The sequence below is a fragment of the Lepidochelys kempii genome, chromosome 1 (assembly GCF_965140285.1).
Source record: "Lepidochelys kempii isolate rLepKem1 chromosome 1, rLepKem1.hap1, whole genome shotgun sequence".
NCBI lineage: Eukaryota > Metazoa > Chordata > Testudines > Cheloniidae > Lepidochelys > Lepidochelys kempii.
In genome coordinates this window covers 64739819-64811907 of record NC_136380.1, presented here as the reverse complement: position 1 = coordinate 64811907, position 72089 = coordinate 64739819, and the positions used below count along the sequence as shown (strand labels likewise).

The 72089-nt window shown below is 44.0% G+C and overlaps 1 protein-coding gene and 1 long non-coding RNA gene across 2 annotated transcripts; both read right to left on the bottom strand.

Moving 5' to 3' along the window:
- Positions 1-36514: 36514 nt before the first annotated feature.
- Positions 36515-43511, bottom strand: LOC140903409 (uncharacterized). The gene is made up of 3 exons (XR_012156249.2): positions 43271-43511; positions 37680-37790; positions 36515-37100 (listed from the first exon to the last, which is right to left on the bottom strand). It is a non-coding gene; the product is annotated as an uncharacterized LOC140903409 (long non-coding RNA).
- Positions 43512-51899: 8388 nt separating this feature from the next.
- On the bottom strand, positions 51900-56988 carry LOC140912749 (protocadherin-8). The gene is made up of 4 exons (XM_073348182.2): positions 54556-56988; positions 53924-53991; positions 53682-53815; positions 51900-52604 (listed from the first exon to the last, which is right to left on the bottom strand). The coding sequence occupies exons 1-4, from the start codon at positions 56986-56988 to the stop codon at positions 52234-52236; spliced, it is 3006 nt and encodes a 1001-aa protein (XP_073204283.1). The 3' UTR covers positions 51900-52233.
- Between the last annotated feature and the right edge of the window lie 15101 nt (positions 56989-72089).

Here is a 72089-nt window from a genome sequence, read left to right as displayed (position 1 = left end):
GCATACAAATACTTATATTCTACAAAGTAAATGTGCAAAAAGTTAGCGGGCATAAGTGTAGCATAAGCGGGCATAAGTGTAGACACCTAGGCCTGGAAACCACTTCTGAACATATGCTGCAGAATTATTTTTTATCCAAACTGCAGTGGTTAATATTGGTGAGTAATCAGGAGGGTCCAGGCCATCCTATCCTTTAAGAATACCAACAGTAGAGTCACATGTTAAACATTTGTTATGCTGCATCTGCTTCCCAAAAGTACCCATCTGATTTTTATCATAGGGGACCAAACTCTGTTCTCACTGAGCTCCCTCTGAGGTCCTTGGAGTAACACAAGTTTAACAGAGAACAGAGCTTGACCAAGTCTCTCTTTCACTCTCAGTTTCTGTTCAGTATGACCCTTTTCACCTAAACAGCACACCCTGAAAACATGACGTATTATAAGATAATGAAACTTAACACTGGTGCAGTAACAAAAAGGTTTATTGCCTCTACCACATTGTAGAAAATTGTGTACAAAAATACACATAATAATAATGTACTGAAACCTCACTAAATTACCACATACTTTTTTGCATTTTCTTTCTCTACACTTCTGATTTGACAAGACAGCTATAATGTTTGCAATGTGCAGTGAAAATGGAAAAGGCTTTAGAGGTGCGTCAGGATGCAAAGGTCCTATCTGATTATGTGTAGATAATGTAAGCTGGATTTTTCCTTTCCTGTTCATCGGAGTAAATCAGGGGTAAATCCTGACACTGACTCACCTCACCTCTCTGCCAATCCATTGAAAACTCTGTTGCAAAAGCCTGCAACCTCAGAATCCCTTCACTCACCCCATATTGTCTTTGACATAAAGGTCAGATACCTCATACTCCTCTTTGTTGTCTGCTGTAAGGACTTGGGGACTAGAACCCAGGTTTGAAAAGCTTGGGGTGGCTGATGTTCCCACAGTGCCATCAGAAGGCCCTACAGAGGTGTGGCCAGGAAGCACTGTGGAGAATAAGCACCATAGGAAGTGCCACCCATGAGACCCAGAGTGGCAGTACCCTGTGGCCCTCTGATTGGCCAAGTTCCCCCACTTAACCCCAGGAGTTGCCCCAGAAAGTTGTCTGGGCAATCACATACAGTTCTTGGTCTGCTACTATGCTGGACTTTGCCTTGTCTCCTGATCTGTGACTCCAGCCTGACTCTGACCCTTGTTTACGGAACTTGGCATTGCAATTCCTCTAACTCTGGCCCAGCGACTCCCGTCTCTGGTGAGCAGACCTCAGCCCAGCTGTTACTGCTAGGCAAGACTGCCTACACCCCAGTCCCTTACAACTTAGCTCCTGACCTCTTAGTCCTTTCCCTCCTGCTGTCTCAGCATGCTTTCTTCATAGTTCAAATTGTTCATCTGGTTGCCCTCTTTGTGCCATTTTTCCCAATCCTGCCTCTGTGCCTTTTTTGCTGTTGCCCCTATTCTTGGAACTCCCTCCCTGAACCCATCCTCCATGCCGCCAACTTAACCTCCTTCCACTCCCTTCTTAAAACCCACTTATTCAGGAGCCTGAAGAATTGTACTCTTACGTAATAAAAAATAGAACCAAAAAAACCCTCACTCGACATGCTTATTAACCGTCCAATTGATCATGCAACCCTGTTATCTTCATCCTCTTCCTCCCTGCTCACTGATGTGTTGTCCACTCCTGTTGAGCTCATCATAGCTGTTCTGAGCAGGGTTTAGTCAGATGACCAGATACTTTGGCCTGATCTATATTGACTGCTAAATTGTGCTCATCTTCATGTCACCTAACCAATGTTCCCTTTAATTTTTGACAGGCCATGTGCGCAAAAAATTTCTTCTGCGCAAATGGTTATGCTTCTGTGCAACTTTTTGTGCGTGCGGTGTTTCGCCGGGTGCGTGGGGTTTAGGATCTGTGTGCGCGTGCACAGCTTAGAGGGAACAGTGCACCTAACTCAGTTGTTCACAAACAGTCAAATTCTATAGAGTCACCTAACCTTAGGGTCTAGTCCTGTGAGGTGCTGAACATCTCACTCATCACACACTTAGGGCTTGTCTACACTGGAAATTTACAGCTCTGCAACTTTCGCGCTCCTGCAACAGACCCCCAAGAGCAGCCAGTTTCAGCGCTGTAAAGCACCAGTGTAGACAGTGCCCCAGCGCTGGAAGCTACGCCCCTCGTGCGGGTGGTTTTTTTAGAGCCACAACCACAGAAGCCATGTTAAAGCACTGCCATGGCAGTGCTTGAGCGCTGCCAGCGTAGACTAGCCCTTAGTCTGTAAACCCCTTGGCTTTACACCTTTTGTACAATGCTGCCCACATTTATGGCTAGGAGGACGTGATTGTATGCCCGCTGAAGTAGTCGCAAAATTCCCATTGTCCGCAATGATGCAGCATCAGACTCTATAGAAATAATAACAATAGTGAATTAGGCAAGAGAAGGATGATTATAAAAATAAATAAATGGAGGTGGGCCTAAAGCAAAACCCTGGAACTTTAACTGAATGTGACATCAGGATCTGGATTTTGCCACTCAGACCCATTCACACTTAATGAAGGTTCCCTTTAAACTCTGATGTCTAGCTAATCAGCTGCACAAAGCAAGGAAACACATAAAAGGTTTCTGACCATCAGATGAGAGTTTAGACTAATATCCTACCTTTTAAAGCTTGCCAGAATATGGTAGTGATCCTTTAAAACAAATGTTTGTTTTCTGATTGTTGCCAGTTTGAGAAACAGTGTTCTGTTGTTGTATCCCCTGCCCCCACCCATGAATTCAAAGGACACGGATAATTTAAAACCTTAATTAACAATCTCTGAGATGCAATAGCTCACCCTCTTCACATCCCATCGTTTTTATTGAATGTGCTTAAGTATTCATGAACACACGATGGTAATCTTGTTAACACTATGAAAAGCAATGACTTCCTCATTATGAACTGCTTGAAAATGCTCATGATCCTTTCACCAGAATGAGCTTAGTACAATTAGAAGCCAAGTGTGTCACCAAAAAGCCACAGGTGCACAAGACATGAGGTAATAAAAATGTCACTATGAGAGATGTGATGGCACTCCTGTGTCCACGATAGTGTACATTCAGCCTAAAATGCAATTTTGCCACAAGCTGGCATGAAAAAGATAATGAAGTGAGTTCATCATGATTAAAAGGGGTAAGTGGTAATTTAAAAAAAAAAAATTGCTGAGAATTCCTTTAGGGCCTTACCCTACATTTCCCAGTCAGGCAAAACTCCCTCCAATTTCAGTGAGAGTTTTACCTTAGTAAGAACTGCAGGATTGGGATATAGAGGTTAAAAAGATTTGATTGCTTTTGCCCTCCTAAACCTCAAATCTCTGATCTGCAAGTTTCTGGGTACCAAGGAAGACAAAGGGTTGGATTTTCTATGGCTACAGTATCCAGGAGTGGAAGATTATTATATTTGTATTATAAATACATATGCACTGTATATAACAGTAAAAATGTCCACAATTTCTGTACATACAGTGCAAAACAACATTAAATGATAACCTTTTTAAAAACCTCACATACACACACATACATAGATAGATATATACCAGTAAGGGAATGCATTCTGAGAAACATTGAACCCAAACAAAGCTGTAGGTTTGACATTTTGTGATGCAAGTGAAGCTTTGAGATTTGAATTCCATTTAACATGCTGGCCTTTTGAGAGCTGATAGGGACAGAGAGAATTTGATCCACCAGCCAGCTAATCAAACCATCATTAAGTGGGGTAAGTGGCAATGAAGAAAGAAAAGATACAGTGATGACATCACATTCCTCCTGGAAAAGTCATATTTAAGATTAAATATTTTCACTGCCCTAATTCTAAAAGAGATAATTAGTAAAGGATTTCACTTACCTAGCTGAGTTGTCTGTTTAAGAACCTCTGCTGACAAACTGAGTGACAGAGATCTCCAATCTCTTCCCTAAAATGAGTTGTCTGTACAATTTTCTAATGGCTCTAACAAACACTTTAGGGAAGTCTGCCACAAACTAAAATTCAAAGAAAAAATTAAAGAGAATAAATGTTTGCATGTGTAACTATCTCAGTTCCTGAAACTGGGTCTTCCAAGTGGGAGTGCAAAGCTTGGTGTTCAGACCCATTTTCAATCTGGATAATTCTACACCCCTAAAGTCCCCTTGTGTTTCACTTGTATATGGTCTTCTTAATTTGCTATCACAGCTCTGAGATCTGCTAGTGCAGACCCCTGTGAGGTCCTGCTGAATTCAAAAGAACTAAACCCAACCACAGAGGCCTGGGTTAGAGGAATCCAATGCAGAACCAGGTCCTTAAACAGTTGTGCAGTGTTGCTGTATGCTGTTAAATAGCTGTCACCTTCCACTGCAGAGGTGGCTGCATTTCAGTGAGCACTGAAGTGATTTATTTGCTTTCAGGTCCTTGGGAATGAAAGTTACTATGTTAGTATAAACTGTTAGGCTATCATTCCATTGTATAATTTAACATCTCAAGTCTGAGGTTGTAATACATCTACCAACTAAGTCACTGTGACGGTAAATTGAATTTGTATAACAACATTATTTGATGTATTTAAATGTATTTCTCTAAGTTTTTTGAAAGCACTTTTTGTAGACTGACATTGTCACAAATCAGGATGAAAACCTAGGTGAGTTCAAACACTAAAAGAAAATGCATTGTAAACATTTTGCATCACCTTGACATGTGATGCACTAGGCAATGGATTATTTTCATTTCTATCCCCAATGATCTTTGGCCTCCTGCAGGACCCAATTCTGTAAGGTGTTGAGTGGTCCTGAGTGCCCTCAACTCCCATTCATGTTGAGGGTACACAGAGCCTCCCACAAGGTGCTCAACATCAGGATGGGACACTTTTCCAGAAGCTGCATATCTCTCAGAGTTACAGTGAAGTTGCAGAGGATGATTCATCTGCTGTAGCTCTGGAAAAAAAATAGACTGTGACTTTTGTCTCTTCCCCTTTATATCAAGTATCTTTCTCTTTGTACATTAGGCATTGAGGGCAAGATGCATACTTGATGCGATGAAGCCAGTGGGGCTCATGCTCAAGAAGTTTCTAAGGTGAAGAAATCAAATCTATTCACAAAAAAAACTTATCCTCCAGCGTCAAAGTAATGTATTCTTCAAGTGCTGACCATTATGCATTCCATTTATACCACTTCTTTAATCAAAACTGAACTTGGTGAATTGCAAAAAGGAAAGAAAACATTAAATGTGAAAGGCCAACTCGCTCAGCTATATTTTTTGTCAAAATGACAGTTTTAAAATTACAAAGGTAAAATACTTGGCTAAATAGGGTTATAAATGTGTAATTTATCATTGCAGAACATTTTTATGCATTTTAAAAGTACTCCTTTATTTTAAGAGGTGAGGATACAAAATGGTGGAATCATCCTTCATCTTTTTATTCTGCAATTTATTTTTGACACAGCAAAGATGCAATATGCTGAGGAAAAATCTTGGAATTATATTTGCATCCCTCTGCCTATCAGTTATCGGCATGCCATATGATATATTTCAGAAGTTGGTCCAGTAAAATATATTGGCACTTTGTCTCTCTAATGGTCACTGGGCACCATTAGGGAAGAAGAAAAGGATTGGAACTACAGGTCTAGGTTAATACGTTTCTGGAAGCTCACGTTGCTTAACTGTGGTTTGCCTGAAATACTTATTCTTCATTTTAAGTGTGAATTCATATACTGAGATTGCAACAAAAGAGCAAGATAAATCTCCTATGAGGGAGTGAGGGGAAGTGTTGCATCTTTGCAGGATCACACAGAGAACAAGATCGCTGTATCATGGTAGTCTTCTGTATATGCTAAGTTTGAGAGGATTACAAGAAGAGGGCTTGAGGCAGGACAAGTGATGGTCACAGAGAGAGAAAAGAGAATGTGATCTGAACCCTGTTACATCCTGGGGATAGCCTCTCCAAATTCCAGACTGAGATTTTGGAGTAACCAAGAAGAGATTGGGCCTAAATAATCCATCTCAGGTTACCAATGAACTCAGTGCGTGCTTACTCATAGTTTGGAGTAATTAGTCAATTCACGGTGCAAATACTTATATGGGGCCAGATAGTGTCCCCAGTGAAGTCATTTGTAGCTCTCATTAATGTTAGTAGGGGCAGGACAGAAGCCACAGTGCAGACATGTACAACAAAGCTCCTGTCCCCATTATGAAGTTGCAGTGTTTTGATTTAAGGATCTCCTAGTAACACCTTTTAAGAGTTTTGTGGGCTGTTAAAAAAAGAAAAAAAAAAACAATCCATGTAACAGAAGACTGTGGGATTTTTTCAACCCCCTGATCACAGCAATACGGGTAAGGTTGTGTCAGTATCGAGTGTCAACCCCCTTGTTGGAGTGTAACCTAGTGGGGAGAGCACTGAACTGTGACTCAGGAGACCTGGGTTATATTCCCAGCTCTGCCACTGCCCTGCTGGATGATCTCGGGTAAATTTCATCAGTGCTCTGTGCCTCAGTTTCCCCATCTGTACAATGAAGATAATGATGACATCCTCCTTTGTGATCTACTGATGGAAAACACTATATAAGAGCTAGGCATGATTGGTCTCTAACTATACGTAAAAAATCTCCTTATGGTGGACAGTTCTCTCTCCAGGGAATGGGAGTTTTTGATATAAATGGATTGACATCAGATGTTTTATTATTAACAGAAAACAAGAATGAATTTTCTAATGCTTATTCGCTCTGGTAAAAAAGCAAAACAAGCAGCAAAGAGTGAGTTGTATAAACCTGTAATTTGGCAGCCAATTAGTCTTCGATTTAGACAGTTGCTTTTTGATGTTTAAAAAAATGATTTCTTACAGCTGAAAAATTTAGAGAGAATCCCAGGTTTGTCAAAGAATTAAACTGAGCCCAAATTCCGTTCCTGTTAGCGTCTTTGATTGGGGCCATTGTAACAATATAGGGGACCTAAAGAGGTAGGTTTGTTCTACTTGTGATGGAAGTTTGTGGAGGGAGGCAGAAGGACCCCCTTCATCATTGTCCTACAGTCCCTTTGCACAAGCGAGGCTGCTACAAAGAGGACACGCAGCATATGTGACTACCCTCCACCTGCTCTAGGACATCTTTTCAGAAGCCCAAAAGTGCAGAGTAGAGTGTTCTGGGGCAAGCTGGGGACAGGCCAGAGGAACAGATTAGGGCCAGGAGGGAGCATGATCAGGATGAACCTACCTCCAGTGATTCTGTGCACTTGCAATGGTCCATATGAGCTACTGAAGCAGGAGTCCAACTTGGGCTGCACTGGGGTGGGGGAGTCAAGATGGCTCGACAGCCCTTGCATAGGGGAGATACAAGTTGCCTTCCCTTTGCTCTGTACCGGTTGAGGGATGAATCTGCCCCTTGAACGTGGACTTGCTGCACTCAGCTCTCTGGGCTGCCTCTGTATCATCTGCTAAAAATGAACTTCAGCTTGTTTCAGAAGTCCAGTTGTTACTGTTTGCATCATTTCAAACATTGATTGATGCAAGAGCCACAAAAGCTACCATGATGATGCCAAATTGCTCAGTGTATAATACAAAAGACTGGAAATAACATGCACATTTCCTCTAGTGAATCCAGGTGTTCTAAGGGTGCTAGATGGCTCTGGTCAAAGGGAGTAGTCTGACCCTTACCAAAACACAAGAAAAATATTGTGCAAGTTAAACTATATGCCTTATTTCAGCAAACCTGTCTCAGAATCAAAATGTACCATTAGGGGCAGTTTCCACATGATTATGGCTATCCAGATTCAGAGAAAACAATATCTGGGCTCCATTCTTCTCTCATGTGCGCTGGAGTTACTTTACTGAAGTCAATGGAGTTAGACTGGTATAACACTAGAGTAGGTGAGAGGAGAATCCAGCCCAGCCTGCCCCAAACCTAACTTTGATAAAAGTTTCAGACTCAGTGAATCTTTCAGCCTCAGCTGCTTGTGCAGAGGGAGTCTTCACAACTCCATTCTGAACGTGTGCAGCCAGAGGTAGGACCGAGCAGCCGATCAACAGCTTTCCCTTTTAACCTATGTAGCTCCTTCTCCGGGTCGCTACCCTTTGTTGTCTTTTCTATATCTCTGTATACCCGGTCTCTTCCCCCTGTAAGTGGTGCTCACTGAACAGCTCATGCACATGCAAAACTTGTTCCAGTGAGTCATTGCTCCCCTCGTGGACACGGGTCAGATTAAAACCACAGGGAAGATAAATGCAATGTACGTGTAAAATCGCACACTGATTGGTTCAAATAACTTAAAAGCTTCACTGATGAAGCCATCAGAGTGTAAAATCCACAGACCAAGGGTCTTAAAAACTCCATCAATAAAGCAGGCAGCACTTATAACGTTCATAGGGTGAATAGCTCCAGATATTTTTTCCCTTTTATTTTTCACAAGTCTAGGTCTTACCTCATATGAACCCAACCAAACTAGTCAGTGCCTAGTTGATCCCTCTCCAAGGAGAAGAAAGGGATCAGAAAACTCCAGGATGCCAATCTTGAAGAATTTCCAAATAATCATTCCATTCAGGTGGGCGAGTTTGGGGCACGGGAGAGCACATGTACCATTGTTTTCTACCCTCTGAGAATCCACAGGGAAGGGAAAGAACTTCTGCAGAGTAGATGAAGAGAGATTTGCCTAACCACCCTCAGCCACCACATTCCTTGCTGGCACCATAACTTCTTCATGAGCCATGAGATGTCTTTTGCTGAGTCCCTCACAGGAGCCAAGGAGGGGCTAGTGGGAGTTAATGCTGCTTGAAGCAGGATTAACTCCAAACTGGACTTCTGATTGAAAATCTGCAGGCTCAGCAGGAATGGCCCTGCAGAAGAGCTGGTTCCACCACCACCTCCCACCAAATGCTGGGGAGGCTTGACCATGTGCAGCTCCAGTGGAGGAACAGGGCACAATGCTGCAGAGTTGGCACTACCTGGGGGCAGATCTACTAGATCTGGATTTCCTCTAGTCACAGAAATGCAAGAGTTATCTAGTGCCCTAGTATCAATAGCATGTGCACTGTATCTGTACACACATTAAATTGATCACTTTAATGAACTGATAGGGCTAACTCAAGAACAGGACTGGGCTCTGCTAAAAGACAGTATGTGCAAAGACAGCTGAGCTATCCCACTCTGACTGCCTGTAGCAGTGATGTACAGAACAAAACACAGGCTACGCCTCCAGAATTTGGGACTAGAACATTTACCTGAAAAGTCAAGGAAATGTGTACAATACGGTGTCAGTGAATTGGACTGGGTGGGCTGGGATTTATGGGATTCGCATAGCAGGTATAACTAATGGCATTTATCCCGCACAGGCAAGATGCATGGGCATATTATGCATGGTGCATGTTCCTGCCCTTATCCCCTCTACACACACCTCCTTATGGGAGCCTATAGCGGGTGTCTTGACACAAGACCACATACATATGCTATACTGTTCTACTCTCAGTTACAGCATTGCAGCCGAACTGAAAACACCACTCAAGTCTCTGTTGACTTCGCTGGCTTGCACCGGATATAACTAAGAGCAGAATTTGGCCCCCAAATTGAGTGACACTGTGCAAGTCACTTAGACCCACATCCTCAAAGGGACTTAGGCATTGTCATGCTCAGCACCAAAACACATACCTTTTAGGCATCTAGAAAATCGCTGGAACACACTGCAACTCACAAAGCCTGAGTTAAACACCTAGGCTTCCTCTACAATGAGTGGGGGAGAAATCAGCACCTGAGAATTGGATTCTCAAAAGCCAGCCCACTAAGCAGGAAGCTGCCTAAACCAAGGAGAGAGGTATTCCTAAGTCTGGATGCCTACAGTGAGTCAGTAGTGCGCGTGCCCAGAGGCAGAAATTTAGGCAGCTAGGGAACTTTTACTGCAAAAACTTGGGCACGGAGTGAGTTTAGGTAATTACAGGGGTTAGGCGGCAGAAAAGCAGTTTTGTGGATCACATTGGCACCTAAATATTGGGATTTGGAGCCTAAATCTGCTAGTTAGATGCCTACATAACTCTATGCATCTGGGCCTTAGGTCCAAAGTTTTAATTTCCTAAAGACACCTAGGGTGAAATCCTTACTCCTTTGAAATCAGTGACAAAACTCCCATTGATTTATGTGGAGCTAGAATTACAATCCTAGTCTCCAGTTTTCTGAGGTACTGAGCACCCACAGCTGCAACTGAAATCAATGTAAAGAAGCTGCAAGCTCTGTGCCTCAGTTTCCCCATCTGTAAAATGAAGGTAATAATACCTCACAGGGAGGTTATGAGATGAAGTGTAACATTGTTTGTAAAGTGCTTTGAGACCCTCAGAGTTAATGCACTATAGAAGTGAAAAGTGTTATCGTTATGGAGTTGGTAGACCAAGACACTCTTATTATCTTATTACCTTTTTATTATTCCTGTATATTAAAACTGTTTAGAGTTTCCTTGAAACCTTCAGATTAAATATTGTTCTTAGAAAAAAGTGAGAGTGTGCTAATAAAAGTTCTGTATGACACAAAGCTGGGAGGTATTACCAATACAGCGGAGGACCAGAATAGCATACAAGAAGATCTGGATGACCTTGTAAACTGGAGTAATAGAAATTGGATTAAAATTAAATAGTGCAAAGTCATTCATTTAGGACCTAACAAACTATAAGCTGGGGACTTATTGGTTGGAAGTGACAGAAGAGGAGAAAGACTAGAGTGTATTAGTTGATCACAGGATGACTATGAGCCATCAATGTGATGTGACCATGAAAAAGGCTAATGCAGTCCTAGGATGTATCAAGCGATGTATATCCAGTATAGACAGGGAAGTGTTAGTAACATTATACAAGGAGTTGGTGAGACCTCATCTGGAATACTGTATGCAGTTCTGATCTCCCATGTTTAAGAAAGATGAATTCAAACTGGAACAGGTGCAGAGAACAGCTGCTAGGATGATCCAAGGAATGGAAAACCTACCTTTGAAAGGAGAAGCAAAGAGCTTGGCTTGTTTAGCCTAACCAAAAGAAGGCTGAGGGGAGATATGATTTCTCTGTGTAAATACTTCAGAGGGATAAATACAAAGGAGGGAGAGGATTTATTTAAGTGCCAATATGGACACAAGAACAAATGTCTATAAACTGGCCATCAACAAATTTAGGCTCAAAATTAGGCAAAGGTTTCTGACCATCAGAGGAGTGAAGTTCTGGAACAGCCTTCCAAGGGGAGCAGGGGTGGGGAAGAGGAAAACTAACTGGCTTCAAGACTGAGCTTGATAAGTTGATGGAGGGGGTAGTATGATGGGACTGCCTACAACAGCATGTGGCCCATCTGCGACTGCCAGTAGCAAAAATCCCCAACGGACAGAGATGGGACACTAGATGGGGAGAGCTTAGTTATTACAGAGAATTCTTTCCCAGGTATTTGCCTGGCGGGTCTTGCCCACATGCTCAGAGTCTAAATGATCACCATATTTGAGATCAGGAAGGAATTTTCCCCTGGGTCTGTTTGGCAGAGACCCTGGGGATTTTTGTTTTGTTTTGTTTTTGCCTTCCTCTGCAGTATGGGGCATGAGTCAGTTGCAGGTTTAAACTAGACTTACCCCTGGGGGAATTCTGATTACTGAGCAGGAATAAATAATGAGCCATGCATACTTTTAATTTTTTGCACAGAAAAAAGCTGCTGAAATGTTGCTGCAGTTCCGCCTTTTGCCCACCAGAGGACTCTGTGGCACAAGAACAGCAGTAGCTCCCAGCAGAAAATAACTTCTGCAGTTCTGCCTTTTGACCACCAGCGGGTGCTGTGGCCATAGAACAAATCAGCAGCTCCTGGCCAGCTAGGGAAGAGAAAGAGCCTGTCTTCTTTGCAGTGCCTGTCAGGCCAGGGAACCTGCCTTCTTCGCAGTGCCTGTCAAGGAAACAGTGGCTATGAGAAGAAAGACAGTGTAGGGTGCTGGGGCGGGGGGCTCAGACAGGGGCTTATAAGGGCTGATGGGGGAGGACAGACTAGGGCAGGGGCTGAATGTGAGTGGAGGCACAGGGGAAGGGAGGTGCAGGGCCACATGGTGATGGGGGGGCAGAGAGACTCATGGAGACGGGGAAGGGGGTACAGGGACAAATAGGGACAGTGGGTGGCTGGGCAGTGGCACAGAGACACATGGGGACAGGGGGAGGGGGTACACAGTCACATAGGGACAGGGGGTGGCTGAGTGGGGGCACAGAAATACATGTGGACAGTGGGAGGGGGTACAGAGTCACATAGGGATTGGGGGAGGGGATGCAGGGCCACATGAAGATGGAGGAGTGGGTGTATGAGTGGGGGTGGTGGGACACGTGGACTGGGGGTGCAAGGACACATGGGGGTGCAGGAACACATGGGGATGGGGCAGGTGTGCCTAACTGAATAGAAGAGGCTAAGGGTCAGCCAGGGTCTGCATGGGGGAAGCTCCCTAACAATCCCTCCCTGCCCCCCAAAAAAAATCTGTTCCATACTTTTCCCACCCAAACCCAACAACCCTCCAAGTTCACACCCAGGCTCCTTCCCTTCCCAGCAATTTACTTCCCTCTCCCTCAGCTCCTCCATTACCTGTGACTCCCCCAAACCTTTGCACTGCTTCTGAGGGGTGCGGGAAATACAGCTCTGTATTGTAATTTAAATGAATTATTACTCAGAGTTCTGTATTAATATGCCTAGTAAGGAATCTATTTGTCAAAAAAACATTTCCTGAATCTTTTTTGTTGTCTGTATCGTTACAGACATACTTGCTCCCAGGCATTTTAAAATAAATGACAACAAATAACTGAAACTGGTGTGATTATATTTTGTTATATAAATGGTGTTATTTTGAAAAATAAAATTTGCCACATTTTAAAATATTGTGCACAGAATTTTTAATTTTTTGGTGCAGAATTCTCCCCAGAGTAACTAGTGTAAATGGTGAATTCTCTGTAACTTGAGGTTAGACTAGATGATTACAATGGTCCCTTCTGACCTTAAGTACATGAGTCTATGAGTAATTGTATTCCTAACTTGATCAATTATTCTTTTATTCCCTTTTATTGATGGCTTTCATAGGTTCTCACTTTTTAGTACACTTTTGATTATTTAAAATATTTGTGTTCCATATTTTAAAATCATAGCAGTCCCTTTTTATTCAGATCATAATCTTATTTTTTCAATTTTTTAACATATAATGCTCTAGAAGGAGAAAGAACAATAATTTTGCAGGCGGCTACACTGAACCATAAAGATTTTGTTTTTTCATAGCCCAAATATGCCACCTTCTGGTACCAATTTTTATGGAAGAAATTGTGCAGATTTTCCTTTACAAGATCTAGTTTATAGTCCAGATATGCAGACTCACTGCCATCTAGTGACTATTTCCTAGACTAGCCATGCAGTAGAAAATCGCATTCAAATATTTATCAAAATATCTTTTGCTGCTTCCTGCTTGGTGAGATATTTGTCCATTTTGGAATGGATTCAGCAGACCTAGAATCCTGCAACTCTATGCATATCTGGGCAGCTATGTTCTGATGAGGCATATAAATTTTCATGTTCATTTATTAAAGATATAACCTAAGATAAAAATGAGACTGGTTCCTCATCTCTACTTTTCCCCTTTTCACTTAGTTTAGTCTATTCTGTTCTTTCCTCTTTTGTCTCACCCCGTTCCCTTCTTGTCCAATCTTCTTGAATAGCTACAAAATACTGCCCATTTTAATTGACTGCTTTTTTAAAAAAGACTAAAATCCTTTGCTATATTTTATGCCATATTCATTCATGAAGACAAATCCCTATGAAAGGATCTCTGCATTACTGCGTTACAATAATTAAAATAATATTATATCCATTATATATGACTTTACAGGATTTCATATTTAATCTAGAAGTTGATAAATACAGTTTGCAAATACAAAAATCTTTCCAGTAAAACTAAGTGAACATGCAAAGACTTCCTCTTTGGTATGCGTCACAAGTCAGTATCTAGATTGTTCAGCCATCTAATTGCTGCATCACTGAGGGTAGCAAGGTATTGCAGTCCACCCTTCCATCTTCTAATGTGCACATCTCTACCACATGTTTGACTGTCTACGTGGATTGGGCAGAGCCAAATTTCTGCATTGTGGCAGCTGCTCTGGCTGTTCCAGTCAACAGTCTGTTGAACCTAGTCCAGGATCTACATCCCACATAGCAAAACAAGTGGATGTAAGTTAGGGCTTCTGAAATTCATCAGCATGCCTATACCTCCATTCCAGAATTGCTGCCACTCTGAGAGGACATAGCTGTCGGCCCTGAGATGCCGATGTTCATCCAAGATTGACCCTGGGCCAGCAGCACTGGACATAACTGCACAAATGGCCACCACAAAAAGATGTCACAAAATCAGTCATCATGGCAAATCAGCAGAAAATGCAGAAGTAGGTGTTTTCTTCTGGAGGCAGGCAGATCTTCTGATAGGAAGTGTGTGTTGCTTATTTTCACCCATTGAAACCACAGTCAGCCTTGTGTGCCGCAGGTTGTTTTCATCCATCACTGCTCTCCATGCAGTTTGAAGGGTAATGGCACCTTGTTGAAGTTTTGAGGGAGCAATAAACACGTACAATTAGATGTTAATGTGTGGGTAAGGCAGCCACTCAACTGAATTCAACGCTGAATCAACAAGATGCATATGCCCACTTCTGCTGCAAACTGCTGTACAATGTTCCAGTGGCGTGAGTACCAGCACCAGGACTGAGGTTTGTAAAACATTTGCCTCTGCTTCCCAGGGAGGTTCCTGCTAGCTTCTGGATCAAGGCAGCACGAGAAGTGGTCTTTTCCTGAAAGTGTTCTACATAGGACCCGTATGTTAGACGGCAGTTTAGTTTGACTCCTAAATAAGTGTCAACTGTCTGGAAAGGGAATGGACAATCCTGAGCACAGATTGTAAGGGTTGATTGGCCAGGCAACTGTTCAGATGGAAGATTGTGGCCACCATCTTCGACTCATTTACTGTAAGTCACCACTGATGAAGGTAAGTGGCCAGAGCAGTCATGTCTTAGCTGAGTCATCCTTCAGTATTGCATAGAATTTTACCCACATCAGTGAGACAGATATCATCTGCATATACATACTTAGAAGCCTTATTTGTTGGAAGGTCATAAGTATATATGTTGAACAGAAGAAGAGTTAGAATGGATCCTTGCAGGAGTCCATTATGGAGTCGCTGATGCCGGCTGACTTTGTCTACAGCTTGCAGGATGAAGCTTCAATTCATTTTCGTTTCCATGATGAACCGCACCGGGGGTTTCAGAGAATAACCTGCCACAACTTGGTCATCAGCCCCACATGCTAGACAGTATCATATCCAGCTGCCAGATCCACCCAAACAGCACTAATTTTCTTGCCCTTCTTGAAGGTATCTTTGGTACATCGACACTGCAAATAAAAACCCACAGCTGGCCCATGGACTGTGGGACTGTTTCATTGCTGTGTAGACTTTCAGGCTTGGGCTGCAGCCCAAGCTCTGGGACCCTCCCACCTTGCAGGGTCCTAAAGCCCAGTCACCAGCCTGAGCCCGGATGTCTAAACTGCAATGAAACAGCCCCTTAGCCAGAGCCCCATGAGCCCACATAAGCTGGCATGGGCCAGCCATGGGAGTCTAACTGATGTCTTATGTGAGGTGAGGGGACACGTCTACTGCTTTCTCATGGCATCCCCTATGAGTAACATAAAAAAGGAAAATGGATGCAGAAAAAGTGCAGAACACAGGCTCACAATCAATAAGTCTATCAGCCCAAAAGGGCCACCTGACAAAGGAGCCTGTGATGGGACACACATGCTTGGCATGTTTCAGCAGCATCCCCAACAAGCTGGTGGCGGGCAATCCTGCCACCGTCAGGGCCCTGGGTTGAGAACCAATGGAGAGGGAGAGCCCAGGTGCCCCTACCCTGGCTGCTGATGACCCCAGGGCAGCGGCCCACCTCACCAATCTTATTGACTCACAGCCCTGACAGAAAGTGTGACTCTATTGACTCTGAGTGTTAGGCCACCCTGCCCTGACAGAGGGGTGGCTATACTGACTTTGGCTGTTAGGCCACACTACCCTGAGACCCACAGTGGTCGTGTAGACTTAGCCATAGCAACCTTTGCCCCATCTCAAAAGGGGATGGGGCGTGCATGCACCTCCACAGAGCCCCTTTCAGGGCCTTCTCCACCTAGTAACAAGACATGAAGAACACATAGTCTTGGTTCAGGAGATGCACTTCACCACTGACTTGCAGCTCTCAGCTCTAGGCTACACTGTCGAGGCTTATCACCACCACAAGCAGTATGGCATCTTATGGTCAACAGGGGATGTCCACTGTCACTCTATCAACATCTGGTCCAAATGACATCACAGACTGGCAGGCAATAAAGGTGAATATGTTTATGCTGATTAATGTCCACAAGTATCCATCAGATAACTGGCCAACCCTCTTCTGTCCACCTTTTCATGTCCTTCTATCTGCTGTGGCAACTTCAATTCCCACCATGTCATCTGGGGATACCCTGAGCACAATGCAGGAAAGTCTAATGGAGCAGGCATCAGTTGCTGATCTACGGCTCATCTACAACCCAAAGCAAACGCCAAGTTTCCACAGTAGTAGATGAGCAACTGGCTCTTCACCCCACATTACCTTTTCATCTTCCCGGAAACTGCCACCAGAATTCATAGAGCAGATGTTTTTTCCAAAGTCTCAACATCAGCTGTCTTTGATCACCAGAGGCCTGCAGATATCAATAACAAACAGCTTACAGAAGGCCAGGTGGAATTTTCTGAAAGCTCAGTGGGATGTCTTTCAACCAGAACCAGAGACATCTCTCAGCAAACTGTCTGAGTTGGACTTGACATGTACAGCCAATATAAACAACTCCTACCAAATTTTCTGAAGATCAGTTCAGGCTGCTGCTAAGAAATCTGTCCCTAGAGGCTATTGCTGATAGTATATCCCTGGCTGGTCATCAGAGGCAATTACGCTGTGCCAGGAATTCAAATCTGCTGATAACATAAACAAAGCCATTAATAAGAGCAAGGACCTCCTTCAACTGTGAGATCAAACCAAGCACAACCAGTGGAGAGAGTCTCAAAAGATAGATTTTAGTCATTCAAGCCAGAAAGCCTGGCAAACTGTGAAAAGACTTCCTGGAGATTCCAGCTTCAGCAAAAAAAAGAATTTCCAGTCACTGCAAATTCTATTGCATTCCATCCAGTGGCTAATGGCCATACACAGAACTTGGGTAATTCTTTCAGCCATATGGTCAAAACTGAGATTACAGAGAAATGGCAGGCTTCTAGAGGGGATTCAAACTCAATGGCTCCTTTTTTAGAAAAATACTTAATACGAGCACAAGTCCATGGGGCCGGATGCGCTAAAGGAGTTGGCGGATGTGATTGCAGAGCCATTGGCCATTATCTTTGAAAACTCATGGCGATTGGGGGAGGTCCTGGACGACTGGAAAAAGGCTAATGTAGTGCCCATCTTTTAAAAAGGGAAGAAGGAGGATCGGGGAACTGCAGGCCAGTCAGCCTCACCTCAGTTCCTGAAAAAATCATGGAGCAGGTCCTCAAGGAATCAATTCTGAAGCACTTAGAGGAGAGGAAAGTGATCAGGAACAGCCAGCATGGGTTCACCAAGGGTAAGTCATGCCTGACTAATCTAATTGCCTTCTATGATGAAATAACTGCCTCTGTGGATGAGGGGAAAGCAGTGGACATGTTATTCCTTGACTTTAGCAAAGTTTTTGATACGGTCTCCCACAGTATTCTTGCCAGCAAGTTAAAGAAATATGGGCTGGATGAATGGACTATAAAGTGGATAGAAAGCTGGCTAGATCATCGGGCTCAAAGGGTAGTGATCAATGGCTCCATGTCTAGTTGGCAGCCAGTATCAAGTGGAGTGCGCCAAGGGTCAGTCCTAGGGCCGGTTTTGTTCAACATCTTCATTAATGATCTGGAGGATGGTGTGGATTGCACCCTCAGCAAGTTTGCAGATGACTCTGAACTGGGAGGAGAGCTAGATACACTGGAGGGTAGGGATAGGATACAGAGGGACCTAGACAAATTAGAGGATTGGACCAAAAGAAATCTGATGAGGTTCAACAAGGACAAGTGCAGAGGCCTGCACTTAGGACGGAAGAATCCCATGCACCGTTACAGACTAGGGACCGAATGGCTAGGCAGCAGTTTTGCAGAAAAGGACCTAGGGGTTACAGTGGATGAGAAGCTGGATATGAGTCAACAGTGTGCCCTTGTTGCCAAGAAGGCCAATGTCATTTTGGGATGTATAAGTAGGGGCATTGCCAGCAGATCAAGGGACGTGATCGTTCCCCTCTATTCGACATTGGTGAGGCCCCATCTGGAGTACTGTGTCCAGTTTTGGGCCCCACGCTACAAGAAGGATGTGAAAAAATTGGAAAATGTCCAGCAGAGGGGAACAAAAATGATTAGGGGACTGGAACACATGACTTATGAGGAGAGGCTGAGGGAACTGGGAATGTTTAGCCTGCAGAAGAGAAGAATGAGGGTGGACTTGATAGCTGCTTTCAACTACCTGAAAGGGGGTTCCAAAGAGGATGGATCTAGACTGTTCTCAGTGGTAGCAGATGACAGAACGAGGAGTAATGGTCTCAAGTTGCAGTGGGGGAGGTTTAGGTTGGATATTAGGAAAAACTTTTTCACTGGGACGGTGGTGAAGCACTGGAATGTGGTACCTAGGGAGTTGGGGGAATCTCCTTCCTTTGAAGTTTTTAAGGTCAGACTTGACAAAGCCCCGGCTGGGATGATTTAGTTGGGGATTGGTCCTGCTTTGAGCAGAGGGTTGCACTAGATGATCTCCTGAGGTCCCTTCCAACCCTGATATTCTATGATTCTATGATTATGAAAACAAGAAAGACTCCAAGCCTGGATTATATGCATATAGTATTCCTACTTCACCTACTCCCAAAAGCTGGCTGCTTCGGTTCCTCAACCATGTTTCCAGGACAACTGCATCCCAAAAATCTGGTGCAGGCCAAAGGTCACAGCCATTCCAAAACCAGGAAAAGTGCTGGAAGATCCTAACAGTGACTGACTCATTTCTCTCCTTTGTGTCACATACAAGCTTGTGGAGTGACTGATTCTGATGTACATCAACAAGGTTATCAAACCACAACTGCGCTTTGTTCAGGCTGCCTTCCGATGAGGACACAAGGTGAAGCCAACTCCTTCAGGGTCTGATTCTCATGTACACTATGGTCCCTGTACACGCTGGCAGTGTAAAGGTGTTTTAAAGCGGGTAAAGCCTCTCTACATTGATTGTAGATGAGAATTAGACCCATAGGGGCAGATTTTTAAAGGTATTTAGGCACCTAAAAATGCTGATAGGCACCTAGTGGGATTTTCAAAAGAACCTAAACACCTAACTCACACTGAGACCCAGCTTTGGAAATCCTACGAGACAACTAGCTGCATCTTTAGGCTCCTAAATACCTTTAAAAATCTGCCCTATAGTGTTTTAAGGGCAAACAAATTTATATTGGATCTGATCATACAGGTATTACACAGTTGAAATTTCTTCTGAACTTAATTCCAAGCTTTGGCCCACTGAATTAAATTTTAAGTGACTTCCCTGCACTTGTTAATTTTGAAATATACAAATAAATGGACTTTATTCTGCAATTTGTGTGTGATTGAAAAGAAATGTTATCAGAACATAAGAAGGTCATGAGGGTTTCATATGAAGGTAGGTACAGGAAAGGTATCTTGGTTTTTTTCAGGAATCATGTAACCCAGTGACCTTCCTGAGAGTTTACAGAGCAAAGCCAATGATACTACAAAAAACTTTATTAGCTCATAGTTAAGATGACTCAATGTAATTCAAAGCAAGACATATCATTAATCCCATCACTAAAAAACACAACCATTAAAAATTGAGGAAATCACATGCTACTGTTACATGAACAATTCTGACACAAGACTTAGCACCTTAATATACAGTGGGGAGAGAGATTGGGGGTCTGTTGCCTCTGCTCCCATGAAGTTTATTAGCATCTGCAGAATCGAACTGTATATTAAAAAAAAATAATTTTCTCACCCCCACCATAGCAAAGGAAACCTTCCAAACTTGACCCTTATTGAAACAGATGCTGTGCTGAGTCTGTTGCAGACAGCCTGAAACAATAGCTGTGTGGGAGGTATGGACTCCCCTCGTTCACCTCATTAGTGGTCCTGTCTTAGAATATGACTTAGCTCAGAATGATAGACACATGCTTGAGATTTTTCATGCATTTGTTGACCCTGGTGACAAGAAGTAGAAGAATAGTCTAAAGTATGGTCTCAAAAATGTGCAGCACACCAGCAAAGCTATTCGAAGATCAGTTGATTGAATGTGCCAGTCAAGAAAGAATAGATATGCTTATGAACTGCATCAACAGTTCAAAATTAATGAACGTTTGCACATGAAACAATGGGCAATGCCAAAAAGGAACAAGTGACCATTTACTTAAAGTATTTATGCAATAATGGGTATAAGAGAGGACTTCCTACAGGGCACAGAAATCCATTATATGACTGGACAGGCGTACCAGCAAAACATTGATTGAGCTGTGAAATATGCCTACCTAAGGGTTCATGAGTTGATGTCTTTCTGCATCTTAGGCACTCACTTGCTGTAAGCACCAAGATGCACTGTGTGTCCACTATAACAAATAAATCTAACCTAGTAATGTAGGGCAATTCATAATTATTGGGGTACATCTGCAAAAATAATCCCTTCATCAATAACTCCACCTAGAGAATTACCTGTCTGGAGTATCATGTCTAGAATATCATTTCTGATGGCATTGCAAGTAAATAGCTCTACTCATTTAGTGACATTAAATGGACTGATCAACATGATGCTGTCATTATTTTCCACCAACTTTATCCATATATTTTCAATATTCTGAAAGTCATAAAAGGTTGGACCACAACAGACCACAACAGTCTCCTTCAGAATTTGGAGTTTCTCATCTTACACAACATTCTCAAAGCAACTTTGTGTGAAACAAAAATGGTTGGCCCTGAACTTTCTACAACCTCAGCTAGCCTAACAAAATTATGAAACTAAGCAATTGCAACCAAAGTTAAAATGAGGGTCAATTTGACTGGCTCTTTGCAAAAGTCAGCACTAATTTGGAAGTGTGTTGACCTAAAGTTTTCAGTGGCCCATATTGTCAAGTGACAACACCACCAAAAGAGCCAATATAGTCATATTATAGACTTTTACTGTTCCTTCCATTTATGGATGCTTTGCTCAGTGACAGAGTTGGAACTTGCCTGTAGTTTTATGATAGCAGTGCTTGCATTTTAACAGATATAACTATGGTGATCTGGTGTGAGCCAGGGGCCCCTTGGTGCCAACTGGCAAATGACATACGGTCATACCTTGATCAGATAGGCATCACGGGTGAAATCCTGACCATATTGAAATCAATGTTTCACTTGTGGATCCCTAAAAAAATTTCAAATGAAGGTGCAAACATGACATAATTCCCACTGACTTCAGCAGAACCAGGATTTCACGCAGTACCTCTGGTATCATCAGTGGGAGAAGGTATTGGCAAGCAAATCTGGGTATATCTGTTACCACTCTAGTTGACTTGAAATTTTTTAGGGGACCATAAATGAATAAAAGGTTGAAAACCACTGGTCTAGAGCTATAGGAGGATACTCTTTTTCCAGTCTTCCTTATCTGAAAATCTATTGACATACCAGGTACTAGTTGAATGGACTAGCTTTGAGCTTCCATTTATTCACTGAGAGCCGACCCAAAAAAATTAACAAACTTACAGAAAATACAATTGCCTCATTGCAAGAAAGCCAGGATGTCAGCGTGTGCATAACACATTATATGAGATGGAATTCACTGTCTTCCATTAAGACGCAGCTATCTTATATAGTATTCATTTGCATAATGTTGTTTATTTCCATACTGGTTCCACCCACACACCAAAAACTTAAGATGTCAAAAGTATTTGTTGTCTCACTCATTTTACATCAAACTAATCAAATGCAAATACTATTCCATAAAGAAAAGGAGGACTTGTGGCACCTTAGAGACTAACACATTTATTTGAGCATAAGCTTTCGATACAGGCAGACAACATCTTCCTTTCCAAATGCAAACAGATGGACATCGTACCAAAAGGACTGAAGGTAAAAAATCCATTACAATCTACATACCACACAGACTATGCTTACAGCTTGTGCCACACGCTCTCAAAGCAACTGTGGAACCACCTGATCAACATCCTCTACAGCAAACAAGGAAAGCTTAAGAATGAGCTCTCAAAACTGGATACTCTCATAAAAAAACAACCTTCCACACAAACTTCCTCACGGCTGGACTTTACAAAAACTAGACAAGCCATTTACAACACACACTTTGCTTCTCTACAAAAGAAAAAGGACACTAAACTATCTAAACTACTACATGTCACAAGGGACCACAACAGTGGTTCCCTCAACCCACCCAGCAATATTGTTAACCTACCCAACTATACCCTTAGCCCAGCAGAAGCAGCTGTCCTATCTCAGGGCCTCTCCTTCTGCCCCTCCACCCCCACGAACCCGATACAGTTCTGTGGTGACCTAGAATCCTATTTTCGACGTCTCCGACTCAGGGAATATTTCCAACACACCTCTGAACAACATACTAACCCACAGAGACCTTCCTACCAACACTACAAAAAGAAGGATTCTGGGTGGACTCCTCCTAAAGGTCGAAACAACAGACTGGACTTCTACATAGAGTGCACGACGTGCATGGGCTGAAATTGTGGAAAAGCAGCATCACTTGCCCCATAACCTCAGCCGTGCAGAACACAATGCCATCCACAGCCTCAGAAACAACTCTGACATCATAATCAAAAAGCCTGACAAAGGAGGTGCTATCGTCATCATGAATAGGTCGGAATATGAACAAGAGGCTGCTAGGCAGCTCTCCAACACCACTTTCTACAAGCCATTACCCTCTGATCCCACTGAGGGTTACCAAAAGAAACTACAGCATTTGCTCAAGAAACTCCCTGAAAAAGCACAAGAACAAATCTGCACAGACACACCCCTGGAACCCTGACCTGGGGTATTATATCTGCTACCCAAGTTCCATAAACCTGGAAATCCTGGATGCCCCATCATCTCAGGCATTGGCACCCTGACAGCAGGATTGTCTGGCTATGTAGACTCCCTCCTCAGGCCCTACGCTGCCAGCACTCCCAGCTATCTTCAAGACACCACTGACTTCCTGAGGAAACTACAATCCATCGGTGATCTTCCTGAAAACACCATCCTGGCCACTATGGATGTAGAAGCCCTCTACACCAACATTCCACACAAAGATGGACTACAAGCCGTCAGGAACAGTTTCCCCGATAATGTCACAGCAAACCTGGTGGCTGAACTTTGTGACTTTGTCCTCACCCATAACTATTTCACATTTGGGGACAATGTATACCTTCCAATCAGCGGCACTGCTATGGGTACCCACATGGCCCCACAGTATGCCAACATTTTTATGGCTGACTTAGAACAGCGCTTCCTCAGCTCTCGTCCCCAATACCCCTACTCTACTTGCGCTACATTGATGACATCTTCATCATCTGGACCCATGGAAAAGAAGCCCTTGAGGAATTCCACCATGATTTCAACAATTTCCATCCCACCATCAACCTCAGCCTGGACCAGTCCACACAAGAGATCCACTTTCTGGACACTACGGTGCTATTAAGCAATGGTCACATAAACACCACCCTATACCGGAAACCTACTGACCGCTATTCCTACCTACAGGCCTCCAGCTTTCATCCAGACCACACCACACGATCCATTGTCTACAGCCAAGCTCTATGATACAACCACATTTGCTCCAACCCCTCAGGCAGACACAAACACCTACAAGATCTCTATCAAGCATTCTTACAACTACAATACCCACCTGCTGAAGTGAAGAAAACAAATTGACAGAGCCAGAAAAGTACCCAGAAGTTACCTACTACAGGACAGGCCCAACAAAGAAAATAACAGAACGCCACTAGCCATCACCTTCAGCCCCCAACTAAAGCCTCTCCAACACATCATCAAGGATCTACAACCTATCCTGAAGGACAACCCATCACTCTCACAGATCTTGGGAGACAGGCCAGTCCTTGCTTATAGACAGCCCCCCAACCTGAAGCAAATATTCACCAGCAACCGCACACCACACAACAGAACCACTAACCTAGGAACCTATCCCTGCAACAAAGCCCGTTGCCAACTGTGTCCACATATCTATTCAGGGGACACCATCATAGGGCCTAATCACATCAGCCACACTATCAGAGGCTCGTTCACCTGCACATCTACTAATGTGATATATGCCATCATGTGCCAGCAATGCCCCTCTGCCATGTACATTGGTCAAACTGGACAGTCTCTACCTAAAAGAATAAATGGTCACAAATCAGACGTCAAGAATTATAACATTAAAAAAACAGTTGGAGAACACTTCAATCTCTTTGATCACTCGATTACAGACTTAAAAGTTGCAATTCTTCGACAAAAAAACTTCAAAAACAGACTCCAACGAGAGACTGCTGAATTGGAATTAATTTGCAAACTGAATACAATTAACTTAGGCTTGAATAGAGACTGGGAGTGGATGAGTCATTACACAAAGTAAAGCTATTTCCCCTTGTTTATTCTCTCCCCTCCCCTACCCCCCACTGTTCCTCAGACATTCTTGTCAACTGCTGGAAATGGCCAACCTTGATTATCACTACAAAAGGTTTCCCCCACCCCACCCCACCCCACCCCCGCTTTCCTGCTGGTAATAGTTCACCTTAAATGATCACTCTTGTTACAGTGTGTATGGTAACACCCATTGTTTCATGTTCTCTATGTATATAAATCTCCCCACTGTATTTTCCACTGAATGCATCCGATGAAGTGAGCTGTAGCTCACGAAAGCTTATGCTCTAATAAATTTGTTAGTCTCTAAGGTGCCACAAGTACTCCTTTTCTTTTTGCGGATAAAAATTAACACAGCTGCTACTCTGAAAAATATTCCATAAAGGACACTGCAACTTAGATAAAAACATTTCTGAGAAATACTGATCCTAAAACAATAATATACACAGTACTAAACTTTAAAAATTCAGTAGGTCTCAGATTTTACAAGAATCTACAAGTCAGTCCATTTTTAAGTTTCTGACTCCAGCCATTTCTTTGCTAGGGAAGTGTTAGATTCACACAAAAAATCCTGCAGGCCATCTAAGACGCTTCTTATGCAATTAACAGAGTAACTTGTAAATTCTCAGATAATTCATACTGTGCTCAACAAATGTATGCTGTAAATTTGAGGATACACTGTAAAAAAAACATGTACTCCCTCCTTTATGTCCAAATCTCAGCGCAAGCAGAGCCTGTAAAGTGTCTATAATATTTCAAGATGACAGTCTGTGGGTATGGGTATCTCCTACACTGCAAAAGAAGGTGTAGTCTTAATGTGGATTAGCTAACCTGAGGTAAAATAGCAGTGAAGACACAACAAGTCAGTTTTTAACTAAGGTTAGTAGCTTGAGTTAAAATAAAGCATACAGGTGAGCCTGGAGTTGAACTCAAGCTGCTAATCCGAATGAAAAGCCAAGTCACCATGGTTGCTATTTTAATTCAAATGAGCTAGAGCAGATGAGCTAACCTGAGTTAAGAACACATCTTTTTTTGTATAAACACACCCTATGACACATAACACGGAACTCGCAGGGAGAGGGGAAGATACAGTAGCTTTCCGCCATCTTTGTGTCCTACTGATCCTGATCTGTTCATGAGATTGAAGAAGCCCCCAGCATAATTTAGGGAGCTCTAGAAGCCTACCTAAGTTATAGCAACCCCTCTGGGTTACCTTATGGACTATAGCACTGCTTGGAATTTCTTCAGTACCGTTCACAGTGAATCCAGATACCAGGGCTTATGAGGCAGATTTCCATAGTGTCTGTGCTGGGGGATCCTACTCCTGGCAACATATCAGGTGTTTGGGGTCCCTTTACACTGCCCCAGTTCTTTTACCTGGCACACAGGGGTGGGAGCAGCAGTGGGGATCTCACCTGCAGTATTTATGTGAGACCAGATGCTATCCCCACTTACTCAGTTTGAGTAATACTTTACTCCACAAGTAATCCCACTAATTCCAGTGGGACTGCTCGTGGGAGGTAAATTGTTTCTTAATGTTTGAGTGGCAAAAGTGTGCCCTTTATAAGCAAGGAATGTTTGGATCTTGGGTTTGAGTTTCACGCTATTATAGAGACATAACATTTGAATTTGAGCCTTCTGTTCACTCCCATCTCTACATTTTAGAATGAACCCAATTTTTTTATGAACACTGTTACTTTTAGTTACCTTGGAAACTTGTGCAGCATGCCCTTATTTGAAAAGCACTGTAACCTTCTTCTTGGAATCACTCTGCCACATTTTGATCCATACTTCCATTAAAGCCTAGCATAACCCATTCATGAAAACACATCTTTAGCACATAAAAAGTGACTGGTACTCTTAAGTATTTTGAATGAGTTTTCTTTTGTAACTTTTTAGCCAGCAAGGACAATTCTATTGGTTTTGTTCATCTGCAGCTCTTTAATACTAGAAAATTAGATTGTGAAATCTATATACTCTGCCATCTCATCGCCAGCCTAAGCAGGCTACATAGCTCCAGTGATTCTCTTTAATGAGGTGGAAATGTACATAATGGCTTTAAATATGCAGGCTAACATTTTCTTCAGTCTATATTATACAGATCATTATATAGTTGTCTCCGTATAACAGAAGTAATAGTATCTTATTGAGACCATGATCACACACATTGCAATCTTCTACATAGATGGGTATGTTTTGAAAAAAAAGTATAAAACTGATACAATAAGTAGTTATGGATTAACACTGCAGTCATGTAACAAGTTATGGGAAGTGGGCCATTGGCAGCAGGCTTGTAATGATGTAACCCACATTCCAGTTTATCATACAACTGGAGTGCTGTCAAATAATTCAAAAAGTTTTTTGAGCCATCAGATATAACAGGGAAAGTAAAAGAATTGATTCATCATTGCTTCTCACAGTAGTTAGGATAGATAGATAGATAGATAGATAGATTTATTTATCCTTCAACTTGCTGCCTCTTTAGCAGTCTTCTTGCTTGTGTTTTAATGACAGAAACTTCTTTATTTACCAGTTAGAATTTTCTGGAATAATAGTGATCTAGTCATTCAAATAATTTTTGATACCCTCCATCTCTATCCATATATTTCTTTTCTACATGTAGGAAACATCACAAGTTCACAGACGTGTGCACACACACACAAAAACATGTTTTCATCCATGTCATTTCTCCGTTCATTTCAATTTTATTTTAACTTTAGTAGCTTGAGAAACTAGACCTGCAGCAAAGTGTTCAAAAGAGTTTCAAACTCAGTTAAAGTAAGCTCCCAAACTTGAGGCTGTTACTCTTGGTTTTGACTGTTGCTCTCTGGAATGACTGGTCATGCCTGGGACAAGGAAAAGGCAGTGCCCTAATATATGTAGAAGTGGAGAATGGGAAGCAACAATTTGCTGAGATTTTTTTATTGGAAGTTTCTGTAAAGTGGTACAAGGGCCACTGATCAACATAGGATTCTGCAGCTTAGAGGAAGATCATGTATTAGGTCCATCATTCACTGTATTATAACAGATCTGTGGCCACTTAGGAACTTCACAGCTGTCACTATGTTGCATAGTGACCTTAGAACTTTCTGGTGGCATCAAGATGAGAACTCAGAGCCACCTTTTCCAAAACCAGAGACAGCTGGTACTAAAAGAAAGTCTCCAGTAAATAGAAAAGGAGTACCTGTGGCACCTTAGAGACTAACAAATTGATTTGAGCATAAGCTTTCGTGAGCTACAGCTCACTGTAACTGTCAGAAGAGGTGGAAGTTTTGACCAACTCCCTGGTGCTTTGATTGTCTCACTGAGGTGGGAGCAGTTTATTGACGAAGAAGGAGTTCAGCAGACAGGATTAGGACACTTTTTAAACATGATTTACAGTATTTCTTAGGTGGTGGGAAATTGCTACATATTCTCTTGAACACCAGGGAGCCAATAATCCTAGCAGCTGAGGTCAGTGGTGGTTGCAGGTGTACAATGGATGGGTTCAATGAGCCCTGCAGGCTGCTGTAGGAAGGGTAGCATATTAGCCTAGTTTAACAAACCAAGCCACATTAATCCTTTTACTAAGGAGGGGATCAGTTCTGGGAAGAATGGAGCTGTGATCCCATTCTTGTCAACATTGACACTGCTGCTGGTCTCTGAGTGCTGCAATTTTATTTATGAGCCTTGCGGTATAGAACAATGTTTTTTTACCAGTAGCAGGAACATGTGTTTATGGAGAGCTAGTTAAAAAAAAGTAAAATATATTAGTCATTTCTGGAAATTTGATACTGTTGTTGAAATTTCAACATTTTTTAATTCCATCCAGCTGGTTGATTGATGTTTTCATTTAAAAAAAAGATGGGTGGAGGTCTGTGAAACCAGAATTTTCGAAGAAAAATGACATTAAAAAAACCATTAAAAAGTTTTAAACTAGCAATATGGTTGTGCGTTGGTGCCTGTGTAACACAAATCCTTTCCTCCACATCTGAAGAGGATGATGATACATCTGCTGTTGTCATTTCATAATTTATGGTCCTGATTTTACATAAGAAGACTTGGGGCCTGATGCAAAGTCCATTGATGTCACTGTAAAGAGGAGGAAGTGGGGTTCACCAGCATGGGGAATCAGGTTCAGGGAACTGGGATAATATTATTTTAGAAGGGATGGGGACATCTGCTGGTGGATGAGGATGCAGCCTAGGAAAAGTTGGACTCTTATCTCTCTCATTCAACTAAAAAAGGCCATCACTTTCCCAGCAAAGTTTCCTCCTTCAGACCTTCTCCACCTGCAAGTCCCTCCTGTCCACCCAGGCTTTGAGCAGAAGAACAATCCCAGAGATCTCCATGGTTGCTCCTGTGCCTCCTCACATCTTGAAATAGGTACTACCCCCCTACTGCTTGGGTTCTGCAAAACTTGTAGGGCACCCCCAGCTGTATAAGGAGTCTCAGAGCCAAATAGTCTACTGCTATTTGAAGAGGATGGGGCTCCTGACTCCCATTCTCCTACTCCTTTAGTATAGTTCCCTGATTCCCTAGCCCTGGGACAGGTTGAGGATAGCAGAGCCGAGAGCTTGGCAGCTTGCCTTGGGGCTTGCCAAACCTGTCCCAGCTGGCCAGTTAGATCGGTATGACCTTCCTGAGGGCAGTTTCTCTGAAGGTGTCTAGGAGTCTCTTTGGGAAACTATAGAGCATCTTTCAGCTCTCCCCCAGAGCTGCCCAGCAGCTGACTGGAACTTCCTGCTCTTTAAATCCTTGATTTTCCCAAGACAAGAATTACAGGATGTGACATGCCCTGGCGTACAACCTCGATTCTGGAATTGCTGCGCCCCCTTAGCTCTCTAGCTCAGGGTAGCTCTTATACTGCTCTGCTAGTGACAAGCAGCCCTTTCAGGCTTTGCTCTCACACAGTCATGGGAAGGCACACCCAAAGTTACATGAAGTCTTTCACAGCCACTCATCAACAGTATACAGGAAGACACCCACAACTTCCCCCAACCACAGCCTTGCACCCCAGAAATGTGTGTCTTACACTGTTCAAGACTCCCTTGATCAGAGTAAGGTCACTAATTAGTTCATCATACCATCAAAGGGTCTGAATATGCCCCAGCCTTTGTAATCTGAGTAGATTCACCAAACTTCAGTCAATATATGATATGATAAAATCATGATTGATGTGGAGAAAGTAAATAAGGCAGTGTTATTTACTCCTTCTCATAACACAAGAACTAGGGGGTCACCAAATGAAATTACTAGGCAGCACATTTAAAAACAAAACAAAAGGAAGTATTTCTTCACACAATGCACAACCTGTGGAACTCCTTGCCAGAGGATGTTGTGAAAGCCAAGACTATAACAGGGTTCAAAAAAGAATTAGATAAATTCATGGAGGATAGGTCCATCAACGGCTATTAGCCAGGATGGACAGGATGGTGTCCCTTACCTCTGTTTGCCAGAATGAGCAACAAGGAATGGATCACTTTATGATTACCTGTTCTGTTCATTCCCTCTAGGGCACCAGGCATTGGCCACTGTCGGAAGACAGGATACTGGGCTAGGCGGACCTTTGGTCTGACCCAGTATGGCCGTTCTTATGTTATGTAAAAATGCACTGTCTTAGATAACACATTAAAATAAGTTTATTAAACTACAGAAAGATAGGTTTTAAGTGATTATAAGTGAAATATTCATAGAATTGGTTACAAAAAGATAAAAACAGAAAGCTATTTCTTAAACTTTATCAGGCTATGTCAAATTTGAAGCAATAAGGTTCCTCTTACCCAAAAGTCTACAGCAGTCTGTGCTAATTGGAAAGTTAGGACGACTCCCACCAGTTCAAATGTTTCTCTGTCTTCCAAACACTCTTGTTGCCTTCAGTGTAGGTGGTTGAGGAGAGGTAAAGTGGTGATGTCATTGTCCCTTATTTAAACTCTTCTCCGTGCATTCAGGAATTGCCCCCTCTTCTCCTCCCCCACCCGCTAACCCCGCTGGGGTGCAGACACTCCGTCTGTGGTGCACCTAAAATTTGTACTGTCTCTCAGGTGAATTGCAAATCTTTTGCTCACACCTTTTGTGTACGTGAGGCTTGACATGTAAGGCTTTTGTTCACTATCCTTTGTTGCCTCTGAGGGGCCGGTCTCTGAGCATTCCCCAGACTCACATGTTTCAGCAACAAACATATGGCAAAAATTCATAACTTCATATACAATGATGATGCACACATTTTAGCAGGATAGTGATGCTAAATTAGAACTTTTCCAATGATACCTTACAAGGCATACTTTGCACAAGATTTATCATATTTCTGTAAAAGCAGTTACCATAATAGCGTAGACTGTCACACAGGGCCAGTGGGGTGAGGCCAGCCTTGCCCACAGCAGCTCTTTAACCCCTTTGTCACCAGTGTGGGATTTATACATCCCATCACAGCAGGCTCCTTCACTTCTGTCTTGCCACTGCTGAGGTGACAATGGGCAGACTTTAAGAGGCAGGACAAACAGTCTTACGCTCATGACCTTGGCAAAATTGGAGAAGTTTTTGGATAAGGAAAGAGATTGCCCTTCTGGTGGCTCTCTCTCCTCTCCAAATTACAGTTATAGCAAATAGATTCATGCCTAGGCAGGGACCAGTTTCCCACTGTTGAGAGACTACCCAGGAAGTGGAATATTTTCCCATGTCCAAGAAATTGTACATTACTTGGAGAGGTGGAGATACCCAGTAGATAGAGCGAATAGATATATGAAGTAGAGTAGAGGGTAATATGTCCTGAGATCCCAAGGAAAGCGACGATTTACTGCCATTGGCTTCCAGCAGACTCTTTCATGGAGGCAGAAGTTGAAAAGAAGGTGCAACCTTTAGAATGAACTAAACTTTCTCATTCTGAGAGTCAGGGATGTACTTTGCCACTGACATGTTACCTCCCTTCAATCTCCATCTTATTCAATCCACTTTCCATTGTGCTGCTATTACACAGTATGGCTTTAACAGCCATATGGTTTGGACATCATTAAAAGTATTATGCCCTGAGGCAGCAATAAGACACTGATCAGTTAATTAAATGATCATAATCCATAAGCAAACAAGGTTCATTCTGCCAGGAGCCTGACAGTTCTGTCTTAAAAAATATGATTGAGAATCATTTATTTGATCTAACTCTACTTCAACATTCAGGATGTGTGGAGCCCCATTGAGTCCCTAGGAAACGTAATCATACTTTGTTTGCGGCATCCATTCAGAAGTTAATGAGTCCCCCACTGTGTATGAGAAGCCTCTATTTAAGTGTCCTCCTTGCTGTAAGACTACCATAGCTAGAAAGCAACTTGTGCAGTTAACTGAAGTCACAGACTCCTGAGAAGTGACAGATTGAAAGGGAGAAAGACTGTACAGTTCCTGGAGAAAAGTTATTTTAATATAATACAATGATGACAGCTCTGTATATTTAAGCATCAGAAGCCTGATTTTTCTCTTCACCATTTGAACTTCTCATGATTTGGGGAAATGCTATTTTACATCCACTCTCACCTGTGCCAACACGAGCTGAAATGTTTGTAAATTTCCCAGTTATTTTTAACAAAAAATCTAAATAACTGTGCACATGAAAAACAGCCCTGGAAGCTTAAACATGCTTTAAGTGAAGACACTACGCCTTGTCATTTTCAAAGGGGTTGAGACACATCAGTTATACATTTTCATTCCTGCCTGTACAATAATGAATATTTATTACTTTTTAATTTACTTCTGTGCTACCTCCCAAATATGGGAACATTTTTTGTCTAGATGGTTGCTGCTGTGGCCTAAGGGACATGGGACTCCAGGGAAACTGGACTTTATTTCTGACGAGTCTTGGTGCAATCACCATACTTTGCTGAGGCTCAATTATCCCATGCATAAAATGCTTACCCACCAGTGTAAGTTTGCTATTTTGGAATAGCTACTGCAAACACAAGAAAAACAAAACACCGCCACTGGGATTCCTTTAAAACGGGCAATGCAAGAGAAAACATGCTTTAATTTATTTACTTAAGTGTAGTACATTGATGAAGTTTAAGGAGGTGCTTGTGCTCAGGGCCAGATTAACCTTTTGTGGGCCTGGCACCAAACATATTTGTGGGCCCCCGTGGCGGCAATGGAGCATGGTGCGGGGAGCTCAGTCCCCAGAGTGAGTGGCCAGCCAGGGGCAATGGGGCATGGCATGGCAGGGGCGGCCCTGCTCCACCCAGCCCAGTGTGAGGGCACTATTTACAAACCACAGTTGCCAGTCGCACAGTGGCCCGCCCGGGCCTGTGCTGCCAGCAGGTCCCTTCCCCTTGGGGGCAGGTCCATGTTACGCCACACAGTCCCCCCCACCCACCATACCCTGACTCCCTATGGCCAGAGCCCCCCGAACCCATCCTGCCCAGTGCCCCTCCAGGCCTCTCCCGCAAATGCCCAACACTCCCTGCCCACAGACCCACCACAACTACCCAGCACCCCCCACAGAACCCCTACTCCCTAGTGCCCCAACACATACATCTTCTCCACCACCTCACAGCCCAGCAGGCCCTCCAGAGACCCATTCCCCCATGCCCTGCCTCCCAGCCGCACTCACCAGCCCTCTGGGAGGCGACTGTGTCTGCCGGGCTGAGCCAGCAGCGCAGCCAGGGCTGGTCCCAGGGCCGGGAATCACTCTGGCCCCTCAGGACTGGTGCAATTAGCCAGGCCCAGGCCTACCCCAGCCGGCTCCCTTAGGACCCACTTGCCTGAATGGGCCCTCCAAGCCCTCTCCCATGGTCTCCTCCCACATCTGGCCAAGACTGGCCAGGCTTCTGCACCAGAACCAGGAGGCTCAGTTCCAGGGAGACAGGGGGGCCCCACAGGTGGTGGGAAGCAGAGACTGCCCAGAGCCGGAGGTGCACTGGGGTCTGGCCAGGGGCAGAGCGGAGCCCTTGGCCAGTGGGCGGGCAGGCCGAGAGGAGCAAGTGGTGGGCAGGGGGAGCCAGCGGTGGTCTCGGAGCACAGTGCAAGTGGAGCAGGCTGGGGCCCCTTTTGGACATGGGCCCAGGTCCATGGAGCCACTGGCGCCATTGTAAACCGGGCACTGCTTGCGCTGAGCCAGAGCTCTTCACCACACTACATTTTGTGTTCCATCTCAGCCTCTTGTTAAACCAACTGAGCAGACCAAGAGCTACTTCTGATTTTTAACTACAAGAGGGGAACTCCCTTCAGTAGAAAAACATCTCAGGTGAAAACACCCTAAATACTGTAAAGTTATATCTAGACTAGAGGAGGTTTTTTTACTCAAACTAGTTAGCAATCAGTTAACTCAAGCATTTGTGAACGTTAGTCTGGACACTCCACAAAAGTATGCTCCAGAAAACAAGCATCTGTGTGGTTTACCTTAGGGCTCAGCTAGGGAATAAACCATACGTGTTTGTGGAGTGTGCAAGCTAGTATTTACAGACATGTTAGCCAAGTTGTTTGAGATGATACAATCACCTTACCCTCCCTCGAGTCTTTATGTGCTATGCATCAGTTTCCTGCTCTCAGATAGGTCAATTCCTGTGCTTCTTCGGCCTCTGTATCTACTCAGCTGGTTCACTTGCCAGCTTCCTTATGGCCTCTTTGACTTTCATCCAGGTTCAGGAGAGTCTTTCTTTTCACCTGTATCCACTCAGCACTCTCCTTCACTGATCCCCAGACTTCTTCTTCTAAGAAGGACAGCCCCCATGCTGCCATCATGTGATGCTTGATCACCTGTCCCAGCCACTGGGCGAAAGCCCAAATTCATCCCCTAGGAAGCAGATAAATAGGCACAGGTGGGGATGAGCCCAACTCTTTGAAAGAGCTAGCTCACTCAGTGACAACTGGTAATCATTAACCTGAGTTAGAATCTGTAGTCCCAGAAGTGTCCAGAGCCCCATATATCGTTTGGATAGCTCCATGTCCACAATGGCCTTCACCAGTCATCCTGTGGAATTGTCTGGGGAGAAGGTTTTCCAGTCATCAGTATCAAAACCCTGCACTGAAGCTGCTACTAAGGCCTGTGCCCATGTGACGGGGCACTCAACTCACTGCTAGGATGACACCTCCTCTTGGCCATTCTGGGGATTAGCTTCATGGGGTTGCCACCCCGATTGCACACCATCTCTCTAGCTGGGTCTTCAGCCCCTCTCTCACTCCACAAGCAGTCTCTACTGCCTCTTCATGACTCAGCCCTCAAGCCAGGTCACTATATGTGTTTCCCCCTGCTGGGGTATCAAGGGCCCTTCTTGCAAATGGGCTCAGCCTCTTCCCCATTCATAGCCCAGCTGGTGCCACTTCCCCAGTTGCTGGCAAGGGAACCAGGGTCCACCCTGCTCTGGGCTCTGGCTCGGGGACCCTCTAGTCATCAGCAAAGGTCTGTTCCCTCCTGGCCCTTACTGCTTTTTCCTGAGCCCTTTCCTTACCTTCTGGCTCCCCCCTTGCCTAGGTTTGCCAGTATCACAACTCTCTCCTCCCAGGGAGTAACTGTAGCCTATTTCCCAGCAGCCAGCTAGCTCTGCTGGCTATGTCCTGCCTTTATAAATCCAGCCTAGCTCACCCCTGCTCAGCTGAGCTCCCTCGCTCAGTCAGGGGATTACTTAGCCAGCTGGTTCTCCTCTGCTGTGACCTATTGGGTTAATTAGCTCCCTTCTCACTCCACATTAACCCCTTCTGGGAAAATGTGGGGCAAACACCCCATCACAACCCAGGAACATCAGACATTTTTACTGTTTGTGTTGACCAGCCATATCCCAGTGTTACCAAGTCTCACTATCTCATTGTGAGTGGTGCACTTTTGGCCCCTGGTGGCACCAGTCTTACAATAACAGGAGAAGCAGCACCCATCACATGAATTTCAGATCTGCTAAAACCTCTTCTGATTAGTGGCCTTCCCACTTCCCCACCTCCTGAGGAAGAACAGTTAATCTGGGCCATCTGCCCTATTGGGACCAGGAAGTGGGCAGGCAAAGCTCTCCCTCACACACCTTTGGGAGCTAGAGGAGTGTTAGATAGGGGAGTAAGAAGAGAGAAAAGAGAGAGCAGCTCCACTCCCTCCTCTCGCCTCACCTTCTGTGAAACATGGATCAATCTATTCTCTGCTCCCACCCCTTCCCCTTTCCATCCCTGCAACACCAGGCCAGGGAAAGGAAAAAGAGGCACTCGAGCTGCAGTTGCACAGACACTCACATCTTCAGGAATTCTGGTCTGTTTCAAAAGCTGCAGGAAAGGACTTTCTTCCCAAACCAGAAAATAACTGTTGGGGATGTTGAAATGCTTATAATTATCCTTGGGGACCCAGCCTACCCCTTAATGCCCTGGCTCATGAAGCCGTACACAGGCAGCCTGGACAGTAGTCAGGAGCTGTTCAACTACGGGCTGAGCAAGTGCAGAATGGTGGTAGAATGTGCATTTGGACATTTAAAGGCGCACTGGTGCAGTTTACTGACTCGCTTAGACCTCAGCGAAACCAATATTCCCATTGTTATTACTGCTTGCTGTGCGCTCCACAATATCTGTGAGAGTAAGGGGAGACTTTTATGGTGGGGTGGGAGGTTGAGGCAAATCTCCTGGCTGCTGGTTACGTGCAGCCAGACACCAGGGTGATTAGAAGAGCACAGCAGGGCACGGTGCGCATCAGAGAGGCTTTGAAAACCAGTTTCATGACTGGACAGGCTACGGTGTGAAAATTCTGTTTGTTTCTCCTTGATGAACCCCCCCCCCCCCGCCCTGGTTCACTCTACTTCCCTGTAAGCTAACCACCCTCCCCTCGCCCCATCGATCACCGCTTGCAGAGGCAATAAAATCATTGTTGCTTCACATTCATGCATTCTTTATTCATTCATCACACAAATAGGGAGATAACTGCCAAGATAGCCCAGGAGGGGTGGTGGAGGAGGGAAGCACTGGGTGGGGTAGTGGAGGAGGAAAGGACAAGGCCACACAGAACTTTAAAACTTATTGAATGCCAGCCTTCTGTTGCTTGGGCAATCCTCTGGAGTGGGGTGCTTGGGTGCCTAGAGGCCCCCCCACCGCATTCTTGGGCGTCTGGGTGAGGAGGCTATGGAACTTGGGGAGTAGTATGGTTGGTTACACAGGGGTTGTAGCAGCGGTCTGTGCTCCTGCTGCCTTTCCTGCAGCTCAACCATACGTTGGACCATATTAGTTTGATCCTCCATCAGCCTCAGCATTGAATCCTGCCTCCTTTCATCATGCTGCCACCACCTACCATCTTCAGCCCGCCACCTTTCTTCGCGTTCATTTTGTGCTTTCCTGCACTCTGACATTGTCTGCCTCCATGCATTCCTCTGTGCTCTGTCAGTGCAGGAGGACAGCATGAGGTCAGAGAACATTTCATCACGAGTGCGTTTTTTTCGCCTTCTAATCTTCGCTAGCCTCGGGGAAGGAGAAGATCCTGTGATCCTTGAAACACATGCAGCTGGTGGAGAAAAAAAAGGGACAGTGGTATTTAAAGAGACACATTTTATAGAACAATGGGTACGCTCTTTCACGATAAACCTGGCTGTTAACATTACATACATAGCACGTGTGCTTTCGTTACAAGATCGCATTTTGCCTCCCCCCACCGCATGGCTAGCCCCTCACCCCACCATGTGGCTAACAGCAGGGAACATTTTCTGTTCAGCCACAGGCAAACAGCCCAGCAGGAACAGGCACCTCTGAATGTCCCCTTAAGAAAAGCACTCTATTTCAACCAGGTGACCATGAATGACATCACTCTCTTGAGGATAACACAGAGAGATAAAGAACGGATCTTGTTTGAACACCAGCAAACATACGCTGCAATACTTTGTTCTGCAATGATTCCCGACTATGTGCTACTGGCCTGGCGTGGAAAAGTGTCCTACCATGGTGGACAGAATAAGGCTGCCCTCCCCAGAAACCTTTTGCAAAGGCTTTGGGAATATATCCAGGAGAGCCACAAATGCCAGGGCAAATTAATCATTAAACATGCTTGCTTTTAAACTATGTATAATATTTTAAAAGGTACACTCACCAGAGGACCCTTCTCCACCTGGCGGGTCCGGGAGGCAGCCTTGGGTGGGTTTGGGGGGTACTGGCTCCAGCTCCAGGCTGAGAAACAGTTCCTGGCTGTCGGGAAACCCTCCTGTGAAGAGGGTTGTAAAGATGATGGCTGGCTCTGTTGGTTCCTCATCTTGGCGAGTCAAAAAGGAACATTCCCTTTCTCAAGCCACTAGCATTACCCAACAGTGTTTGATGAGGTACCTTTATGCAAACAACTAGCCTCCCCTAAGGGGATATGAGCAGGTCTTCTCAATCATGGGTCAACGAATGCACATTATCTCAACAATCCTACAAAAAGTTCTAACTCAAAAACCCAAAATAATTTGGAAAAAAAAGTACGGATCTAGCAAAAAATTGGAACTAAAATCACCTAAAACATAGCACAACCCTAAGTCCTTATCCTAAGATTAAGCAACTGTTATGCTCTATAGCCAGATGCTTCCCTTGTTATATTTTGGTACTAGCAGTTGAAAGCAGTTCAACTTTGAACAAGAGTTTTAAACACAAAGTCTGCATGAAAGGTTAGACTTTAGCTCTGCCAAAGTAAAAATAGTCTTAAAAACCATGGTTTTAGGTTCAGTTGTCTTTCTCACATAATCCTTGTGTAGTCAGGCCCAGCTCCATTGAAGACAGCACCCACTCTTGCAAGTGGTGAGTCTGGCTCAGTGTTATGAGTCAGTCATTCTTCTGTCAGGCTCAAGAGTTCTAAACAAAACCATGATTCATTGCTATGCAAAGGGAGGCAGGATCATTGGCAAACAGCCTGGCTCAAAGAGAGAGACATTATATTTTAAAGAAACAAATATAGGAATCTAATTGCTAAAATCTTCCATATTTGTACAGCAGATACAAAAAATATTAGACAAGATGGATGGGTTCTAGCTATTATATTGTTGCCTCACTGGCCCATGCAGTTAGCCAGTATTCGGGGGTCTCACTGGGTAGTTTCCATTACGAGGAGAGATTGATGATAGCCAGGTAGTTCTCTGATGAAATCCTGTTTGTCTACAAAGGATGTACACAAAATCTTGTTTCCCTGAGCACAGTAGGGACAAATAACAGGAGGCACTTTTCCTTGCTAAAAAGTCCAAGGCTGCCTTTCCAGCCAGTCCTGTGCCCCACAGAGCTCTGCTACCTGAGTCCATGACTGCTTCTCTGGCTTTGTGGTTGCTTTCTGACTCTGGAACCCACTCAGGCAAACATAGCTGCAACCTAGTAGTGCCTCAGCCTCTGCATTTGCAATCAGTCTCCAGGAAAATCCCTCTAATTCTCCCTTTATTAGTTCTTGCTCAGGCCTTCCTATGTGGCCCAATGTCCTGGGCAGTGGCTTCTATTATTTCAGCTGTCTTACTCCATAATGGAGCTTAATTGCTTCTTCCATTTAGCCAGAGTAATGAAGGGTGTCTAGCCTGCCCATCAGCTTGAATTAGGTCTGTAATTGCCTATAGATCAAAGACATTTGCTGGCAGCCATTATCACCTTCCAGCATAACAACATATACATGAAATACACAAATGCATTTGAGGGTTAAGACCATTATCATCGTCAAGATCTTGTAGAAATGTAAACTGTTAAATTATCACACCCATGCCAATCACTTTTCACCTGTTTATTGTTTTGATTTTAGAGTCAGAGATTGTTTAATTCAATGGTAGCCTTCTATCTTTGATTCAGTGGATAAATTTGTTTTCTCCTCGGCTATGTCTACACTTAAACTGCTACAGCGGTACGGTTACAGCACTGCAGCTGTGCCACTGTAGTGCTTCAATGTAGACACTACCTATGCAGACAGGGGATGGGGGATGGGTGGTTCTCCTGTCGGAGTAGTAGCTAGGTCAATGGAAGAATTCTTCAGTTGACCTAGTGTTGTCTACGCTAGGGGTTAGGTCGGCATAGCTTCATCTCTCAGGGATATGGGTTTTTCACCCCCCTGCAAGATGTAGCTATAATGATGTAAGTTCCCAGTCTAGACCAGCTCCTAGTCTTTTCTTGGCTTCTTTGTGTACTTATTAACATATGAATAGAATCTTTAGATACCCTTTTTAAACATTCTAGATATAAAGGCAGAAAATAGACATTAAGAATTACAGAACCAACCTATAGTGTGTGTGTATATATAAATCTCTTTCAGATCCTTCAACCAGTGTGCTTATGTGCGTTCTACTGCAGCTCAGTATGTAACCACTTGACCACCTTACCACAGGATCCAAACAAATGATTGAGAGGGCTAATAAATGCACTTTAGGTTTTCACACTGTACCAGAAGAAGGCTATTTAGCACAGTTGTCTCTGTAATTTTGATACATTAGGAAATTCAGTGTTCAATGGCCCTCAGACTCTCACTTTCACCTATGTAGTGTGATGGCTTACTGCCAAGGCTGGGTGGCTGGCTCATGACCTTTTTCTTACATTGTCTATTTTTCTTTATTTAGCTAAATGGTTTTTTAAAAAAATATTCCTACATTTCTAAAATGAAGATTAAAAGGAGAGCAACACAGGTTCTTACAAGGCTAGCTTTGAACTTCTGAGTTGCTTCACTTGGGCATCCATGTGAATCCTTCAAATAAATGTACATATTCTGCCTGGTGCTTTCAACACAATTTGACATGGATTAATTCCAACACTCTAGTGTCTTCCTGGAATTATGAAATGTTATTTTAATGTGTATAGTTAAGCAGATAAGGCTTGTAAGTTTTCAGCTAAAATTGCAACACTCAGAACTTGTTCAATTACTACCTCAATTCATTACCTCCTCAGCTCAGAAATTTTATTAGCCAATCAGTGTATACAATTTCTCATCCCCTTTTTAACTGACCAGCACAGTGCAGGTTTATGTTATACATACATATAGAAATATTATAGGTAAACGATAGGCAGTGCTGGGAGCACTCCCTATAATTAAGATTACCTGAAACTTTCCATAATATAGCCCTGTTTACAGTTGCTTATAACTTTGTCAAAATTTAACAATTTGAGTTGAAATGTTCCATGCTAAGTGCCTGCTTCAGGCTGAATTATTCTGGAAAATTTCAGCCAAAATAGTTCAGACATTTCCCACGAGGTTAGAGAAAAATATATTTTATACGTGTATTTTGCCCATGTTAAAAAATTCTGGCAAACTTTTCTTTGAAAACCTCTAACATCCCTGTGCTTCGGAGCAGAGACTTGAAATTTGGCAGAGGGGTGGTCTTTCTGGCAGGGATGTGCCTTTTGCATTCCTGTGAAAATCTGCCTGCAGTTGATCAAGTTTGAAACCTTTCAAAAATTAGTGTGCAGATGCTCAATAGAGACTTCTTAGATTTGACCAGCTAAATTCCTCAAAGATTCCATCCACACTGGGCATGCCTCAGCCCAGGGCTGAGTAGGACTTTCCCTTCAATTGCAGCTCTGGACTGATGTAGGCTGGGCCAGAGTCAGGTCTGGACTCCTGAACTAAGAGCAGGGAGCTGGTCTCTCCTGTGCTCTCAGTGACCCTCTTCCACTTCTGGGCCCTGGAAATGTGAAGGAGAAAGCTGCCTTCAAAGGCAGAGGGGACAAGAGCTGGACATGCATTGGGGAGGGGGAGGGAGCAGATTCGGACAAGAGCCTGAGGAAGAGCAGGCAGAAAGTGGAGCTGGTGGATGGTGCAGGGAGAGGGAAACAGACACTGAAGTTGGAAAGGGGGGAGAGTGGGACTGGTTGGGTGAGGCCACTGGGATTGAGAAACAGTAGAGAGGAGGAAAGGAGCAGGAGACAGACCTGATACGTTGTTGGCATTCAGGAGCAGAACTGGAACTGGCTAGGAAAAGGGACTTGAATAAAGAGTAAGGGAACACTGAGATTACATGAGGACTCTAAGGAGAGAGATTGGGTCTGGGAGCCAGTGGGTATGTGGTATGTGGGTGGGGGTGACTGGAAACCAGTGTGAGGGAAAGAGACAGATCAGATGGAGCCAGGAGCGGGGGACCTTGGACTGGCTGAGCAAGAAGACTGGAGACAAGAAGCTGGGAATGGGTAAGACAGGGAATGGCTGGGCTAGGAGACTGGGATTGGACTGGGACAAGGAGTCCAGAGGATGAGACTCAGATTTGTTGGGCAAAGACATTGGGACTGGGATAGGAATCATAAGTAGAGAAAATTATTAGAAGCCAGGTGGGGTGGGGAGAGACAGGATTAGGGCATGGACACATTTGAGGGAATGGGTCAGAAGAGGTCAAGCTTGGCAGGGAAACAGACACAAAGGTCCGTGTCCCCTAGAGCAGGCTCCCCTCCAGAGTGTGGAATGCAACCAAGCTCCCTGAATCTCACCCTTCCTCTGCTGCCAGCAAATATTTGTGAAACACACTAACAAAGTGTCCCATCCCTCTCTGGTGCTGATCTGCATAAAGGCTGACAAACTACTACTGCTATGCATTACTCCAGGGGTGGCCAACCTGTGACTCCAGAGCACATGCGGCTCTTCAGAAGTCAATATGCGGCTCCTTGTATAGGCACCTACTCCGGGGCTGGAGCTACAGGTGCTAACCCACCAGTGTGCCGGGGGGTGCTCACTGCTCAACCCCTGGCTCTTCCACAGGCCCTGTCCCCCACTCCACCCCTTCCCGCCCCCTCCCCTGAGTCTGCAGTGCCCTCGCTCCTCCCCCCCAACCCTCCCAGAGCCTCCTGCATGCCACAAAACAGCTGATCGGGAGGTGTGGGGAGGGAGGGGGAGGCGCTGATCGGTGGGGCTGCCAGTGGGTGGGAGGCTCTGGGAGCCAGGTAGGGGAGATGATGTGGAGGCTGCTGACATATTACTGTGGCTCTTTGTCAATGTACATTGGTAAATACTGGCTGCTTCCAAGGCTCAGGCTGGCCACCCCTGCATTACTCCATTAGACTGTGAGGTGGATCTAAAGGTTCCAATGTCTTTGTTTGTTTTTAAATGAGGAAATTGCACACAAAAATGACATTATAAGAACATTATTAAAGGTACAAAGTCACACACTCAAAAGCTAGGAAATGCCTGAATTAAATCTGCCTATTGTCACATACAGGTTCTTCATACCTGCCTTGTTAGCCTGAGTGCCTTAATGATCTGCTGCCGTGAATCACAGCCAGGATACCAACAGTCAGCAGCCAAGCATGCAGTCTCCTGGGAATCCCCTGGTTCAGCATTCTGACCCCAGCAGCCTGCCTACAGCACAACAGCCCCACCCTGGTACCCACTAGCCTTGGTTACTACTTGCAGGGTGACCCCACACTCTCAGTCCCAAATTTCCCCAAAAACATCTGCCCAGAAGCATCCAGTCCTCTTCTGGAACACTCAGAGAACTAATAAGGTTTATTTGCTCCTTTAAAGAGACAAAAGCACTTTACAGCTTATTAACCTAAGTGGGGTAAATTCACCTTTCCCTTCAACCACAGCACTGAATTGGTTTATTGTAAAAATGAAAACAAATGTAACAAAAGGACAGAGGTTAAGTGATACCAAGAAGAAGGAATAAGCTAGAAAGGGTTACACACAAACAAAAGAAAAAATATGCTTTCTAGTGGCTAATACCTAATTTAACAATCTACAGTCTTTGTTCTAGGTAGTTTCCTTACCAATCATTGCCAGAGACTTTAACTCCCTTGGTTGAAAGAGCTATCTTTCTTTGCTTGCAAGAGCTCTGGTTCCTTGTGTTTGTCCAGTGATGGATGCCAAGACACCTTCTTCTCTCTCTTCATACCTTCCAAAACTCAGTGTTTTGTCCCCAGACTCAGGATGACCTCATACTATTCTTCCCCTCTTGTGGACTTCCCATCCCCTTGTTGATTCATATGTAAATGGGGCCTGAATTGTTTTGGTCACACTTTGCTTAATTTCACTGGAGATGGGTAGATGGCTGCCTTCCTTCTTGTCTGGGAGAATGCCTGTTTCTCCCTGTGTTTGGTCACAGATTTTAAAGCATAATATCCTGAATTATCCATATTTTCTCATGCAGTGTTAATACATACGTTTCACAATGATATTAATCGCCAGGGTGTCATTAGCTTTCAGAAAAGATCTCACTCTATACACTTTTATAATACAGTAATATTGTATGCAATCAGTTGGTTCAATTATTTGTCATTTGCATTTTGTTCAGATCCCTTGTCTTTAAAGCCCAGATGAAGTTTTTCTCTCCTGCTAGGATGAGGTCATGTTGCCTTCTCCTCCCTCCCTCCCTTGATAGCTTTGTTTATTTTATATGTAAACAGACCTTCATTGTCTCTGCCAGACTAGCAAATACACATTCATTTGTCTAGGGCAGCCTGGGTTTATCTATTTCTTGTCAAACAAATTTTAATGACATAATTCTAGCACATATTCATAACTCTTTGCAAGAATATTAATGATCAGTGAGTTATTAATTTTCCAGTGATGTCTTATGACACCTTTTAGATACAGATTATAATAATAGTGTGTTAGGTACAGGAAGTACATCAGGCCTGACAAGAACTGCTGACACAGAATAGTGAGCCACAAATGGTCCTCTGTGCCACACCTATCTATCCCTAAATAGTCAATAGTCTGATGGTCATGGTACTACCTGCGATGTGGGAAACCCCAATTCATACTCCCTGATTGGAATCAAGTACAGTAAGTGCTCTGATAACCAAGCTAACAACTATTGTCTCTCTCACTCACTGGTGTTCTGTGGAAAACTTCCTAAGGTCACAGTTTCATTCTGACATGGGAAGGGACATTTTTTGAAATCTCAAACAGTTTTGCAGAATGGGAACATCTTTTCCTAATTCAGCTCTAATAAAAACTGTAAAAAATTAAAAATCAAAATGAAAAATTGATGTTATTGGGAATTTTGCAATTTACTTAAATGAAGTGATGATTTCACCCACAGTGTACATATCACCTACAGGATGGAATATGTTAGACTTGCTCTTGTATATATCAATCAATTTCCTGCAATGGCTAATCTACTGGAGCTGATCCTTTGGCTCACTGGGCAAAGACTTGTGGTTTTGCAGTTCTCTTATGATTTTGGAGTTCTCTTCACACTGACTGTTCAAGATAATCTGTACTGAAGATGTGGATATGACCTTTGTTAACTTTAGGAGTGGGGGCACATATAATATGGCTTGTGAGTGTACATATGTAATTTTCTCTTCTACTGTGCATATTACTTGTTTATGTACTCTTTAAAGTTACTGTTGAACAAAGCAACACAGATGAAAACATTCGGCCAACATGATCTCAGTAGTTAATTGCCTGGATAGAAACCCTTCGGGCTACCTTTTGCATTATTCACATTATACCACCATAGGTGTCACAGAAACAGTTCTTTGCACGTGTTAAGGATAATGAATTCTGGCTCCCCTATTATCAATCGGGTTATATTTCAAAGTTGCAATCGGTATATATTTAATATTGTGATGCTAGAGGCTACGTGGCTCCCAGCAAGTGTGTCTTTGGTCTATGGGCAATCACAAATCTCTTGAAATTGATGGGCATGGTAGCCACCTTCCATGGGGGAACAATTAAATGTCCCTTTGTTTAATGATAACTAAAACACCTGAAGGAAGTAATGGCAGCAAGGAAACAAAGACAGCCATGTTGCATTACTGGATGGCAGAGGAGTCATGCACAGGAAGGGATGCTACTGTAGACCAAGGTCCAGTGTACAGCAGCCCTGGGAACTACAAGTTGTGGACTACAAACTGCAGCATCTAGAGAGAACTTCCTGCCAGGAAGTACCCTCTGCCTGCCCCCCCCCCCACCCTCCACCCCCAGCAGGAGGTCTCAGCACTGACTGAGCTGGGAGCAGGTAGCAGGCCAGCAGAGAGGATGCTGCTGCACTATAATCCTGTTCTATGTTCTTTACAGAATAAACCCTTGTTCCTGGTGGTTTGTCTGAGCGGGTCTGGTCTGCACAAAGGAGCCTCAGACCCAGTTTCCCAAAGTTGTTTAAAGTCACAAGGCAGGCTTCCCCTACCTTGAACAACCTCATACTGGGCCAATGAACAGGAGGGGATTTAGATTATTTTTTTATATTGAGGTGACAATGATTCACAGAGTCTGGTCCCTCTGTATCCACAGATCATTGGTCTTTTTGATCACTATATAGGTAAAGAAAGCTCTCTAAGCAAGAAAAGCCATGGGGGCCAGAGGCCTGGGGAGCATGAGCTGCAATTCAGAGAAAGAAAAAACATTTCTATTATTTGCAATCCTAAGTAGTCTGGATATTATAATGTGGGGATCCAGCAAATGATTTGCCAGAGACTCAAATACTGGTGAAAAGTCCTCTCTAGAATAACTTTTAAAATCTTCCTAATGCAATACAATTTCCATGTCAGGCTCAGAATGAAAAGAAGCTTGAAAGCTGCCAATATTTCTCGATTTATATATACAGATTATCTGGGTTCATCTAAGTGAAACTAACAAAGAAAAGAGAAAATCTTTCTGAGCCCAGACTTAAAATAGCACATATGAGCTCTAGAAGAGTTTCTGCCTTTTTTTTTTTTTTTTGGTCTTACCAGGGAAAAGAAAGTAAGAATATCTAAGAAAAAAAGCTTATAACACAAGGTGGAATGCTTGTATAATTTTGCTACATTTAAGCAAAACAATAAGGATTGGACTATCTGATAATTACTGAAAGGAGCTCACGAAAGCTTATGCTCTAATAAATTGGTTAGTCTCTAAGGTGCCACAAGTCCTCCTTTTCTTTTTTTGAAAGGAGAAAAGAATCTCTTTATGGTAGACCTTTGTCTTCCATTCAGCACCCAGCACAAGAAGGGCCTGTCTCCCAGACCCTTGCTTTTAAAACTGTATTGTGTATAAAATCCAAAGGTCCCTTGAGTGAGTGACTTTTACAGCTACAACTTTTAAAGAGGGGAAGAATTAATAAAGCCGTTTGATAGAGTTTCTCCTCCTAGGAGACTTTAGTTCCCAGTTGTTGCTTCAGCCTGACAGCATAAATAAAGGAATACAACCTAAGACAGACCCTTTGAGGGACTCTGTGGGCAAGGAAGAAGCGATCAGAGGGCCACAATTCTCATAGTTCACAAGAACTGGATCCTCTCACTACACAAAGAGCTAAAATTAGCCTTTTCTACAGACCTCCAAGTCTTGAGCTTTTCTAATAGCCCATTGACTGGAATAGTACTTTAAAGAGGAGCAAGAACCACTCCCACCAAAACTGTATCTCACATTGCACGCAAAATTGAAGGGAAAGAATAAAAAGAAACTTAGGATCTTAGCTGTCCCCTGTTTTTTTTACCAGCAGACTGAAAGGAAGTGTGCTTACAGCCAGCCAAAGCCTTGATGTATCCCTACCTCTCAGTTTCTCACACTGTCTTGATTCACTGTCTGTCTCTCTCTGCAAGTCAGATATCAGAAGGAACATGAAAATATATTGGACTAAGCTGCCATCAAATATCTGCACCACAGCAACATGGCAAAGATGAGCTGAATACACAGTTCAAAAGGTATTTGCATGATCTTAAGTGTGCCAAAGCGAAAAGTTCTGCTAATCAACAGTTAACAAACACTAATTTTTACAAATCCACGTACATAAAAGTTCGTCTATCCTAACAGAAGTAAAATTAGATTCGAACCTCAATTAAAACTTGAAGAACAGCCTGTTATGATCTTCAATACACTGAAAGATTCCTTTTTTGAAAATCAAGCCCTCTCATGCTGTCGCATTAGACTATATTGTTAATGAGTTCTTTCATTCCTCTGTGCATGGCAATATATTTAATCTTTGCTGCATATTTTAAATGATTGATGTTCCCCTAATTACATTTTATGGTATCTTGTGCTACGCCACCTCTAATGAGAGCAAACATCCCATTACCTCTCTAGTCCTCAACCACAAAAATCAATAACTGACATTTATTCAATGAACTGCAAATTGTGACTCACCAGCTTCACTTTGTGTTCAGTAAATTTAAACTGCAATTAATTTTCATGCATATCACAAAATAGCAACTACAGGCATGGACTAAGTTTTAAAGTGATTTGCTTCCTTCTTGGCTAATTACAATACAGTGAAACCCATCTTGAGACATCACTTAAAGGACTGAGAATAATCAATTGCTTAATGGAAATGATCTTTTCAGCAAAGTTGGAGCACAATTATAATTCACACATTTGGGAATCTCTTGGAGCTATGTCTGAAGACATGAGGTTCTTTAATAAGGGCAGTCTCTTGTAGAGGTTATACTGTAAATATGTAGGTGAACTCCCCTTAACTTCATTCCTATTGTGTATGTGTGAATAAATAAAATGTACTGTAAAAGAACTGCAGCCTTGGATTTTTCCAAAGCTGAACTTTGCCAGATGTAATGCAGTACTCATAACATTAGCTTAGCACATTAGCCACTTACTTATTTCCAATCAAAAATGCTGTCTTGTCTGATATGCAACTAGAAAATTGATGTGCCCACCATTTGTTGTTTCTTTCAGAATTCTTACAGTTGGGTAGCTTATATTTTCATTCCAGAAATTTACACTCATCTATCAAAAGAAGACATATTTGGGGAGTACCACTGAAGGCCTTAAAATACATACATATCAGTAAATATAGAAAGGGTGAAATCCTAGCCCCACTGCAGTCAATGGCAGAACTCCTACTGATTTCAGTGTGGCCAGGATTTCACTCTAAACTTCCAAGGCCCCTTTACATTAAAGGAGTGCACCATTTCCAGGGCAAATGGTACAGATAAGTATCGCAACCATTTGCACCTGAAAAAATGCAGAGTCCCACTAACCACCCTTCAGTGTGTCCCCACTAACCAGCTTGGTACTGCAGTCTTCACATTTTCTCCACTCACTGCTGTAGCTGGCACCTATCTCATATATCCCAGCACAGCTCCCTAACGCATGGCATTGAGCAGGTAATGTATTGCATGCATTATATGTGTCATATAATTAGGATGTATTTGATACATTTAACATAATACAATGTATCTGGACTTGTTAGCGTTATGATCTATTTGGTTTTCAATGCTAAATTCCAGCTGTTGCCTCCAGTAAACCAACCAGATCTGGACCTGTCCTGAAAAGCAAAAGCTACTCCCTCATACAACTGCATGCAGATACTATAGTTAGGGTAGCCAGGACATGCTGGGCAGGAAGGGGCCTGTGTCTGCACTGCCTTGCACCTTACGTCGTCATTTACAGATGTGCAAAAGGAAAGGAAAGCAGGTGCAAAACTATGCCAAGTCAGAATAGTACCTTTTCTTTCCCTCAGTGAACAAACTTTGACAGGTGCAATTGACTGCACAATGTGTAAGGAAGTAGGGAATCTATTGTGAGGATGTGACAGGGTGCTGAAGCCTAACAGATTGATGAGCACTCTAGTCACTGTGGCATCAATTATCTTCCCCAGTGCTGGCTGATTGAGGAAATAGGGAGGCATTAGCCAATCAGATGGGGAGGCTGGGTGATTGAAGGAACTAACTGGCTCATCAACTGACTAGCTTGATAAAAGGCAAGAAGGAAGTGTTAGGGGGCTAGGGCTAGCTGTAGCTAGACTGAAAGAGAATCCTTTCCCTCCCAGTGTCTGAAAGCAATAGGGTCATATGTATTAGAATTGTTGTATTGTACTATACAGGTGTTGGTGGAGGTGCCCTGAATATATTCTTCAGAGTGGACACTAAAATAAGGGAGTCTAACTGGTTTTTGTAGTGACCCAGGATAGCAGGGCTGGGGGATTGCCAAATGCCCTGTTACAGATGGATAGATCTGGCGGCCATTATAATGGTCTCTCCTCCTAGGAGGTTTTTTTTTTAAATTAGGGGTTTATTTGTTTTTAAAGTTACTTTTTATGACTGTGGGCCCATTTCTGAGAACCACCCAGAGTTGAGGGGTTGAGTGGGGGCTGCAACCTCAGGCCTGGTTTTGTAGATGAACTAACATTTTCTTTCTCAGCCTAGCTAGTACTCCATGTTCCTAGCTCTGAAAATGGTCCTGTAAGAGTTTCTATGAGTCTTTTGGGTAAGCAGAGGTAGCTAGAATTTATTTGGAGGTGGAATCAGCCCCTTGATTTTGTACACATCATTTCAGTGCCTTTTCATTCATGTCCCTACTTTTGTTTTCTTGTACAGCTATCTGGAAACAGAGAGATGTACTAGAGGCAGTTCCCAACCTGCCAGATCAATCACAATGGTTGACATGGGCTCATTGGTTGGGAGCAGGAATTACTGTAATAAGAGATCAATATTCTGATTTCCAGACTAGGTCATTGGAATTAGAGCAGAAATGTAAAATGGAGGATGTGCAAAAGGAAAATATATCACCAAGTGGCTGCATTACTAAGTATACTCCTGGGCTCCTACAGAGTGAAATTCTCCCATGATGCAAAGCTTTGCACACAACTTAACCCTGAAAGGGGCCCCATGCTGACCTCATAATGGCTGGTGCAGAGGACAGGCCATGGGTATGTAACAAGAAAGGCCATGTAACTACATTTACCCTGAACCAACACCACAGGCAGCCAGTGTGGCAGTATCTAGCTAGTGTAAACCACACTAGTCAAGTGTGGGTCTCTGTATAGCCAAGTATGCAGTTCAAATGTAGCTCTGTGTGATCTCAGTGTAACCACCTCAGCTGAACACTGAAATTTTGGAAAGTTTTGATTCGAGCCTGGATTGCAAACTCTCAAATTTGGGAGTGTGTGTTTGCACCCATGATTTTTGTATTGCCCCATTCCAGAGATACGAAGTTCAGATCCAGAATTTGGATTCATGATTGTGGTTCAAGACTCATTTCTACTGAGAAAGATTAGAATGAGTTAGAGGTGAATATAGCAATAAGATATAAAATTGTAGGCTTCTTACAGACTACAATCTAGTAGGCTATGGGTGCACAATTTGGTCACAGGAGTAAATGCTGTAAGTCACCCAAGAACCTCCAAAGCAAAACAGCCTCCTGACACACACCCTGGAGTAGCTTATTGCTGCCAGAATATGGCTCATTCATTTTGCATTTCAGAATTTTTATTTTCACTTTTTAAGATGTAATTTATGAATTATGAAAGTAGTTCCTAGTAACATAACATGAGAAATGAGAGAAAAGTTATAAATGCTATTTTCTCTAACTCTATTTTTAAGGTTCCCTGTGCTATTAGGAACCCTTTGCCCCCTCTCCATTTTCTCAAGAAGCTAACCTGCCTTATTAACAACAGTTTGTGGCCCCAAAGCCAAATTTAACTCACTCTCTTTAATAAAAATTTTTACTGAACAGCACCGGGATTCTGCTTTTCACTAGAACTTGAGCTGACCATGTCTGAAAGGTAACAAACAGCTGCTGAAATGGCCCTTTGGCCTTTTGTGAAAAAGCAATCTGTTTTAGGTGTAACTTTCCCCTTCAAATCTTTCTTCTCTCCCCATCTCTAAATGCCTCCCTTCATCCCCCTACTCACAAAAGATCTCATTTAACACTGATAATGTGGTAGAACCTACTGGCCAACCAAGCCTTATTATCTTTGTCCTCCACATCAGTGTTACTCTCTCTTACACACACACACACACACACACATATATAATATGTGTAGGGAATTATTATGTGTGAATCAGTGACGCGGTACGAATTATGCACTGCGGGGATTGAGATACAGCTGTGGCATCATCCAAAAGGCCCAGCCAGCCAATGAGAATGTGATTTTTTGAACATCAGTATCCCCAACCAGATTAGAATGGCTCTTCATTACCCTGAACTACTCAGTCCTTCAACATAGATATTGTTCCTGATTATTTATTAAGAGCCCACTACTATAGCCTTTACTCACACTTTGTCTGCACTGCAATTGGACACCTGCAGCTGGCCCATGACAGCTGACTTGGGCTCATGGGCTTGGGCTAAAGGGCAGTTTAACTGTGGTGCAGACATTTGGGCTCAAGCTAGAGCCTGAGCACTGGGATCCTCACCCCCTTGCAGGGTGCCAGAGCCCGGGCTCCAATCCAAGCCCGAATATCTACACCGCGATTAAATTGCTCACTAGCCTGAGCCCCATGACCCCAAGTCAGCTGGCATAGGCCAGCTATGGGTTTTTAATTGTACTGTGGACATACCCTAAGGCTTTTATCCTCCCTCATGGACACAAGGGTTCTGCTTGCCTCTTTCCAGTTACAGGATTGCAGCCTAAATTTGCATTTATTATTTGACCACTAACACAAATAGAACAGGTGAATTATCTGATAAATCAGGAAATAAGTATTTCATAAGAAACAGAACAGATACAGGCATACATTTAGTTTTTAAATGTATATCTAGATCTACACTTTTTATTTACATTAATTGTTTCAATATAAAACACAAATCTTTGCTTCCCCCATCCTTCTTTAGCTGCAGTAACTATGTCCTTTAATATGATTTTTTTTAATTTTGAGTCTTTGGTAAATATAAAGGATAAATTTAGAAGGATGATTTGTCTAGACATTGATTGCTTTTGCCATAATTTAAAGTTATATTTGATTTTTTGGTGGCATTTCATTTACACATCTCAGCTGGTAACATTTACACATAAACACAAACATATTTAGTCCATTCCTATGACAGTTTTGGATGTTTTTACATTGCTATGTCAGAATGACGTTGCTACTTCAGAGGCGTTTGGGAGTAAAGTGTTCTGTGGAGGGTGATTTAGTCCTTTATACTGTCTCGCCAGAGTGGTTGGTGGCATTTCTGGCTCACCACTTAGAACTCTTTCATATAGTTTTTCAGTTTTAGGAATATTAACTTGATAACACTCTTTCAGCTTTGGCTGTTGTGGAAGAAAATTGGACTTCCCGAGCTGAAGGATGGGCTGATAAATTGGTGTTGTAGAATATGCAATCATATAATCATTTTCATAATGCAATGGGATGGTTTTGCGTGTTTGGGACTGTTGGACATAAAATCTACAATATCTTTCTGTGTCCTTGTAAGTCCATCCATCTGTACTGGCTGTAGTACCTGGAAGAGAAGTAATGTTTTAACAATATATTTTTTTTTCTGGAATACAGTGATCTAATATGTTCTGCCAGGAGAGAAATATCAAATTCCCATTACTTTCACCAGCATTATGCAATTAGATGTGTTTATTTCTACAAAAAGAGTTTTATATATCAAGAAAAACATAACCACACTTCTGTGCTTGGTTAAGGGGCAGATTTCCATGCATGTCAATGGGAGCAACATCATGTCCTAAAATTAGGCTCGGATCCTAAAAAGAAACACTTCCCCCTACTGTTACTCACACTTTCTTGTCAACTGTTTGAAATGGGCCACTCTCATTATCACCACAACAGTGATTTTTCCTCCCTTGGTATCCTACTGTTAATTGAATTGTCTCGTTAGACTGACCTCCCACTTGGTAAGGCAACTCCCATCTTTTCATGTGCTGGGTATTTATACCTGTTTCTGTATTTTCCACTCCATGTATCTGATGAAGTGGGTTCTAGCCCACGAAAGCTTATGCCCAAATAAATTTGTTAGTCTCTAAGGTACCACAAGGACTCCTTGGTTTTTTTTTAAACCCAATTTGAATTCAAGTGTTTCCAAGATCAGGGCTTTAGTAATAGCAAAACCAGTGTGATACACAAGGGATTTGACAATAAGCAATGTAACTGTAAATATATTTTATTTGCTAAATGCCCAAACATGTTGTAGACACTTTACAGAAAAAATAGAAAGACAGAGGCCTAAAATTTCAAAAGTGACAAATTATTTTGGGTATCTGAGTTTTGGGATGCTCAGCTTGAAACACCGTAAAGTGTGGAATCAGCACTTTCTGAAAATCAGACTCCTTTAAAGTGTGCTAAGCTAGGCACCTAAAAATTGAAGACCCACAAATCATAGTCACATTTTGGCAAATTAAGGCTAGAAGACCTGATTCTTCACTGGGCATTCCATTTGCATGCCTGTGTAACTCCACTGATTCACCACCGCAGTAATGCAGTGGTGATTCAGGCCCATGATCTCTGCCTAAAAAAACTTACTATCTTTTTATACGTGTTGCCCTGAAGAGTTTGAAGTTAAATTTATACTTACCAACTTGCTTTTCAGCTGTCTGTGAAGGTGGCTTCTTTAACCCCTCCCCACTGATATCAGAATCACTATCATTAAACTCGCTATCTCCTTTCCCACTGTCTTTCACACTAAACTGATCAGGAGTTGAATGGGAGCTGAAAGCAAAAGGAAACCATTAGTGTATTGTCTTTTCCATACTCTGCCTGGATGTGAAATTCTGTAAATGTCCAAAAATATTAAATGTAAGAAAAACACTACTTTACCTTAAACTCGAAGCAGATTCTTGCTCCTGCCAAAGAGATGGGGAATGAAAAGGAACAAGAACTTGACCCTGACAAAAGGAAGAAATAGCCATGTTAATACTTTTGCACCTCTCAATATAAACACAATAATTTAAGCACAAGGTTTACTGCAAGTGGATGGATAATATGATTCTAACATATCAAATAAATAGAAAAATAATAATTACAACAAACAGAAATAAGCCATAGTCACTATATATCAACAAAAACACATATACATCTCTATAATAATATTTAGCTGTGATAGAACCCTTTTCATCTCTAGATCTCAAAGCACTTTACAGAAGTAGGTACATACACTTATTCCTATTCTACAGACAGAGAAACTGAGTTACTGAGAAGTGAAATACAAGCAGTAACCCAGTGGCAGAGTCAGAAATCAGATCCAGATCTGCAGACTCCCAATCCAGTGACCACTATGTCTACAAGCGAACAGATCTAGTTCTTCTATGACCAAAATGTCCAGATATGAATCAAGCTGAACTGGGTAGGTGACCTCATGGGATGTTATGTCAAGCGCTTACTAAAGATTCCTGGGAGTTGAAAGGATGGATTAATTGCAGAGCCGCTGAAAAGGAAGCAGGTGTGCTTACCTGGGACCCTCTGCTCCTGGCTTTCCTCCCTTGGGCAGAATGACACAAGGACTCTCTGCTGCTGTCCTCCGCCTGGGAAGTCTCACTGGGGCTCTCAGACTCGGTGGTAACAGAGAGCTGGCAGAAGTCTGCCTGGCCCGGGGAGGAGCTCCAGGCCTGGGAGCCTGAGCCCTTCAGCAGCCCGGCTTCCTGGCCTCCCCCCTGCTCTTCGGGCCCACGCTGGAAGTGAGTCTTGCTCCTCCTGCAGCTGGAGGCCACGGCGATGATAGCGACCAGCAGCAAGCCGCAGCCCCCGGCCAGCACAGCGATGAGGACCACGGAGGGGTCCAGGCGGGGCTGCCGCTGCCGCTCCTCGGCCGAGGGCTGCACGACCACGATCTCCACGCTAGAGGGGAGTGTGTCCGTGGGAATGAGCCGGACGGCGGCCGTGCAGGACAGCGACGGCCTCCCGCGGTCGTGGACAGCGACGACAAGCGGGAAGGCCGCTTCCGAGGCCCCTCCGCGCAGCCTCCTCCGCAGGGCCAGCTCCCCGGTGTCCCGGTTCAGGGCGACCAGCGGGTGGGCGCCGCCCCGGAGGGCGTAGGAGAGCTCGGAGTTCGCGCCTTGGTCCGCGTCGCTGGCCGCGAAGCGGGCGATCAGGTACCCGGCGGGGGCGCTGACGGGCAGCAGCAGCTCGGCGGAGCCGTTGGCCAGCGGCGGGGAGGTGATGACCGGGGCGTTGTCGTTCTGGTCCACCACCCGGACCCTGAGGCGGGCCCGCTGGCAGAGCTGGGGGGCGCCCCCGTCGCAGGCTTCCAGCTCCACCTCCGCCAGCGGCAGCTCCTCGCAGTCCAGCGGCTGCCGGGCGTGGACGGACCCGCTGTGGGGATCCAGGGAGATCAGACCGGAGCGGGGGCCGCCGCCCGGGCTCCGCGTCTCCAGCAGCCGGTAAAGCACCTTCCCGTTGCGGCCCAGATCGGGGTCGCGGGCCACCACGGTGGCGAGGTAGGCGCCCGGCGGGTTGTTCTCCAGCACCGCCACCTCGTAGACGGGCTTGGAGAAGAGCGGCGCGTTGTCGTTCTCGTCGCTCACGCGCACCGTGTACTGCCGGACGGTCTTGAAGGGCGGCGAGCCCAGGTCCTCGGCCACCAGGGTCAGGTTGTACTCGGCCACGCGCTCGCGGTCCAGCGGCGCGGCGGTGACGAGCACGTAGCTGTCGGCGTAGGCGCGCTGCAGCGCGAAGTGCTCGTGCCCGTAGAGGGCGCAGCGCACCTGCCCGTTGGGGCCCGAGTCCCTGTCCGAGGTGCTGACCAGCGCCACGAAGCTGTCGCGCGCCGCCGCCTCGCTGACGTAGGCCACCCCGGCGCCGGCGGGGGCGCCGCTCAGGGGGCTGACGCTGATGCCCGGCGCGTTGTCGTTCACGTCGGCCAGGCGCACGATGACTTTGCACGTGGCCGCCAGGGGGCTGGCGCCCCGGTCCTGCGCCTGCACGTCCAGCTCGTAGGTCCGCTGCCGCTCGTAATCCACCGGCCCCTCCAGCGTCAGGCGGCCCGAGAGCGGGTCCAGCCGGAAGAGCTGCCGCGCCTCGGCCGGCACCTGGCTGCCGAAGCCGTAGACGACCTCGCCGTTGGGCCCCTCGTCGGCGTCGGCCGCCTCCAGGTCCAGCAGCAGGGCGCCCCGCGGCGCGTCCTCGCCCAGCTCCACCGTGACCGAGCCCTGCGGGAAGGCCGGGCTGTTGTCGTTGGCGTCCAGCACCCGGACGCTCACCGTGGCCGTGCCCGAGCGGGCCGGGCTGCCGCCGTCCTGGGCCACCAGCTCCAGCGTGTAGGCGGCCTGGGTCTCGCGGTCCAGCTCCTGCAGCAGCACCAGCTCGGCGCTTTTCCCGCCGTCCGCCCGCGTCTGCGCCTCGATGCCGAAGTGGCTGTTGCGCGAGAGCCGGAAGCTCTGGATGGAGTTGGAGCCCACGTCCGGGTCCAGGGCGATCTCCAGCGGCAGGCGGGTGCCGGGCGCGGCGCTCTCGGACACCTCGAGCGGGATGTGCGCCTGGGGGAAGCGCGGCGCGTTGTCGTTGATGTCCCGCACCTCCAGCTCCACGTGCACCAGCCGGTACTGCTCCTGCCACAGGCTCACCACGTCGAAAGCCAGGACGCACTGGAGGGACGGGCCGCACAGCCGCTCCCGGTCGATCCCTGCCTCGCCGATGCTCAGCTGCCCGTCCCCCTCCCGCACCCGCACCAGCGAGCTGTTGCTGAACTGCTCCATCAGGCGGAAACTGCCGAGGGGTCTGTCCCCAGAGCTGGACTGCAAATCGTCCGACAGCACCCCAAAGACTGTACCGGGGGCGTCTTCCTCGTCCGCGTGGTACCTGACCGTCTCACCCAGGCACCCTGCGACCAGGAGACACAGCAGCACAGAGCTTAGTCCCGCTCTGGACAACGTGAGACCAGGAGACATAACCCCTGAGATCCTACCACGCAGCCCTCAAAAAAAGCCACTGGCACTTTGTGTTGTGGAAGCTTTAAAAAGGCCAGATGAGAAACAGACCAAAAGCCCCCACTCCTGAATGCCCGGACTGATCACTGTCCCCCCTTTAAACACATCCCAGCAATCAAAACCTCTCTGCTGTGTAATTGATGCCAGGAGTCTTTAAGTACCTCTGCGTGCCCCAGGCTACAGCTTGCCTTTTTGCTCTCTGCGCCCTTCCCCAGAGATTATATAGATAAGGATATGCAAATCAGCATCTCCCCTGACCAATCCTCTGATCCCTAGGGACACCAGTGTCATCGTGTCCCCTGCATGGACTCAGTGGGACATTCCCCCAAGAAATGAACAATCTGTCAATTACACGTGCAAACACATTGCTCTGTTCTCTAGCAAACTTGGCGACTAAAGTTTTCCCACTAACTTGCTCTCCAGATGTACAAAAGCAGAGGACTTTTCCCTGTAATACATTTAAGAATGTTCTTATACAAACACTATGTTAAAAAACCAAACGCATATATGCGTAGAAGTAAAGCGGGGTGGCGTGGTAGGAGGAAGCTAGGAAGAAGAATGATAATGACAGGAATTCCCACATTAGCAAAAAGACAAGGAGGGCTTGTGACACTTTAGAGACTAACCAATTTATTTGAGCATAAATAAATGCTCGAAATGCATTTATGCATATAAATGCTCCAAAGCTTATGCTCAAATAAATTGGTTAGTCTCTAAGGTGCCACAAGTCCTCCTTTTCTTTTTGCGAATACAGACTAACACGGCTGCGACTCTGAAACCACATTAGCGGTTACTTGTGTATGCATGGAGGCAACATAATTAGTCCTTTCGATATTTTTATGAGTTAAAGAATATGAATTAACACTGTCCTTTTTCTTCCACCTCGCTTAATATTCATCAGGGCTGATCAGTGAGAAACTCCTGAGTTTAATCCTTCAAGAGACCAGGCAGGAAGCCCACCAACTCTTAGTACCAATACTGTCTCCTTAGGTGGTGGAAGAAAGAAGCGAGGGAGGTTTCCACTGATATTTTAGGTGTATGGTTTATGATTAAGGTGTGAGTGTGCGTGCGCAGGCCCATAAAAATATTGCAATGAGAATATTTCTGTTTAAAGTCCTTGCACGGAGGAAGCTGCGAGTGGTTTGAAAAGTGGGAGGCTCAAAGGGAATGAAACGATCTGCCCAAATGCCGGGTGGCAACAAATCGTTTGGTGTCAAGTTCCCTGACTGTGCCAGAGTGTCACCTTGTTGACAGTTCTAACCATTGTTTACAAAGTGATGAAAAAAGTGTATGGTTTTCTAATGTATATTAGCATCGCTATACATAAGTATTGACCTGCTCCTCGAGAAATGATTCTTCTTCCATGCACACTTAGAAAAGACATAACTTATCAACTGTGCTAAACAGACCAATGGAGTCCAAAAATAAGGTAGAAATTTCAAATAAATAACTGAAACCAAGTGACACCGGGAAGGCGTTCTGCCTTATTTCTAGAATTCGTTTGTGTGGTTGCTTGGTTTTGTGTATGTATGTGGGGGAGGGGTTACTTTGGGGGTTTTCTGCTTGTATGTTTCAGATCAGATCAATATTGTCAACATTATTTTTGAACACTTTTTATAGGAATAATTAATATTCGTTTTCTACTGTAAGTTCCATACCATGCATCTCTCATCAGCTGATGATCTGAATGTTCAATATTTTTTTACATCTTATAGAAAATTAAATTGTACTAACCCACTATTGACCCAGGTACTATTGTTTCATTTTCAAGGTGTGCTTTTGATTATTATGACATAAGTATGACATCTGGACCTTATTTTTCATACGTTTAGTATATCAAACCGAAGTACATATTATTTTTGTTAGCTGCTACTAGACCGATTTTATAATCACACCAGTCCTCCATAGTGTGTAAATGATCAGTGAATGCTTGACCTAAGGAAGGGAGAGTGCTATGTTGCTTTCTGTTGGGATTTTGTTATTACATATGACTACTGCTATAATAAACAATCGTATGAAAAACAAAGCATTCTGTATTCACTAAGGACATTTGGAGTTGAAGGAAAGAGACATTTTCCGAGGCAAGATCAACGCTGCACCCGTTGAGTGACAGGCGAGCTAACAAAGGAACTGTATGATGCGGGTCCCTTTTTGGCATCTGGCTTTAGCATGCTGTGTTTACAACCCTGAGCTGCTGAAACACACACGTTACATTCTGTCAGGCTTGGGTTAGGTTAAAAAAAATCGATCTCCACATCAAAAGTTTTGTGGGAAGCTTGCTGGCTTTCAAGTTTGCCAGCACATCCTGACAAAAGGTGAGTCTCGGAACCGAATGGGGACCTCTGCAGGAGCTTTAAAAAATCAAAATAAAGCCGAAACTGTGCTACAGACAGGGCAAAGTGTGAGTGAATGCAGGCGAGGAAAGCAGCAATTTGTTCCTCTTGTTCAGTTTAGTAAAACCACATGATGGTGCTTTGGGGAGAAAAAAGTCAAAACAAAACCCTTCTGCCCCGAAAGTTCACATTTGTTCCTGAAACAAAAGCCTAGGATACACTAATTTTCGCCAGATTGTTGGGGAATCAAATCCGTTAAACAGGATTTAAAACTTTGCAAGAGAAAACAAAATAATGAGACGGAAGGGGTAGTTTAAATGGCAACGATGCCTAAACTTGGAGCGGCCAGATACGCTCTAATAGAACTGCAACGCCCACGTGGTTATCTTCAGCTTGACATCATATAATAAATAGATAAGAGCTGGATTCCAACATCCTAAATCACAGTGCGTAGCAGTTTGCTCCCCGAGTCGTCTCATTTCTTCGCGTCTACTCAGAGTGTAAATTGCTACTCAAGGTGAGTAAGGGCATCCGAATCTGGCTGTACACCCTTGTCTTTGCTGGGATTTCAGCCCAAAGTGGAGTAGCTGCACTGATGCAAATTCCTTAGGCTGCTAGTCTGACTCCAGCCCTGTGCTTCCCTGCAAATCTGCTCTTAAAGCCCCGGATCTGGCGGGGGCGGCGGCGGGAGAAGGTTTTCCAGCAGCAGAGTAGCTGAGCAAGACAGCTGCAGGCTGCTCTCTAAAAGGACCCCCTCTCAAAACCTGGTGCTCTAGGAAGCAACACAGAATCTCATCCCTCCCGTATAGAGCTCACATTGATTCAGTACAACTTGCAGGGATACAGTTAAGCCCCAATTTCAAAGTGGGGTAAGTTGCAAATGTGGCATAGCACCATTTTAAACTGATCCTACGCCAGGGTTTTGCCCAAGTACGAGTCCAGCTGCTCCACCAGGGGTTGAAATACCTCTGTAGACAAGGCTTAAACCTCCAAGATCATCAAACTGCTTCCCTCTCCTTCCTGTTCCAACTCCCACGCCGAGAAAGTTACAAGAAGTACAAGAAAGTTACAAGAGTTACTGTTGTGAATTATTTGGCTATACAATTTAGAATTTCGTTGCCCTCTAAAGTCTATTCCAGATCTCATTCTATACACTCCGTAATCACAAACACTAATCATGAAACGACCATTAGCATGTTTCCCAAACACATGAAACCACAGGGAAGCTGCTTCAAACTCCCCAAATGAAATGCAGCAAGTGGTGATAAGGTTTGTTCTAATGGGAACATAAACTTTTACAAGACCTTGAAAAGTTTTGCTCCTTCAAATTTGTTTTCCCTGTGCAATAAACAATTTCTGCATGGTTTTAACCTTCATGCAGATTCCTATAAAGGCTGGAAACAATTTGCATTTCTCAAATGCATGCACATTCTGGAGGTTTAATGAGAGCATCTTATCAAGTACAATAGCTTCAAGATTTAAACACCAGGAACTGAAGCCATTAAGAAGAAACAGATATATTTGTTTGAAAAATGAATGTGAAGGGTAGGGATTATTTTTCTGTTTTAGTTTTATAATCATTCCTTGAAAACAGAACCAAAGTTAATCATGTGAGCCAAAGCATACAAAGGAGATATGTCTTAATGTCATGTTCTTGCACATTATTATTAGACCATTGGCTATTAAATTCTTTTGTGATTAGAACCAGAGGGTTTTGTTTGTTACAAAGATGTCAGTAAAAATACTCATCTCTTTAATAAAGTATATTTTGAGAAGATAATTCAGGATCACAAAGAGCCAACAAGCCATGGCTACCCTAGTGGCAGGTTAAAATATAGTTGAGAATTATTAAAGCACAGCAGTGTAGAAGCAAATCATCTTTATCAAATTCAAAGCCATCTTTTCTTTAACCTGGTGGAAATTAAGGAAGAATCAGAACTAATTGGTATCTAGCCTGAATACAGAAGAGGAATTTATTGAATTATGTCACCTCAGCTTATTTCTAATCTTTTAAGCCCTTTTCCCACAAAGTACATATTGAGAAACATGTTTATACAGAGAATGCAGTAACGATATAAGAAAAAAAATCAGTCTTATAATTTAAATACAATTTTGTTCATTATTGTTAACAAACGTTTAGATCAGGAAGTCCTTGCACTGGCAAAACTCCCCATTGGATCTGAGGCATTTTGCTTACTTAATAACAACACCTAGATCTCACATAGCATTTTTATCTGTAGATCATAAACGGCTTTGCAAAAGAAGATAGGTCCCATTATCCTCTATCTCTAGATGGGGAAACTGCGGTATAGGGAGGTGAAACGTTTTGCCCAATCACACAGCTGGTCAGTAGCAAAGCTGGGCATGGAATCCAGCATTTCTGACTCCTGAGTTAGTGCTTGTTCAGTGGACCACACTGCTTCCCCAGGTGGCCGGCGTCTGACATACCAGAGAGAGGGAGAGTGTCCTTCATTTACCAAATAACCAAATCTTGCATTCTTTAAGCAGGCAAAGCTCCTAGTAATATCACCTTTCTATTGTGTTTTTAAGTTACCCATATAATATATATTTATATGCATATAAATGCCAGACAACACTTTTGAGCACACTGACATCAGTGGAGCTATAATGATTTTCCAGGAGAGGGTCTGGCTCATTTTCTCTGAAATGCTCCTAGGACCCCATTCCCAGTATATCTGATCTGTGGAGGAAGAGGGGAAGAAGGGTGTCTTCTCCTACTGGCTTTGTCTGTTTCTTCCCCAGCTTCCTCTACTCCACCACCTTCCCGGTGGTTCTTTATTTTTTTGTACAACTACTTTTTTTAGTAACGGTAACCATACATTTTACATAGCATTACTGACCAGAAACAATTTGGTGTGTGTAAATGCTGTTATTTCATCAAACTTCACCTAATTTTCCCCACCCGCGCCCTATTAATTTGAAAGGGTCCACAGCTTTCAACAGCAGAGTATTGTCTTTAACGTAAATGCCATGGGATAAGTCTTTTACTTATTGATCCTTCATGAAATTATAGAAATTAGAGTTGATAAAAGACATAGGAGGTGATCTAGTCCATCTCACTGCCAATGCAAGCTTACTTCTATAGTGTACGTTCTAGTGTAGTGGTCCTTCAACAGCAGCCCTTGGAGCTGCTTCTGTCACAATGGTGAAGCATCAGTTAGTCTTCAAGCAGTGACACTTCCTGCTACTTGTAGCCCAGCGCAGGACTCTTTTGAGGGTTCCAGGGAGTAAGTTGATCAACTAAACTCAGAATAAGAAGTATGTATCTGCACCCTGCACAGCTGCTTCCTGTCTTTCTTTGTCGAGTGTTTCTTTGGTGTAAATCCAACCATGATCAAAACTAGAGGATTAGCAAACACTGGAGGACAGAACTGCAAAAAGACACAGAAAGGCAACAGGGGGAAATTCAGTTCTAATAAAATCACTTAGCCAGAGAGAGTAAATAAACAGCATAGACACAAAATGGCAGGACAGTCGACTTTCATGCTGTCCTAAAATTTCTTATGAGTGCAGCTAAAGCACTCTGGAAAGGTATGAGGTAAGTAGAGTTGGGAGGATAATACAAAAGGGGATATGCATATACTTTCATGAATAAACATATCAAGTTTGATGTGCATTTATTCACTGAATTAGTTTATTGGTTGATTGTAAGTATTTGGATGGCTGCTGGTTTATTTTTGAAAGTTTTTGTGCATTCTGAACTTCATCCTATTGTCATTTTGTTACTGTTAATTATTTGCCATTCATTTAATCATTGTGTTCTTATTGTTCTCCCATTTAAAAGTGTCAATCATTTCAATTGTGAATGACCAATCACAAATTATGTGTGAGGGACTGCAGGTATCACACCTGGCCCTCGAGGTTCCCAGGAAGGACTCAGACCATGGCCACCACCCATCACTGCAGAAGAGGGGCTAGTGAAGATCTAGCTCACAAAGGTCCCTGCCCATGAAGCTTCTAATTGGGGTAGATGTCCAGCCCCACCAATTGGCTGGGACATACTATTTAAACCAAAAAGTGGCACAGGAAGTTGTCTGAGTAGCTAACTGAATCTCTGGCTGGCTGCTACTATGGGCCCTGCCTACTTGCCTGTGTCCTGAGCCCTGCCTGTTCCTGGCTCCTGGCCCTCAGCCTGTGCCTGCCTTCTTTATCCCAGACCCCCTCTGTTCCCCGTTCCCACTTCCCTACCTCACTTCAGGTCCCTGCTTCTACACCCTAACCCTGGCTTCACTCCTGATTTTGTCTCTGGCTGTGACCTTTGGCTTGGCACCTGACTCTGACCCCAGCGCTGGTTCCAGGCTTCTGACTCTAACGATTAGGCCTGACCAACCATCCCCCATTCCCCACATTATGAGTAATAAATAGTCAAAGTAAACAGTTCAGGGACAAGTGTAGCTTGTAATTTTTTCTCAGAAACTATTTGGTGAATACTTATGTGTAACGAATACAAATCATTCATACAAATCAAGACTTGCTTTGAGTATGACTCAAAAACAGGAAAAAAGGGATAATGAATCTCATAATTTACTTGCAACAAATAATTTGACCAAATATAAATATTAAGCAAGGGAGCAGGGGAAGAGACATGGCCCCTTTAAAGAAGACCTCTATCTAAAGAAGTAGTGTATAATACAAATGAATTGAAAATTACTGTTGTTATTGCTTTATCCCATGAAAATGTAAAATATGTCAAGTGATGAGGTTTCTATTACTTCCCGAGGGAGGCTGTTCCATAATCTAATAGATCTCATTGTCAGAAAGTATTATCTGCATTTTCCCTTTCCTAATTATCCCATTTTTCCTTATACCTCTCTAATTAATATTTCTCTCTTTCTTGGTGTTTGCATTCTTGAATTAGTTGTATACTGTTATTTTGCATCCCCACAGTAAACTATCATTTTGCTAAGCCATGTATTCTTTCCCCATAAATCAATCCATTCACCACTTTAATCCTTCTTGTTCTTCTTTGAATTCCCTCTATTTTTTCAATGTTTCTAGAAATGAGAGGTGAAATCTTGGCCCTGCTGAAGTTATTTAAGGACTGAGCACAATATTAAAGGTGCTGTGGCAACCAGAGCCATATAGAGACTATTATTATTTTCATGTTCTGATGTTTCTTCACATGCAACACAAATTGCATTACAGCTTTGCTGCTCAACATCTCTCCATTTCTTCTCCCCATTGATCTGTGTTTTAATTCTTTTCTGCAGATGTATCAGCTCGCACTTTTCATTTTTCAAAGATCACATCTCTCTTTTATTTATTTATTTTTAGTTTCCTGCCCATATTTCTAACCTTTCTGGGTCAATTTTTTATTATTTCTGTCCACTCTCATCTTTGCAGTGCTTCCCAGTTTAGTACCACCTGTGAATTGTGCTGACATGTTGTTTACCCAGTCTCTCAGGACCTTAATGAAGATGTTAAGTAAGATTGGATATAACACCTTACTATGTGGCACCCCTGTGTACCCGTCCCCCCGTTCAATGTATTTCCATCTATCCCTTTCTTTGTTAGCATTCATCTAGCATTCCCCACGAGATTGTTCACAGCCAAGCCAATTGGAAGTCATACTGAAAATAAGATTTTTGTGAAATAGTGTATCCAATCATAAATGTTTGCTTCAGTGAGGCCCTGATCCTACAACCTGATTAGCCCAAGTGGGCCATTTTACTTGCCTGTAACACTGGGCTACATATGAACTCAGGAATCCACCCAAGTAGATCAGATTTCAGAATCTGGCCCTAATTTTGTAATTACATATTTTGAAAAATCAGGTTTGTCTTGCAAAACTTGATGTTTACAAACAGATTCCATTATCATCTGATATTTAGTGATATTTCTCAGAGTGTTGGTTCCTTATTTTAGCAAGGACAGCAATTAGACTCCCCCAACAGCAATTGCCAAAATCAGCTGTCTCTCCTTTTTGAGGTTTGGTACATTATACTACCTCCTCAGTCCTCCGTGACTTTTCAGAATTGTCAGACAATCAGTAAGCTCAGATGTTTCAAAGATTTCCTGAGGCTGATGTGTTCTGTTCTGCTGAATTTGGATAATATTGACATAAATCATTTCATAGCATGGACTTGAGGGAAATATATTTGTATGGAGGAAATACTGCACAAGGCCCTCTGCACCACCTAAGATCATCGTAGCCCCTAACAGTGTAGGAGAGGAGGTACAGATGGAGAGTTCATATGGTGGCCAAGCTGGAATAGCTGCCATATAGGAATTGTTCGGCACATTACCCATGGGAGCGTAATGGGATGGATTCCATCCTCTATTATTATTTTTTGATTATTAAACCCGCAAAGAGCACTGTGCTTAAATTTCAACTCTCCAGGCTTTGTGCTGAGTATTGGGTGAGTTGATTTTTACACAATAAAATAAATGCTGTGCTTACACTTAATGACTAAAATCCTGCTTGTGCTCAGCTAAAATATAAAATCAGTAGTTTGGAAGAGCAGGCTTGGAGCAAAATACAATTGCTTTGGGAACCTGAAGAACTCAGGGAGTTGGTAATGAGATATGCAGTCTTTCACCCCTACCATAGGTCACTAATTGGAATCTAGACAAAGTTAGTAGTAGTGACCTGAATTTTGGAACTAAAATTGTGATGTCTGTGGTGTGGCCTTTAGGAAATAGGCTGGTGATCTCAGGCCAATTCCTAGTAGTAAGTGCCCACACAGCTCTCAGCTGCATCTGGCACCGTTGCTGGTAGTTTCTGGTGAGAGTGCAACATTTCCCTGCACCCAGAGACTGAAATACCCTCTCACCGTTAGAGGTGGGCCCTCTGTGAAGGTACAGGCAAATTGGCCAGGCACTGAGGGGAAGTTTGCACATGCCACGAGTCCTGTGCCTGAATTTTCAGTGTCGCCAATCTGGCAACTTTCCTGAGCACCTAACAATGCACTTAACAATGTAAAAGGAAAACCTCATGGGCGACGCATGAACTGCTGGCACAGGGAGGCTAGCCCCCAGCCCGAACTTTACACCTGAGGCCCCGCCCCGCTAGAGCCCAGAGCTCCACCACTGCAGCCACTGCATAGCACCAGGCGGGTGGGCTGCCCGGCCCCCAACAACCCCAGCCCAGAAGCACCAGGTGGGCTGCCCAGCACCCTGAGCCCCAAGCGCTGGGTGGGCAGGAGGTGCGGCCCCCAGTGCCCCCAGCCCCGGAACACCGGGCAGGTGGGAGACACGGCGACCCCAGCCCCAGAGCTCCAGGCAGACAGGAAGCATGGCCCCAGCCACTTGGAGTCCTGGCCCGCAGACTGGACCCCCTAGCCCTAGCCCCAGCTCCAGCCCAGCTATGAAGGAAGAGCGTGGGTGGGAAGCAGGAGGGAGCCTGGGGCGGAGCATGGGCGGGGCCTCTCCTGGCCTGTGATACCCGCCACCCATGAAACTATAGCTTATTCATATGCTTAAGAAATATACACTAACTATAGAGAGAGAGAGAGACACCAAATCATTAAATTAGGGCTTGATCCAAGGCCCATTGGAGACAATAGGAATCTTCCCATTGAATTCAAAGAATATTGGATCAGTCTCTAAATGAGTCATGTGCCGTTTAAACAACAATTAATATTAGACAGAACTTAGAAGCAATGCAAGAAGAGGAACTGCAGCAAAAATAATGAAGAAAACAGTGTAGACATGACAAACAGCTATGCCCTTAATATTCTGATATTTGTCAGCTGTTCTGATATTTAGACAGTTTGTCTTCAAAATAGAAGGATCATTTTTAATCACCTTTGTATTTCTTTCATTTCCCTAGAATATTTAGTGCCATATTTTATTTTGATTGCAATCTTTGTCTTTTGCCACACAGAATAAAATCCAATAATCATGTGCAAAATAAACCTGTTGCAAAGACAGATTATTATGAGTTGTTGTTATTATTACCTATCACTTGCCAAGCACAGACACTGTGCTTTGACTGATAGATAAGCACAAGTAAGCCATGCTTTTCCATCCAAATTCTGCCTTCAACTACATTTCAAAACTCTATTGACTTCAGGTGTAAAGGAGGGGAGAATTTGTCCCTCCAAATATTAGAAATGCATTTATGGCAAAGGAGAAAGAGCAGGGAGTTAGATTGTACAGACAACCATTAATAGCGAGGGGTTTATTACTTCTTTATCTACATTGTATCAGCTAATGTGTCCTATTTTCCTCTTTCAATGTGATGCAAACTCATGAGTCAGGAAGAGACCTGCAGGGCTATGTTATCCCAAGGGAATGTCAGGATTTCATATCACATTTATCCAGGCTCCCTTTGATTATAATTGCTTTGTGACTTAATGCAAAACTCCAGCTATTCTTGTGTATTGTTTTTCACATGCTGTTTTACTGTAACTAACCAGAGTGCTTTTTCAACTATAGCCATAGATCACTTTATTTTAAAGCCTAACCCTCACCCTCCTGCACATATACATACATCCTTGAATTTTGTACTTTGATGAAGAGGTTCACTGGGTAATCTGAGCACTCCAGGATGGGAAGGAGGCTGATAGCTATTCAATGATGCTTGACTGAAAAACCTTTGGTCAATGACTTGTTTCCTCTCCACAGTCTCAGCCTGTTATTTTTTTCCTGCCAGATGGTGTGGGAAATCTATTTCTGAGCCCCTAGACTGAGTTAAAGAATTAGAGTTGCATGCCTCCTTTCCAAACTCTTCCAAGCGAGGATTTCAGCACTCTCTATTGTAAACTTTGTAGCCGAACTCTTTCAGAATTCTGTTTACTGCTTCTTCACTTAGCCACATAGAGATTTTACAGCCCTATTTCCAAAGGAAATAGCTTAAAGGCACACACACACAGAGGCTATATATTGCGCAACACACCCACACGTGGCTTGGTATTTGGATTGCTGGAGATACATTGCATATTTCACTTTTGATTGAGGAAGTCCATCTGTCCAATATGGACAGTGCATTATTATGCATGAATACAGCATGAGTACACAGCTAAACACAAACATGTCAAAATTTCCTCAGAACTTATGACAGCAGGAAGCCAATTACTTTGAAAAGAATTGGTTCTGTTTCTTGACTGCAGTAACACAAACATACCACACACACACCCCCTTGCTCCCAACATCAAGGTAGAGCTTTGCATTTCCAATACTTTAATTCAATACAAGGTAGCATTTTTATGTATTTTATTTTTATTGCTGGGGGTAGAGTGTTAAGTTTCTCTGTAAGAGGTGTAGCAATGACAGGGCTGGAGGATGTTAATAAATAATAGAATGATCTGCAAATTCTTATTGTCAATTTAATTTAGGAAGGAAAAATCATTTAAATAATGATAGAATCTTCCTAATCAAATCAGAGAAGAATATGGCATCCAGAAGAACAACTGATGCCACAGCAGGACTATCTGACAGGCTTGAAAAACCACTGTAAAGTTGCCAACACAACAAGCCTTTCATCTTTTACACTAGCATTTGAAGCCCCTGATTTCCATCCAAGGAATAGGAGGAGGAACATGTAATCCTCCCACCACCTCATTACTTACTGTTTTAATTATCATTATTTTAAAAAAGTAAATAATCACCAACTAGACATAACTTTTTTGAAAACTGATACAAGAGAATTAGAAGAACATTTTCATAACTTGGCTTTATTCCTAACATAGAAGCACACCTCTCTTTTTATTTTTATTTCCCTTTATATTCATTTTGGGTAAATAAATAATGACATATGTAATTAATTTATCTTGTAAGATTAGGCTTAGGCATGGTAAACTTGGTTAGATTAGCTATGTGCTGTTAATATTGCTGTAGACTTTCTACCTAAGAGGGCAACCATGCCCTCCTGAACAGTCTGCAGATCTATGCAACTAAGCTTGACACTCTCTAGATCTGATCACCCCCTTTGACATAGATTTTGGAGGTACAGTAACTGGAACCCTGTCCTGGTCCAGTCATCACCCCATATAGCTAGAGGCTAATTAAAATGCCCTTGCTCTGTATCTGAGACCCACTAGGATAGTCTGCCACTGTATACCGTTGGGCCCAGTGAGTTTCCACATCTTCCTGGTAGAAAATATTGTCTACATGCAGGCTCATTCTGTGTCTAGACTGGTTATTAAACAATGCAAGAAACTTTTTTTTAGAGAGCTGCCCTTTATTAGGCCTTAATTACAGGGTCCCAGCCTTCTACCTCAATAGTGAATTTTTATACTGTCTCTGGTTTCACCTTAATCACTGAGAAACTGTTAGCCTTGTGTGTGCCTAATTTATATATGCCAACACCCAACATGCATGCACAAATCAGTTATTGTATTTGAACTGTGCTCAGCTAGGCACATAGACTGGGATTTTCAAAATGAGCCTAAAGAAATTAGACACCTTTGGGTGCCTAATTCCCTACGGGTCCTTTGTAAATCCCAGCCTCAATTACCACATGCACACGGAAAAGCCTGCCATTCTACTTACAACAGATATCCTGCCACATCTTTGCAAGATCGTAATCACCCTCAATTTATACTAGTTTTAATTCCTCTCCTGTGTTTCCCTCGTTCTTGCATTTGTCTACGGGTATTTTAGTTGGCTCATATTATGCCTCATATTTTCTTCATACCATTTCTATCATCTGCCTTTCTTTGTGCTCCTGATTCTCTTCTTGCACACAGGCACAACAGAATTACACCTCGACCTCAATAAAATGCGAATTCAGATATAATATGGTAAATCAGCAGTCCGGGGCGGGGGGCAGGACTGCGCGCTCCGGTGGATCAAAGCAAGTTCGATATAATGCGGTTTCACCTATAACGCGGTAAGATTTTTTGGTTCCCGAGGACAGCGTTCTATCGGGGTAGAGGTGTATTTTAGTGTAAAATTAGTATAAGGTGACCCAAGCACAGAATCAGTATAGTAACAAACTGATTTTAGCATAACAACATTAGCCACTTCTATTCTGAAAACCTGTCCTATGAGGGGAGGTTAATGAAACTGGGCATGCTTAGTCTTGAAAAAAGACTAACGGGGGGGATCTAATAACAGACTTTAAATATGGTAAGGGCTGTTATAAAGAGGACAGTGATCAATTTTCCTCCATGTCCACTGAAGATAGGACAAGAAATAATTGGATCAATCTACAGCAGAGGAGATTTAGGTTAGATTACTAGGAAAACTTTCTAACTGTAAGGATAGTTAAGCACTGGAATAGTCTTCCAAGGGTGGATATGGAATCTGTTATTGGATGTTTTTTTAAAACAGGTCAGACAAACACTTGCCAGGTATGGTATAGGTGTACCTAGTGCTGCCTCAGGGCAGTGGGCTGGCCAAATGACTTCTGAGGTCCCTTCCAGCCTTACATCCTATGAAATAGGAGTCCATACATATGCGCCAAGTTTCTAATGTGCCAAGGGTGCTCCCCGCTGGCTCTGCCTCAGCTCCCCTCACTCCATTCCTTCACTCCAGGCCCTATCCCCGCTCTGCCTCTTCCCGCTCCACCCCATCCCACCTCTTCCCCGCTTCTTCCTACACCGTTCCACCCCTTCACCCAAGCGTGCCCAGCCCTCACTCCTCCCCTCCCTGCCAGTGCCTCCTGCATGCCGCAGAACAGCTGACTGGGGCGGGTAGAAGGTGCGGGGAGGAGAGGGAGGTGCTGATCGGTGGGGCTGCTAGTGGGCGGGAGGCACTAAGGAGAGAGGGAGGCACTGATAAGGCAGCTGCCAGCAGATGCTAAGCACTCATAATTTTTTTTCCATGGAGTCAGCACCTACAGGTCCATACACGTAGCCTGGAAACTGACTTAATTAAATCAGCGCAAATTTGTGTAAACAAAACCATAGGGGCCTTCATAGAATCATAGAAATAAGGCCACAGAAGACCTGTTAGGCCAGCGGTGGCCAACCTGTGGCTCCGGAGCCAAATTCGGCTCTTCAGAAGTTAATATGCAGCTCCTTGTAGAGGCACCAACTCCGGGGCTGGAGCTGCAGGCACCAACTTTTCAATGTGCCAGGGGATGCTCACTGCTCAACCCCTGGCTCTGCCACAGGCCCTGCCCCCACCTCTTCCCACCCCCCCCTCCCCTGAGCCAGCAGTGCCCTCGCTCCTCTCCCCACCCCCAGCCTCCTGCACGCCACGAAACAGCTGATTGGGAGGTGCAGGGAGGGAGGGGGAGGTGCTGATCAGCAGGGCTGCCGGTGGGTGGGAGACGCTGGGAGCAGGGGCGGGAGTTGATGGAGAGCTGCTGATGTATTACTGTGGCTCTTTGGCAATGTACATTGGTAAATTCTGGCTCCTTAGCATGGCTGTGAGATGTGGGTCCAGCTACTGTAAACCCAGGTTTACAATGCATTGTGGACTCTCAAAGGAGGGCTTGGAAACACCGAGTCTACAAGCCCAGGTCTCACAGACTCAGGCTTAGTGTGCATTGTAGATATACCTATACTGACTTGGCTAGGACCATACAGCAACAGAGATAGGGCTAGATCCTAGGTCTCCTGACTCCCAGACCCAGCTTAGAGCAGTGTTTTTCAAAGTTCGGGTCACGGCATGTAAGGCACTGGGTCGCCTTGCTCTGCACCCAGGGACCCTAGCGGCAATGGTCAGCACCGCCGACCGGGACATTAAAAGTCCTGTCGGCTCTGCTGCCCAGCTAAGGCAAGCTAGTGCCTACCCATTCCGACACTGCGCTGTGCCCCGGAAGCGGCCAGCAGCTCGTCTGGCTTCTATGTGGGGGGGCCACGGGGCTCTGTGTGC

Excerpts from the sequence above, each read along its gene's own strand:
- LOC140912749 (XM_073348182.2), bottom strand. The coding sequence starts at position 56,988 with ATGTCTCCTGGTCTCACGTTGTCCAGAGCGGGACTAAGCTCTGTGCTG. Across the intron at positions 53,816-53,923 it reads GAATCTGCTTCGAGTTTAAG|CTCCCATTCAACTCCTGATC; the intron begins GTAAAGTAGTGT and ends TTTTGCTTTCAG. Across the intron at positions 52,605-53,681 it reads GACAGCTGAAAAGCAAGTTG|GTACTACAGCCAGTACAGAT; the intron begins GTAAGTATAAAT and ends CTTCTCTTCCAG.